The 71686-nt window shown below is 39.1% G+C and overlaps 5 protein-coding genes and 1 pseudogene across 9 annotated transcripts; 3 read left to right on the forward strand and 3 right to left on the reverse strand.

The window, feature by feature from the left end:
- Nucleotides 1–12076: 12076 nt before the first annotated feature.
- On the reverse strand, nt 12077–22305 carry LOC103696195 (signal recognition particle receptor subunit beta-like). 3 transcript variants are annotated; one of them, XM_039123613.1, is made up of 7 exons: nt 21856–22181; nt 21011–21152; nt 19074–19156; nt 15021–15107; nt 14728–14876; nt 14317–14448; nt 12077–12433 (listed from the first exon to the last, which is right to left on the reverse strand). In XM_039123613.1, the coding sequence occupies exons 2-7, from the start codon at nt 21147–21149 to the stop codon at nt 12244–12246; spliced, it is 780 nt and encodes a 259-aa protein (XP_038979541.1). In that variant the 5' UTR covers nt 21150–21152; nt 21856–22181; the 3' UTR covers nt 12077–12243. The 3 variants fall into 3 exon arrangements, with proteins under 3 accessions (XP_038979541.1, XP_038979539.1, XP_038979540.1); XM_039123611.1 differs by lacking the exon at nt 21856–22181 and adding an exon at nt 21509–21828; XM_039123612.1 differs by lacking the exon at nt 21856–22181 and adding an exon at nt 22189–22305 and having other exon boundaries at nt 12106–12433.
- A 2792-nt stretch (nt 22306–25097) lies between these two features.
- Nucleotides 25098–26787, forward strand: LOC103696196 (rubisco accumulation factor 1, chloroplastic-like). The gene has a single exon (XM_008777731.4). The coding sequence runs from the start codon at nt 25203–25205 to the stop codon at nt 26547–26549; it is 1347 nt and encodes a 448-aa protein (XP_008775953.3). The 5' UTR covers nt 25098–25202; the 3' UTR covers nt 26550–26787.
- A 3084-nt stretch (nt 26788–29871) lies between these two features.
- Nucleotides 29872–36755, reverse strand: LOC103696197. The gene is made up of 5 exons (XM_008777732.3): nt 36479–36755; nt 31113–31227; nt 30907–30996; nt 30419–30517; nt 29872–30310 (listed from the first exon to the last, which is right to left on the reverse strand). The coding sequence occupies exons 1-5, from the start codon at nt 36544–36546 to the stop codon at nt 30209–30211; spliced, it is 474 nt and encodes a 157-aa protein (XP_008775954.1). The 5' UTR covers nt 36547–36755; the 3' UTR covers nt 29872–30208.
- A 1754-nt stretch (nt 36756–38509) lies between these two features.
- Nucleotides 38510–52786, reverse strand: LOC103696199 (autophagy-related protein 9-like). 3 transcript variants are annotated; one of them, XM_017840394.3, is made up of 11 exons: nt 52283–52786; nt 51024–51110; nt 50259–50890; nt 49848–50168; nt 48378–48612; nt 46906–47085; nt 46613–46819; nt 44451–44528; nt 44308–44378; nt 44104–44214; nt 38510–39701 (listed from the first exon to the last, which is right to left on the reverse strand). In XM_017840394.3, the coding sequence occupies exons 3-11, from the start codon at nt 50834–50836 to the stop codon at nt 38852–38854; spliced, it is 2631 nt and encodes an 876-aa protein (XP_017695883.1). In that variant the 5' UTR covers nt 50837–50890; nt 51024–51110; nt 52283–52786; the 3' UTR covers nt 38510–38851. The 3 variants fall into 3 exon arrangements, with proteins under 3 accessions (XP_017695883.1, XP_017695882.1, XP_008775955.1); XM_017840393.3 differs by lacking the exon at nt 51024–51110 and having other exon boundaries at nt 52283–52785; XM_008777733.4 differs by lacking the exon at nt 51024–51110 and having other exon boundaries at nt 48378–48600; nt 52283–52783.
- A 1263-nt stretch (nt 52787–54049) lies between these two features.
- On the forward strand, nt 54050–55810 carry LOC103696201 (annotated as a pseudogene).
- Nucleotides 55811–64427: 8617 nt separating this feature from the next.
- Nucleotides 64428–66060, forward strand: LOC103712978 (malonyl-coenzyme A:anthocyanin 3-O-glucoside-6''-O-malonyltransferase-like). The gene has a single exon (XM_008799702.4). It carries the CDS (start codon nt 64449–64451, stop codon nt 65793–65795), a length of 1347 nt encoding a protein of 448 aa, XP_008797924.3. The 5' UTR covers nt 64428–64448; the 3' UTR covers nt 65796–66060.
- The last annotated feature ends 5626 nt before the right edge of the window (nt 66061–71686 follow it).

Below are 71686 nucleotides of genomic sequence, written 5' to 3' on the forward strand. Positions count from 1 at the left end.
TAATTGGATTTGATTAGCTTTGGAGTCATAACCTAGTAAGAATGCTAGAATTTAAGCAAGAAAAGTATGTTAGAGCTAGTGATCAAAAAATCTAATCACATTAGTCCCACATCCGTCATATGTTTAGTCCTATATCGATTTTGCCTTGGAAAAACCTAAGATACTTATACAGATCAAAAATATAAATAATACTTTTTAGCTAGCCTTTTTAGTGAGGTCCTGGATCATTACATATTTGATAAATTAAACTGAAAGTTTCTTCTTAATTTAATGACCGCTAGACAGTTTCTTCTACTAAGAGGATGAGTTTGGATGCAACAATAAGATTGCTTTGTTATGACTTAGATGTTATAGGTTCGAAATATGGAAATAGCGCATTTGCATATAGAGAAAATGTTGCATATATACTTATTAGTGGCATTTCTGGTATGTGGACTAAATGTCTTGAAGGACCAGATAAGGAAACCCTTTGTCTCCCCCTTAGTACCGGACATCCTCACTAAGCTTCTTCAGAGGGTAGGGAGAGCCTGTATTATAAGACCTATTGGAGCAAGACAATTCCTTAGTGATCTAAGAACCCTTAATTTCATAGTCATCACATTAGAATTATATGCTGGAGATAAAACCAGTCTTACTCCAATTAAGATGTTGCTTCTTGTTTTTGAAATACTTTTGGGTTGAAGATTAATTTCTGTAAGTATTTTTTAATCGGCGTTAGCATCTCTGAAGCCTTATTTGGATGATCGGCTAAAAATCTTATAAGATTCATACGTTGGACTAGTATAACTAGCAAAATCATGGAGTAGCTTTAGAATTTGGGCTGGCCCATTCGAGAACTGCTCCTGAAAATTTATGAATATAGACCTAGCCCAGCCTACAATTATATAATTTTGCGGGTTGTACTTGGCCAACCTACAAATCTCAAAAGTTTTTCTGCCGATCATCCAAACAAGACCTCGAAGTCTTTACCAATGTCAAACCTAATGAATGGTAAGTTGGGTGGCCTTCCTTTCATGTACTCCATGATAGGAAGCCAAGGAAGAGAGGTTGGATGATATTGCTAGAGAAAACTGGCGAACTCCTAGCTGCATGACAAGGGGAGGTGCTCTCTGTAGGAGAGGGAGGCTAACGCCCATTAATGTTATCCTAACAGCTCTCCCTTCTTGTATAATATCTGTTTCGGCTGCCTAAATGGTTGGTCAATAAAATAGATCGGATGGGAAGAAGCATTTTGTGGAAAGGCCAGGAATTTAGATATTGCAGGTTGTCACTCTTTGGTGAAATGGAACACTGTAAATCTAAAGAAGGTGGTGCATTGGGTGTGAAACGTCTTCAGGATTTGAACCACTCGTTGGAAAAATAGGCTTGAAATTTTCTTCAAAAGGATGAAGCCGTGTAGAAGAAGGTGATACGACCAGTCTAGGAAAAACTGGGTTTAATATCAAAAAGATCTAGATTGGCATCTCTAATATTTGGTTCGATAACTTAGAAAGAGCTTTCTGGAACTGCAAGTGTTTCGAACTGGGTTTATAGATGCTGTGTCAGAAAGAACTCTACAGTCTCCTCTCGATAGAATTGGAGATCTATGAATTGGAATTTTAGCACTTTGAGACCTCTTGGTTGGCAGCAGAATATAGTTCATGCATGAAATAAACTAGGCGTCACCCAAAAAGACTAGCTAGGAGGTATTTTTTGAGTTTTTTAGTCTTGTATAAGTATTCAAAATCTTCTCGGTGAATAATCGATGTGAGACTAAATACACGCTCGCACGGATCCTCACAACATAGCTCGTGAATCTTATATCTTCTTTTTTGCTGAATCTTCTATCTTCTGCATTGCTATCAAGGACCAAAGGTTGATATGACCTTCTCTTTCTCTTTGTATATTCTTCAACAATTTAGTAAAAGTTGGATGTGAGTGCTGTACTCCCCTTCTTTTCACTCAAAAAAAAAGAAAATGTTGCCAATGTGGTTGAATATGGTTGATGGAGCATTCGATCCTGGATTAATTGGATTGGTTTGTTTTCTAATTTTTAAGGAACAATTTGGCTGATGGCATATGTTTGAATGTTGGATGTCTGAGTAAGAGGTGCAACTTAGGTTGGGCTCAACTCAAACCAGCCCATCTGACCGTTCATTGGGTCGACCTAGCTTGAGGCATTATAAACATTGGGCTTAGGCCGAAAAATCCAAACCTCATCTTAAGTAGAGTTGGGTTAGAGTTGATGCTCAATCCAATGAACATACAGCCCTAACATGACACTAACCCGACAAACCTAATCCAACTTGATATATAGATAAATAAATGACTTATATTTATTTAGATGCTTATATATTTATATAGCTGTACTTTGATCATGTTAACTTATGTTAAATGTATCATCAAAATTGATGAATTGTTGTGGCCTCAATTCAATAAATAAAATTCAACAAAAATATCGGAAAAGTTTTCCTATCTTGAAATTCCTATTGACCTAGACTAGATATAGTTTTGGATGAGGTTGGATTGGATTGTGTTGAGAAATTTCAACAAGAGGCTAGGTTGGGTTGGCTAGGGTTGAGAGATACAGAGGTTGGTCGGGTTCATGCTTACACCTCTCAACTCAACCTAGCCTGCTCGAATTGCAGCCTTGCTCCTGACTATGATAACGGACTAACATGCTCGAGTTTTGCAGAAAAGGTCCCAAAAAGGCAAAGCATAATACAATGGTCGTTAGGCCAGGGTTAGCCCAATTGGCCCATATAAGACTAAGGGCCTTCTATCCTTGAAGGCGAAAAACGTTGTGCTACTTATGACCACAAGCTAGAACTGAGAAAGTTAATTAATCCGATCTAGTTCTGCTAAGTAAATCATCATATAGTTTTGGCCTAGTGTGCAAATTGGATAAACCTTAAATAATGAACTTTTTTTTCCTAGAGTTAATATATGCCAAATGACCAAGTTTTGGGGTTGGAATTGCTGGACTAGTTGTCATGGTTGATGTTGGGATGACTTTGAATTGTTCCTTCCATGGCCACGATGGAACGGACTTATCTGGGGTTTTATCCCAAATTTGTTTTTAGCTAAATCCAAAACTTCCCCTTGACTAAAGCTCCATTCGTATTATGTATAATACGATAAATTATTATGTATGATAACATTATTATATTTAATGGAGTTTCTTTTTATATTTAATATTTTTATGTAAAATACTAAAATCACCTTATTTTAGTATTAAATTAATATGGTGTAATCATTTTATTGTAAGATAATTGAATATCATATTCTTGATTTATTTTAACGACATATGTTATATTTTATATCATAGGACACAAATTTATTCTTCTCAAGCTTCTATCATTAAAGAAAAATTTCATAATATTTGGCATACTTTGTATCTTCATGTGTTTTATTTTTGGAAAAAAATGGTGATGGTTGTTGATAACAAGGTTTCAATAGTGATGTTATTCCATTGCCTACAATAGAATTGTTCTTGACCATTATAAGAATAATCATCTCTTATTTTGGGCTCCTAGTAGCCCAGTCTATTTGGGCTAATAGAGAGCTGGGCCTAGTTATTTGGCAGGCCCAAATATAACAATCAACTTGGAACATAAGAAGAAAAAAAAGAAAAAAGAAGAAAGAGGCACTTGCGGAGAGAGAAGCTGACTTATGGGAGTCTCCTTTCAACTAATTCTCCTTGGCATCCTCCATAATCCTTAGACCTTGGATGCTGGATTTGGTTGTTTTGGATTTTCCTATTTTTAGCCATTTTTCTTTGGTTTTTCTGCTTCTGCGCCAATCATGACCACCGACCACTGGTTGCAGGACCTCCGGCTATACCATCGTGGCCAACACCATTGTCGACCACAGCTACTACTAGGCTGTGAGGCCTCCTTTATTTTAGAAAGGGGCGAGCATAAGCTCCCCTATTTTGTCAAGAAACCAAGAAAGGAAAAAAAAAAAAAAAAAAAGGAGAAAGAGTCCCACTCCTCTCTCTCTCTCTTCTCTTCTTCTCTCTTTCTCTCTCTTCCCCCACTTCTCTCTCTTATTTCTCTCTCTTACTTTTCTCTCTGCACATTCTTTCTCTACCGGGGGTTTGCTAGATCTTAGAGAAGGATCTTTTTCTCAATGATTTTGATCGACCCTAATAGAGGAGGTCCTGATCCATGATTGTCAGGCGGCGTGCCAGCATCCATCTTGGCCCTTGCCAGATATTATTAAATTTGGTGATCCTCGATTTCTATCAAACCATTTATTCCCTACTTCAACCATGATTAGATGAAATTACCTTAATTAGACAAACCAGGATGCCCGAAACTTCGGCTTAGCCAACCCTACGAGAATGTCGGAACCTGAAATTTTTATTCTTAAAAATAATTATGATGAAATTCTAATAAAAAATAGCAATTTTTAAATATTAGGCTCTAAAAGAAATTTATAGAATTAATTGAATTTCTCAGTTTTTTTTATAGATTTATTGGTAAATTACTTATGATTTATAAATTTGATACACAGTATTTTTAATTATTGAATATGCTTTTTTTATAAAAAAATATTAGATGATTTTACCTGGACAGGCCTTGGGCCAGCTATGGTGCGCGTCGGCTGTCCAAGCAAAACCATGGGCCCTTTCATGAAAAGGCGCCAGCTTTTTGACTAACACCTAACTTAAGTACCAGCGGGCAGTATGGTACGGAAAAATCTATATAATTACAAGAACGATATGTCCATATATAGTAGTTCTCTAACATACAAAAACAGGTTGTTCAAAATAAATAAATAGCATACCAAAAAAGAATATATGTAAATAATTTTATAAAGGCACCCATGTTTTTCTTAAATAATTTTATAACTAAATAATTATATACACATATATAAGTTAAAAATTGCAACTACCTTTTGCCTTATACAAAAAATGTCATATTTACAAACAATGATCACAATTTGATGGATCTAATGAAACCACATGGTAGCGCCTGTCTCACATAGCTTGTCTTTTTTTTTTTTTTTATTGGTTAAATAAAAAAGGCTAATTCTTACTTTTTATTCTACATCTTCTCTATCCAACACCTACCTAAAAATAATTTCAATTCACTTGGGATATGCGTTGGGATTTTTTTCGGCTGCAATATGGATTAAAAATGGCCTGTCTTTCTCAATCACAGCTACGTGTTGCAATATAATGGCTGCTGCTCCACCTTTATACCTTTTTTTTTTTTTTTTCTGACTCTGTTGGCTGTGTTCACGCTGGAAGTGTGTGGGTGGCATTGTACCAAAAAATAAATAAATAAATTGAGATGCTATGATTCGAAATCTTGAGGAGAATATGCTTTTTTTTTTTTTTTTTTACCACCTTGTTGAGAGAGAGAGAAAGAGAAGATGCGGGCTGATGTCATGATGTTGGAAAGCATCTTCCTTCAGAAAAAAAAAAAAAGGAGTTGGTAAGCATCTTTGATGTCCCTCCCACCACCCTTGATCTAGAGGCTTGTGAACCTAAACAGCCAAAGCTAATTTAGTTATAGTAATATTATATTATAGATACAATGGCTGTCTTTAAAAAACTAAAGACCAGTCAGAAACAAAGCCTCAGCCCTCTGCCCACATAAAAAAAAAACAATGCTCAAAATTGCAGCTTCCCCTGCCGACTACTCCACCGGTTGGTTTACTTTCCCGTGGACGTGCGACCGGCAGCCAACAATTCCTCTACTCGATTACTCTCGTGACAAACTCCTCTCGAGAAAATTCTACCTCACTTTCAATAATGTAATAATTAATTCCAACAATAGCATTGATAATTACAGTTTAGTTTCATGAGAAAACTGACCTCTAAAATAAGAAAAGAAAGAAAGAAAGAAAGAAAGAAATTAGAAAAGGAGGAGAAAAATCCCAACTGCACAAAAAGTTATAGTGTTTAGCTCTCCCTACGTTGCAACGCCCAGTAGGAGACGTCACGTGCAGTGGGGCACGACGAAGGCTGGCTCGTTTCCGGGCACCGGCTCGTAGTAGAACGGGGCCGCGGGGTGCTGCCACGCCGTCCACCGGCGGCTCGTCTCCTCCTTCTTTTCTCCGTCCGGCGACCGGCCCTCCTCTTCCGGGGGCGAAGGCGCCTCGGCCTCCGCGGTCACGGGGATCGTCGAGATGTCCAGCGGCGAGAGGAGCGGGATCGCCACCTTCCACTCCGCCACGCTCGCCGGCGCGGGGCCCACCTGGATCGAGCTCGGCGCGTGCATCTGGAGCCGGCTCCTCTGCCTGCACAACTTACCGCGCGCCCCCCCCTTCCTCGGCTCCTCCTCCTTCGACATATATACTGGGAATAAGAATGGAGAGGAATCAAATATTGGGGAGGAGAAGGGGGGGATAGGGGGAGGGGAATTTTAATACAAGTATTCAGAGAAGGGGAGGATAAGAGAAGGCAACGGAAGGGTGGGGGGAGGAATAAGTGTGGAAGGCGTGAGACGAGTGGACGCAACCTGCTCCACTTGTCATTTTCATCTGTCACACACTCACACTTTCTCCTTCTCCTTAGTTTATTAAAGGAAAGGAAAAAAAAAAAAGGAGATGTTGAATAATTTTGTGAGCAGAGATATTAAAACTCTCTTCGGTGACCATCGAGCTTGATTAAGAAAATAGTAGAGCTTCACTGAGGGTAAAAAAAAAAAGAAGCATCCTCAAAACTCTCCCAGCAAAATTTTTCTGAATAGTTTTTGAGGATTGGTGCGAGCATCATGATTCTCGCAAATATGCCAACTTGATTATAAGTAGATTTTGCCATTGGGCAGTGTTTTGTCATGGCCGACAACTAGAAGAAGGGTGAGGAGAGTAGGAAAGAGATGGCCATGATTGAAAGATGGAATGATGATATAAAACTATTTTATTTTACAGTATGCCACAAAGTTATTGGAGGTCCAATTTTTCAACTAACCATCATCTTATTTGGAAAAAGCCAACGGTCGATTTGACGGTATGTGTGCGATTGAGACAGACGATTCAATCCACCCATTGGGTGTGATTTGCACTGTGAAGTTGTTCGTTATTGTCAGTGTTGGGTGAATGACCGAACGGCCTAGTGGGTGCGATTCCTTGGATGGTGGTAGGGCCATGCGTTACATGTGCCAGTTTTTGGACCATGTGTGATACGACTGCTCGCAGCCAGAATTATTGACTGACTCGATAATTTCAGTTGCTAATAGTTCTGTTATATTATAACTTAAAAGAAATGGTTCCAATACGATATTTAGTGAAAGAAAAAGGATAAAGGCCGGCGCGGATAGTATCTATTTGAAAGCTGACTCAGTCATGGTAATTAGATAGATTTAGACCCGGTATAGTAAAAACGATCGGCACTTACTGTTTTGAAACATTTGCAGGTTTTCCGAAGGGCTTGACACTTTCTGGGTCAGTCAAAGTCATGTTTTTTAGGAAGCGAATAGCACTGTCGATTGGGTTGCTTTTTTTCTATAGGATAGCATCGAGACTGTCTCTTCCTCTTTTCGTCAGCTTCTCTTGTCAGATAGGACTGGGTGCACTCACGCTCGTGTAGTGTGCGTCGCCGTTGTATATATATATATATATATATAAACGGTCTGCTAGGAGGCCGCCCTCTTTGCTAGCATACGTGTTAATAGAATAAATTATGATTAGTTGGCAATAGAGTCACCGGATTTTGATGAAGATATTAGATTTTGTGTATGTTGAATTTAGGTGGAGTGGTTTTGTAGCTCAAGATGAGATCTCTCTGTTGGTTTCCATGGACTCATCAAGGTTGGCACATGACATGCTGCAATGCGACTTCTTAAGGATGCTTAGCTTAAAATAAAAAATTCAAGAGAAAAAAATGTGGTGGTGCAGCACATGGGAGCGAGGTCGAGTTAAGGGTGTTCCAAAGGGAGCTGCGGGGATAAGTACACAAAAAAAATTTGTTAATCAAAACTGATGTTGCCTTTGGTAACGGATCTGAGATTCAATGATTGAATCGGTACCGTTGACTGGATTTGTTTAATTTTAATCATGGGTGTAGTGTGAAGCAGCATAGAAAGCATTAAAGCATTCCACAAGGGTGGAAGAATGACAAAAGAAGTGGAATGGCCTCAAGGGAAAGGGGAAAATAAGAAACATGATCCAATAAACCAGAAAAATTTTGCTTAGTTTCGAATTTGTAGAAAAAAATAATATTTTTTTTCAAAAAGGTACAATTTTATTTTATTTTTTAGATCATTATATCTATCCGTATAGTCATAAAGGTAGATTAAAAGATGCGAGCATTCATTACCAATATGCATGTATAGATTAAAATACACGTATGCATTAATATGAAGGTGGGCACACAATGGTTGAATAAATTCAAAAACAAATTGCTTTTGTGGGGGGTGCGTGTGTAGCTTTTTTTCAAAAGTTTTATTTAATATTTAATATTAAAATTTTGATTCTAACAATAGAGTTATTTTTTTTTAGTTGAATGAGATTTCTTCCCAGCCCAAGCTCTAACTCATGCCAATAAGCAAATCATACTCTGGTTGATAAAACATGACGACCTTTCTTCATCTTTGATTAAGCATCTTTATACGAGCTCATGTATTTTTTTGATAAATCTTAACTCATTTTTTGTTGTAAGAGTATTGTTACAAAAATTGTTGTAAGAGAGAGCAAAAGATAGAGAGTGCAATGGCAAAGAGCATGAGTGTACTGATCAGGTTATGCAAATAAAAGTACCACTGGAAATCTTGAATTAAAGAAAGATCTTAGCCACCAAGATTCTTTTCAGATAATCTAGTAGTGCATTCCCTTAAAACCTCTAAGTCTTTTATTCGAAAGGCCCAACCTTATTTTGCTAAACTAATTTATTTCATGACTTGATTATAAAGGAATAACCAACCTTACCTTCACTCTGTAGGGCTCGTTTGGTTCGCGGGAAAAGAAGGAGAGAAAGTGTGGTCAACGAAAAAGTAATAAGATGCTTCTTGTTTGGTTGGAGTTTTCAAAGGAGAGAGACGGAAAAGTTATATTTCCATGAGAATATGATTTCTATATTTCATGGAAAAGTCTTTTCCATGAGAAGCATGGAAAAGTCTTTTTCATGAGAAGCATGGAAAAGTTATTTTTCCATGAGGCGGAAATCACTCCATTTTTATTTTTTTCCAAAAAGTTTCTTCAGCATTAAAGAAAAATTAAAAAGACATTAAAAAGCTAATTTTTATTAAGAGTATAATAGAAATTATACATAACTTTCCCAAAAAAGTGGATGGTCAACCAAACATAAGCACTTTGAAAATTTGTCACTTTTCCATGGTCAACCAAATATGCCAAAAGTACTTGTCTAGGTATCCTCTTCCTAGGAATTTGCTTTCCAGGAATCATATTTCTAAGAGGAAAAATACTTCTCGTGAACCAAACGAGCCCTATGTTCCTCTATAAGCAGCAAGTCTTATGTTCAAAAAGGCCTGACTTTACTTTGCTAAACTACTTTGCTTCATGACATGATTAATAAGGAACTCCTTGAGGATATGTGATGAATAGAGAGTAGAAAGGAAATTAGGGCTCTTTTTTCGTTAGATTAAACAAACTAATCAAAATACTTTCTTTAAGACATTGATTTTTCCATGGCAAAAACGCAGATGGATCTATAAAATTCTTATCTTTACAATTAAATGGGAAGTTGCTTCTCTTTGTTCTTAGTCTCCGTTTATGATGAAATCCCCGCAGGTTTATCCCTGGAGAAACCGCGCTCTCTCTCAATGAACTACCTCCGGTTTTTGACCGGTAAATGACGTCAGTCTCCGTTAAAAACACCGACGTGCCGTCGACGAAAGGGGCTTCCATGCGGCAACGCATGACCGTCGGACACGGAAGATCGCGAGGAAGATTAATTGATTCATCCGGCATGCCCGAAAAAGAAAAAAAGAAAAGAAGAAGAAAAAGATTGCACGGAAGCGGCGTGCGAGGTGAGAAGACCGTGCGGCGGCGGTTAAAGTCGGTCCCGCTGGCCGCCGTCGGTTTGACTCGCGGTAGTGAAAGCAAAGGACGGCGGTTTCTTAACACCGCACCCCTATTACTAAAGCCTTTGAGAGAGTTATTAGTAGTAGGAATTTTGAAAGTAGGGTTGTTGGAAGTTGAGCTGTCTGAAGCAGAGCATTTATAAAAAGTTGTTTGCTGTTTGGTAACTACATTTCTAAAGTGCTGTGACACTTTAACATATATTTGGTAAACAAACTGAGAAAGTACTTTTGTGTGACAAAATGACCATAAAGGACATTACCAGTATTATACAACAGAGTATAATAAAATATAATATATATTAATACATAAATTTATAATATTAATGTAATGTAATATAATATTATTATAATATAGTATTATAACATTATGTATTATAGAATAATAATTTAATATAATATTAAATTATTTAACATAACATATCAATGTATTATGATATAATGTAATATAATATTATATTTATAGTATAATACAATAATAAATATATAAAATATTATAATTATTAGTGTAAATTAATTTTTCATCATTCTAGTGACCATTTATCTCCCTAACAAATTTTCTAGCTAGGTGATAAAATTGATTAAATAATTACTAATATTTTTATTTATTTATTTAGATCAGATTATTTGCCACTCACTCATTATTTTTCTTTTTATTTATTTATTTATTTATTTATTATTTTATTTTATTGAAATATAGAGGGGTCGCTGGCCATGGGTGGTGGCCGACATGGTGGCTACCACCGTGGGCGGCCACGAGCTCCCAAAACAAAAAAAAAAAAGAAAAAGAAAAGAAGAGGAAGAAGGAACAGAGGCGGCGGTGTTGAGAGGAAGAAGAAGATAGAGAGGGAGAGGGAGGGGATGGGTGAGAGAAGAAGAGATGGGATGAGGATTTTGGGGGGGAAAAAGTGAGATTTAAATGAGGTATTTTGGTCCAAAAAACAGCTTCCCGACAAAGCTGAAAACAAAGTTTTCGGAAAGCTCAAAATTGGAACTTCTCCCCAAAAGCTATTTTCAGCTTTCCGTAAAAGCTAAAGCAGCTTTTCGAAAATTTTACCAAACACCATTTTTTATCTACAAGTACTTTTGAAGGGCTAGAAAGTACTTTTTGGCCCTCTAAAAGCTTCCCCAAAGAAGGCCTAAGCCTTTGTTGTTCTTTCCTCGTGCCAAATAAAATATAGAAAGATCTGAAATGGTGTCTCGTGATCTAGTCCCAGTGCGGTTGGCAAGAGCTTTTGTGGTCGAAGACTAGATTCTTGTGTTCTTTGCTCATGTGCCGAATACAAGTCATCACTAGGAACGGGCTCTTTAATCCATGTGGAGGTAATCCATGTGGAGGTAGCGATAGAGAGATTTTTTTTTTCTTGCCATCTGAAACAAAGTTAGAAAGGAGTGTTGGCGAGTGGTATCATGAAGCCTGGGATCTTTCCATAGGCTGATGCTCTTCCCTTGCTGATGCTGTTGCCAGTACACATATAGAAAAGGCTCAGCGTAAGATAAAAATCGACGGCCAATGGAATGATACTGATGCTTTTCCCTTGTCTAATGGAAGGTAAGCCGGTGAATTGTAAAATCAGATGGCCGAAATAGAGCAAAGGTGCTTTTTGATGCAGAAGAGAACCATGCCCTTTCCTTTTTCCTGGTCTGTGCGCAAATATGTCTATATAATATACGTGCGTTGTCAATGTGGTTTTCCACCTTGGTGATACTGCAATGAGTAGTTTGGTACGTGCATCTTTCTTTTCAATTGACGAATAAGCCCTAGGTCTTTGAGACAAATGGACAACTAAATCGACCTATACCAAGTTAGATTATATAGTTCTATCTATCCTGTGAATGATTTTAAGATAAATGATAATATGGATCAGGCGTGCATGCACCCAAAAAAATACAACTTTCGGATCTGCGGTGCAAGGTACTGAAGCAAATAGGAAGTTACCCGTATCTGTTACTTTGTTAATATAAGGCAAAACCTAATCCCCATAAATCACAAGCAGCAGCGCTCACCGAACAGCTTGAATGGTTTCTGAATTATGTCAGCATACAGCATGTTCTCCCTGTCCTTTCTCTTTGTTTTCTGAATAATAAGCCATCAAAACTAGTTATAGCAAATCGAATGGGGAGACAAGCAGTCTGAACAATAATCAAATGTGACACTGAGAAGGCAAGAGTCTGCAATCAACAATCATCATGAAACCAGCTAAACATTTTTATTTTTCTTTAAACCATCAATTCTGCAAGTTCAAAAAAAAGAAGGCTAAAAAACCAAACGCTAGGGCTTCACTTGCTCTCTGATGAACTGCTCCACCTGAGAGACCTCACCAGTCAAACCAGATGCATCTGTTATTGTCACCTTGTTTCGGCACTGGGAGAAGGCAAATGGCTCTCCAGGCACCCCAAGCGTATGTTCGTTGGCAATATCAGCAGTGGATAGGGCATTTCTTGACGTACGAAGCTTGTCTCTGCAAAATAATGAAGCCAGAATGTTTAACTCTATTGAATCATAGTACAGGAATATTCTAGCATCCATTTGTTTGGAGACATAAAAAGCTATTTGAAAAACACATTCTGCTAAGATGTGGTAGCTACCTTGATGCATGACAATATTCAGAGAGAATTGCTAACCAGGAAAAAAAGCCTAAACATTTAGCACGAACATAATTAAGTATACAAACAGAGGGTCCTGTTATCACCAAGGAGAAGTGGAAAATCAGACAGCTTATATCATCGATAAAGGAAAAAAGGGGAACCCCTTCATGGTAGGTGGCGGTATCATGTTTTCTGTCAGCCGTGTAGTGATCCTCTCCAGCATTCAGCAATCACTGATGTCTGTTTAACATGCTTGTTAAATTAGCTCGCATCTTTTTATGTTTGCATCACACTGCATTCTTTCAGCAAATAGCTTTGCAAGCCCAAAGATTAAATGAGTCAGTAAGGCATTACTTCTCCCTCTGATACCCAGTAACATGACTCATGAGTCAAGGCCCCTCAATCAAGGTGTGACCTTGCCTGATCTGTAGGGAGGGCCATCACTTAATGAACCAAGGGTAGCACAACCATTCACACATGATGGACGGCGATGATCTATCATGACTGGTTAGCACACTTATTTCCCCCTCAATAATTCTCCACAGAGCATGTTATGGGGAGAAGAAGCAACTTCTGGGGAAATGAATAGTTTATACAAGGACTTCCCATGGAAGAAAGTATGATAAATGATAACATAATACTGCTAGAGCCAATGAAATGAGTGGGTGCATGAAAGCAAGGGTAATGTTTGAATTAAGTAGAACAATGATTACTTACTGACTTTCAAGACTAGGTCAAACGTGCTAGAAACATCTTAAAGTCTCCAACTAAGAGAGCAGTTATTAACATGAAAAAACATTATCACAGGAAGGTCCAGTCAAACATCGTAAGCTAGTCATTATGGAAGCAAGAGGATGAACAACCATAATACCCTAATTCTGATATAAAAAAGATGGCATCATAAGCCCCTGAATAAATCTGTTCGATCCTTTATCTTACTCTTTTCTCCTTCCAAGCAGTTCAGTGAAATCCTTCTCTTCCTCCTCATCCTCTACCTCTTGAAGCTCCTTTTTTAAATAAAGTTTTCATTATGGAAATAAGTAAAAGATTCTTCCCTGTACTAATTGTCAAACCATAACAAGTTGTTTCATGTATTTTGAAATTTTTAACCATATAAACTAGCGAGAGTTTTAAAACTTTCAGGTGTTTGGTTTACAAATGTTATTGAATTTAAAATATTTGGCAGAAGAGTTACTATGAATACAGCAAGGAAAGGTTTGTGAAAAGCACACATTAATAGAATAGTGCAGTGTTTTGAAAACGAGAAGTGCAAAGAACTCACAGCATTGACCAAAAGTTGGGACAATGCATGTTTTTTGTGGTTAGCATTGCTCGGTAATACATGTGCATACCAACTAAGACATTCATAAATATCTTCATAAATAATTTTAATTCAAGCTTGACCAAACCAGGCTCCATCATTCAGCTCCATTATACCTTTACTCCAGGTGCTGTTCAAATTTCATGCATCTCATCTTTTCTTTAGCTTGCGCTGCAATTTTTCATTAAATTTCAATGTTGAGGCAGGGGGACAAAATAAAACCTACTACCAGAAATATCTATAAAAAAACACCAATTTTTCTCTTTAATCTTAGCAAACACCACAAAGTTAGAAAGATACCTCTAAAAAAATCATTGTTGCATCATAAAATGCTTTCCATATTAACTGCATAGACTTTTCTCAAACATAATGCACTTTGTAAAAATGTGTTAAATGATATAGCTTCTAACAAATGAGGAAAATTTAGGATCTTACATTTCCTTCTCTAATTGTTTCCTGATGAATTCCTTGGAGTGTGCCGTCACTTTATCTGTCTTGTTGCATAAAATCAAAATGGGGACTTTCCTCTTCACGATGCTTGCTTTAGTCAGAATATCATACAGATACCTTACCAAAAACAACAATACATGAGAAAGTAATTATTAAGTTAGTTATAGACGGAAGAATCCCATGATAAGTAGTTCTTAAACTAGCCCAACGGCCATGAGCACATAAAGATTAAATGCAGGCTATCGAAGAACCCTTACGTCACCCACTAGAAGTATAGCACTTCTATAGCAGGACTTATGATTATTATTACCAACATCAGTTTAAGATGCATATAGCTATCTGCTTAAATAAGATGGAATAAATAACAATGTATCAGCGGAAAGGTTAGTGAATTACTCAGCAGCTGCTCGACAGTTTGGTAAGAAATCTAAAGCATCCACAACGAAAATGAGACCAGCTGCATGAGGCAAGAATTCATCAAGTTTGGGTCTAAGCCGTGAATGCCCAGGAACATCAACCAAATTGATGGGTTTCAGTTTGCCCTTCTACACACAGGAGATGGGAGTGGAATCAGCATTATATATAACAAGTATATTGGTCTCACTTCATTTTTTGGTTAAACAAATATAAAGCAGAAGTATATTTATATTATGGCTTTATTATGAATATAGAATTGGTTAGATTGCTACCTTTTCCATTTCAGAATGCAGCATAAAAGTACCCTCATTCGGTTCCATTGATGTAATGGTACCTTGTTGTGAAGAGCCATCACGGAGCTAACATACAGACAACAAGGTAGTCAGAATGTAGATTGAAGGATAAAATTGTAGATCTGATCATCCATTTTTGTTAAGACAAACCAAACCAAAGAGGTGAAGATGATAAAATTAAATTTAGGATACAAAAACATGTTATCATATTTCATTCCCTCAACAAAGTGACATGATTTGTATACAACACAGTTATACATCTGCAATGGAAGTGCTGAAGTATATTTTCTTCAGATGATATAGTATGCAGTATGCACCATTCTCAAGCTTTATTAGCACAGCTGGGAAGAAAACAACAGAATTACAGCATGACATTGGTTTTATGCCAATTACATTAGAAAATGGGACATACCAATCTTAATTTTCCTTCAAAAACTTCCCTGAACTCCTTTCTCGAGCATTTTTTATTAATTTAAAAACAAAAATTCAAACTCAATGATCCAATATGAACTAAAAATTGAAACTAAGCTCATATTTCTAGGTTTTGTTTTCTTATTAATAAATAACATTGACTTCCTTTCCTTTAGGGAAGTAAAACTTCATTGAATTTTTTTTGGAGTAATCAAACTTGATTTCAGAGAAGCCGGTAGGGAGCAATAGTCAAGCTACCAGTTATCAAAAGAAAATCATTAGAAAGCCAGTATTCTAAAAGAAGTTGACAGCTCCAACGATGACAATAAGGATCATGCAGATGGTACACATGATATTGGTGGTGCTTATAATGGGAATGACAAGAGTTTAGAGCTGGAAATGGGCATGGGATGGCCCAATGCTCATTAGTCCATGCTAGCTTTGGGTCAGGCTTTGGGCTTAAATTTTGCATGTTTGGTCATCTCCTGGCTTAAAACTTGAGGCCCAAATGAGTTTTGAGCCGGGTTCAAGCAACCTTGAACTGAGCCAAAGACCAAGTTATCAACATTTAGATAATTACTATTACAATGAATCCTAGCAATATATCAACAACTTCTGGATGGCCAGATTAATTTAGCTTTAGTTAATTATCTAAAACAAAACCTAACTCCCTTTCCCAATTCTCCAATCACAAAAGCACCTCAGGCTTCTTTGAGCTCTTGTTCCTCCTCTTTGATCTTAATGATGATAAGGAGAGCTACCATCAGCCACTCCAGTTCTAGAGCATCCCCAACCCACTGCCAAGGTGCACCTGTTTGGTTACTACTCCTACTCCCATATGATGCACCCCTTTTCCCCATCATCATCAAAGCCCAAGGGTGACACTCGACTCCTCTCTTTCCTCCTATAGACCTTATTCATGGCAGCAGTCCTCACCCTCATTTTCCTCTTCAATGACATCAAAGCTCTTCTCTTCCACCTATCACCAAATTGACCTTCTGTCATAGTCGCCACCACCAGAAGCCCCAAGTGGGCATCCTGACAACTTCACCACCTCCATTGAGAAGGCTTCCAAGCTAAACATAAAACTATAACTGTTTGAGTACTATATGGCGACCCAACCGGTCCACGCATGTCTACCTGTTGGATTCTTAGCCCATTTAGCCATAACCCGAGCTCAGGTGAAAGCATGGGTCTTACCCTTGTAAGAGCTTCTGAGCTTAAGCCCAATGTGAAGCTCAAGCAAAATGCTACCTGTCAAGACTGGGAAAGGGGTGGCCCGGCCAGAGCATGGACCATTACCATTACTACTACAATCAATAACATTACTCATATTAATGTTCATTGTGTTGTCAAGATTAATTGCTCAAAACTTATAAATCAGAAGCAACATATAAGAGTAAAAGATAAACTTTCACTCATGAGAATAATAAAGGGAGAATTTATTACCACTGTCTTGGTGATTATGTAGAATAACATTGCCATTATTGCAGTGGGGAAAGGGTCTAAAAGGCTCAAGTACAATTAGATGGTATCTTGCCCTCGACTTAATGCCAATCCATATTAGTCATCTATTCTAAGAATTCATCTGTCTGATTCTACCCCCAACTCCTCTGCAGACATTAATATGAAACATATGGGCACAGAAACCGCCTAATTCATAGATAAAAATTGACTTTTGTCATACTTAAAGGTGGTGTTGATGACCAAGATATTAAATCGACGACCCTTAAGTTCAATTGTTTTATAATTTAGAGATCTATATTATGAGCTACATATTATTGTTTATTAAAGATCCTTGACTATGCATATCCACATGTCTGCTTCCCTGTTATGCAAAATATGATAAGTGACTTCTCAATTATAAGACAAGCAAAATGGATTAAATTCTCACAAATTAATAATCACGCTAAAATGTATCTTTTTTTTTCATTTCTTGTGAATTCTTTAGGTTAACATGGCCAATAGAATACGTGAGTTTCATCTAGCTTTATCCAAAAACTAACAAAACATACCAATTTCCATCATAATGTTTCAGTTTCTACCAGCTAAAATATAGGCCAGAATCCAATATTCCTAAAATTGCCCTTTCTCCTTGTTCTCCTTGCTCATCCATTTCCTTCTATTCAACTCCCTGTTTTCTATGTTTACCACAGTTTCTAGTACTCGTACCCATGCTATTTAGTTATGAGCCTTCCCCATATTTTTGTTGTAACCTTCTCGGTTCCATCTTATTTTCATATTTTCTTTAACTCCAGTTTACAAAACCTCCATTAGCCTCTTTTGGGCATGTATCGATTAAGGAGATTTTACTTGCTTCTATGGTTCATGCAAAATTTCGTAGCTGCAAACTCTTAGCAAATGTAACTTTTGTTTGAGTTTGGTGACTTAACTAACTTCAAGTAAAATTCTTTTTATTTGATTACTTTTAAAGGAGGAACACTGATAGATACGACATGTGCCTATCAATATGTACTGTACTAACTGCTTGGTGATACAAAGGGTTATCAGTTTAGGCAAATACGTCTGAACTACATCCAAACCACTCAAACAAACCTCAGCGATTTCATCAGGTGCCACTCAAGATGACTAAAACAGCCTATTTTGCAATCATTCTCCACAATATGATGGTGGGAACAAAGTGAGGGTGAAGGTAAAACTGCCTAGGGAGATTGGCCTGCAAGAACAAAGCTTGGTCTTTGATTTTTGGGGCTAGAAAATCACCCTAGCTAGCTAATCTTCTCCCTCCTCTCTTTTTTCCTTATTTCTTCAAAAATCTGAGTGAAAGTTTATGTTTAATTGAAAGAGATCAAAGGAATTTTTGTCAAATTAGGATTAAATGCCGTTTGATCATGGGATTCATACATTAAAGGATGAATCAGGAATCAAAATTGAAGATTTGGGGGTTCCTGAACCTCAAAATCTATACCCAAAAATTATGTAAATCCAAAAAATAACCAAAAGAAGGCTATTCTAAGGGCATATCAGCCATATCCGTGCATGTCCATTGACACCCTTTATTGGCATAATCCTCAATTTTGGTGCATATTGTACCTACCCTGGTTAGTTTGTCCATGTACCTCGATAGTTTGAACCTTGCTTTTATGTAAATTCGAGACAATGAATAATGTTTACACCTAAACTTTATGAGAAATCCATCTTCAATCAATCCTAAAATTTGGCATGAACCTAGGGAGCATTAGACGAGCATATACCAGGTCTTTCCTTCGTCTCGTGATTGTTTATGAAGTTTTATAGATTACCAAGATAGAAGTGCACATTGAGCCACTAAATTTATAATTCTGTTATTCCATGTTTTGTGGTAATTCAAAATTTATCATCAGTAATCTTCTTCAAATGTATATTTGCTCAGCATAATGCATGAAATTATAGAATTCAGTACTAAGAATCACTTTCATTGCAGGGGGGAGGGGGGGGAGAGAGAGAGAGATCTTATCGATGGCTTATGTATCCTCTAATTTGTTCTTTATTTTCATTCATCAAAGTATGACAATAGATGGAACATATATACCTTCTACACAATTCCAGCTTCACTATAGCATACACTCCCTCCACCGACCCCCACCAAGAGAGAGAGCGACAGAGGATAGAGAGCAGTACCTGGTAAAAGAGAACTGTTTTTCCACTGCCACTTAATCCAGCAAGCACTATGGTATTAGACTTGGCAGGCTTCAATAATCGGACTGTGATATTAAAACAAAAAAAATGCAAGATTAGAAAAGATTCAATATTCAGTAACACCAATTATTTCTACAATGAAATGTAGGGGAAGATCCGCCGTGTTTCGATACTCTAACAAGGCTCTTTCACCCTTCACTTCCTTCAGACCTTTAGAAAACTTAGGTTTCTTCTTTCTCAAGAGTTAAGAACCATTTGCAGCAGACCTTAAGAAGCATGACTTGCAATCTACGTTTCTTTTATTTTCTTCATTAATTCAAAAACGCTCTTTTATTATTGATGTTGACCCTGCATTCTATCATGAATTCATGACTATATATAACCTAAACCTTATGTGTCAAAGTTCACTTGATAATATTTAGTCTTGAAGTCAGAAAAGACCATTGGAAACTGAGGGCTAAAAAACATGTGAATTGTGGATTATAAAGTAGTTGTAATTGAAATTTAGGCAGGATTTAGTCAGGCTAGAACATACACTAGTCGAGCATAAACTGTGGAAAAGATAATTTTAATAGGTTTAGATAGAACTCATACCAAGGTTGAAAATTGAAACATCTTAGTAATCTGAAACATCTTTCAGTATTTAAAGAAACCTAAAAGGTAGTTAACTAAAAGCTAATTAAGATGAGCATGGAGAAAGTTTAACCTCCTTCAAATAAAGCAGGCCCAGAATGTTTAAACAAGTGGTTCTGGGATAACTAGATTGTATAAAGGATATGAATGACTCATTAATGGAACCAAACTGTTGTAAATCTCAGTGCTGATTTGTAAGTCTTTTTGCTACCAAACACCTTTTTTGCATAAAGAACATTTCTTGAAACTCAAATACAGATGATATCATAATTTTAACCACCTACCTCACTTTGTTTACATTAACTTTTCCTTTTGGAATTATTATTGCTTGGATTGCCCTGAACAAGTTAAAAAAATAAAGACTCAAACACTGGCTTTTGACAAGCCTTAACGCATCATTGTATGCTGGACAGTCCTAGCTTCCCATGATTGTTCTTCAGCCCTTAAGGTTTTCTCCATGTTAAAGTATTGTCACAAGATTAGTTCAATGAAACAATTAACTTTTGTAGCTTATCAAAGAAAATCAAGTAGCTCATCATAGTTATCTAACATCAATGAATCTTATGATTAGACATCTTCAGTACTACTACTCTTCTATCTGAAAAGGCCTGAGAATCACTATCAACCTTCTTAAACAGGGTTCCTTTTCTTATACCACCTCAACCTCAAGGATGACTACCTTTTGGTCTTTTTGATCCTCCATCTCTTGTATGTGAAGGATGACTTGTGACTTCTACCAGAAGGGAACATTTATTCCCGAATTTGTTATAATGTCATCTAACTAAGCAACAAGCTACAAAAAGTCTGAAGCAGGATCTCGTCTGCGATGGACTCTGACAATAATTTCTAAAGAAAAACTTCAGCATCATCAACTCCTGCAATTCCACCTGATTTTACTACTTGTGGCTTGGTTAATATTACTTGTCCAAATATTCATCATTCTGTCAGTAAAATTTTGCATGCTCAGCATATGCAACTGCCAGACCTAGTGGTTTCTTGCCCTAGTACGAGAGTCCAATTTTGACATACTGAGATCATTTCAGGATAAATTAACTTGCTAAACAATTACAGATATTCAAGCTTAATTCAAGAGATAGTGTTGGAAATGACCCTAAGCCAGCTTGAACTCATTTTGTTAGCAGACGATATACAAAATCAGCCAAAGATTGTCTTCCAATATACCCAGTTTTCCAACCAGTTACCAGGTTCGGGGGGGGGGGGGGGGGGGGGGGGGGGGGGGGACTAAAGATGATCAAAACAGTGAGCTTAGGGTTGATTGTACTTACGGACGGCAAAGAAAGCAAAAGTCACAATGAGAACAGCAAGAGCAGCATAGAACTGCTCTACTGGCTGCTGACGAACCCATTGTTCAATATTATGCATCCATTGTTCAATCTTATGCATCCATTGCTCCATGTCTTGCATTACCTGCAGAATACTAACAGTCAACAGGAATACGATGAATTGAACAAAAGCGAACAAGTGAATCCCAGGAAAAAGAAGGATAAACCGCAGGAGAAACTCATAGATGCAGCGGATCCTTCTTTTTCCTCTTTGTTTCTTTTAAATTAGGGGCCCTTTGGTTCCTTGCAATTGGAGACACTGTAATACAAGACGCATACAAGTGGAATTACAACAACTAGTTGCATGCAATTGAAACTTGCTTGTTCAAACAAGTGCAATTGTAATTATTGCAATTATACTCTCTTTTCTTTTGGTAGGCTGCAAATAGAATCAATAACAAGGAAATCTTGGATACATCTAGATGAGTTCCGCCCACCCACAAACATATCGGAGTTGGCACAGTGGGTCTCGACCACAAGGCCAGGGACTGCTTTCCCGGTACTGAGCACGGACAGAGAAACGCCTGCTTTGAGGGCAGTGCGTGAAGTGAAGGTCCAGGTGAGGTAGTGGGGCAAGGAGTGATACATGTGGTGGAAGAGATGAAGGCTTCGGACAATTGGTGCGCGGTGGAAGCCCCACGAGTGCAGAGGTTGGCGTTCCAGACGAAGGTGTTTGGATGGGGAATTTTGTCGAACAACTTGCGCGCAGGCTCCAGATGGAGCGGCGTTGGCGGAAGCAAAGTGTGGGTGTGGACGGGGTGGGGGGGAGAGAGGGAGAGAGGACAGACCTGGATGAGAGGCAGCGGTCGAGAGGAGGGGGTGCCCTAGATACGAGATTTGAGGAAATTGAAGGAAAGCGTGGAAGGGAAGGGATTCCTGTTTCTGGCCTGCCCAGATCAAGGCTCACTGAAGCGGTGGTGTCGGGGAGGAAGCATCTTGAAAGCTAGCCAACCATCGGGCTCCTCCGCGGTGGGACCAAGGGAAAAAAAAAGTAAAAAAAAAAGCAAAGCTACGCAAGAGCTACTTTCGTCTACAGTTTTTCTCCGTACGCTCTACCTTCCAACCCCTCGTCCTCTGCTCTCAATGACTTAAATCTAAATCTACAAAGAAGGGGACCTCACCATCTTCGCAATGGAGCCCTTCAAGCTTGGCCTCTCCTTTGTGGCTTTTTTTTTCCTTTTTTCTCGATACGCTTGAAAGAAAAATAGAAAAACTATGATGAAAAAATTGAACTCCGGCCTTATCAGCCCAGACTAGAGCTTTTATTCTTGAAGGCAATACAGCAGCCAAGATGAATTCAGAAGAAATACTAAACAGTTTGTAAGCAACTTGTGTTCGACTTTTAATTAGACATCATATTAAGTTCACTTTTCTGTAAGTTGCTGAAATGACTGAATAGGAGAGAGAATTTCTCTTCCAGATGGTGAATCTCTAATAAGTCTGGAGTTTGAATACTTAGTATGAACCAAACATGCCCAAAGTAAATGGCTAACTCCCATCTCAATGAATGCTGTGAGGGCTTCAGCAACCATCCTTTGCTTTCTTGCCTGCACCTGCTGCATCCGCTCCTCAACCGTATCCTGAGACAATAAACACAATGAATTCTTAATGGAATCCAATTACTAATTTGAACAGATTGAACATAGTTCATACCTTAACGATGAACCTCCTCACTTGAACCTGTTGTTTCTGTCCAATCCGATGGATCCTCATGATCGCTTGCTCCTCGACTGCAGGATTCCACCATGGATCCTATATTTGGAAGAAAGAAGCCAATAAATAAATATACAATGAGGTTTTTAAAGAGATGAGGATATAGATTAGAATAGTGGTTGCAAGGGTGGAGAAGATGGTATGCCTTACTAGCCCGAACCGAACAGTATGAGGCATACCGTACTGTACTAATTCGGTATCAGTATCTGGTATGAGTGGCGTATCGACACTCGGTATGCTAAAAAATTCTTGGTGGAGATGCTGGAGAATTACCATCAGAAAAACATTAGAAGCTGTAGTTAGATTCAATCATACCATACCTGCCTTCAACCACATCAATAATACTTGATTTTAAGCAAAAAGGATCTTCCTATAGGAATTTCATAAACAAATGAGAATAAAAGAGAATGGCTGACTGTGAAAACAACTAATTTTTCCAAAAAAGGGGCAAAATAACGGCTAGGTCTTACCAGCTTGCCCTTGCTCTCACCAAACTCCTTTAAGACTCTCCGCTCTGCCCTGCTCTTCTTCTCCTCCAATTCCCTCCTTATTCTCATTTGCCCTCCATCATCATACATTCCTAGTGATCCAAAAGAATTACCTAACTCTTTGTAGACAATTTTGACTACTACGATGAGAACAAATTAGGGTCTAAAGTAAGATTGTCCATATTGAGAAGCTGAATCACCAGACTTCTAGGAATTATGGTATGTTGGTATCATGCTCAATTGAGATGCTCTTCCTTTTAAAATTGGATAATTTTTCAGGTTTCACGGTGTAAAGTCCTACTAGAGTGAGCAACGCATTGAGCAATCATGTCCAAATCCCATCATTTTGGTCTTGAAAAAGGCTCAACAAATCATTTTTTTTTTTAAGGAAAAACTTTGATCGAGCATGTCTCTTAATCTGAAAAGAACTAAGCAGGATGGTTGAAGGAAAAATCAACTTAGAAGTTGAGATTTAGGTCCCGTAGGACTTTAGCATTTTTATAATTTTCTCCGCTAATAATATCTATTTTGAAAAAATTGTATCCTCTTTTAATTAAAAGAGAATTATAGTCTGAATTATACAAAGATGGACCTCACTAGTAAAGATAGAGGTTATGTATATCAATTTATTGAGTCATTAATTTAAGAAAATGAGACTTGATTTCTACTTTCACTAATAGTTTTTATTTTTTATAATTTTTTAAAAGATTTGAATCGAACAAATTGAAAGAATTATTATCTTCTCCCTAGTTGATTCGCCCGGTCCAAATGTTATGCAGATTGAGCCTAGGTGTTTCACCACTCTGCCCGTCTACTTTGCCTCATCCACGGGACAGAGTGGTCTACATTGGAGGTAGAAGTTTAAGACATGACTAAAGCTGATTATGGGTTGGGCTTGGGCACAGAAAATATCAAATTTTATATAAGCTCGGCCCGCAGTCCGACTAAAAATGAATACAATTTATACCGGAGGCCCAGCCCATGATCCACTTTAGACATGACCCACCGAATAAACCTGCAATAAACTCGCTAAAAGCAAGTCGAGGGCTGATATAAATAAATCCCGGCAATAAATGAGGCGATCTATATTAAACATATCATATTTAGGTTTAAAACTCCAACGTCACAATAAAATGGATTAGATAGAAAATATGGACATCTTGTTCACACTGTGCTGTTCCTGTTAGCCCATTGTCACATGACTACGGAGTTCTGCGTCGAAGCCTTTCAGGCGGCTGGCTTCAATGGTTCCATTGCTTGCTTAAAGCCCAAATAAGGTTCTGTTTGGGGGAGCTGTAGGTAATAGAGCTGTTGAAAGTAGAGCTGTTGGAAGTAGAGCTGTCTGAAGTAGAGCTGTTATAAAAAGCTGTTTGCTGTTTCGTAACTACATTTGTAAAGTGCTGTGGCACTTTAATATATGTTTGGTAAACAAATTGAGAAAGTACTTTTGTATGACAAAATTACCATAAAGGACATTGCATAGTATTATACAACAGGATATAATAAAACATAACATATATTAATACATAAATATACGATGTAGTATAATATTATTGTAATATAAAATAATATTATTATAATATAGCATAATAGTAATATAATTATTAGAGTAAATTAATTTTTGGGCCCTCCAAAAGCTCTTCCAAACAGGGCCTAACTATAGCATGCTATGATCTTTTGGCTGTGCTTGTTATCATCCCTTTCTAATAGCAAACTTGAATATCATGCTTTTATTGGGTAGAAATTGAACTTGATGATTAAATGAATTTGGGCTGAGGCCCAAACCCAGAAATATCCTAGTTTGCAAGATGCATCAAACGACGGTCAAAAACAGACGCTGATCACAAGACAAAAGAAGCAGATAAGACCATACTCACCACCTCTGAACTTTTTCCCTTTTCTTCTTCTTCTTCTCTCTCTCTCTCGAACACGCCATGGCCATGCTCTCACTCACCTCTCCCAAACTCACAAACCCCTTCTTCCAAACCCACCAGCACCATCAGCTCCAACTCCACCGTCATCATCATCAGCAGAAGATGAAAAGTGTTGGACCCATCTCCGCCACCAAGATCCCCTTCTTGCCGACTCCTTCATCGTCTTCCGGCGAGCTTTACCAGCCGTTCCGGCCGCCGCCCTCCCCACTTCCCAAGAAGTACCGCTCCCTCGACCCCGCCGAGCGCCTCGACATCCTCCGCAACCGGATGGGCCTCTGGCACGAGTACGCCCCCCTCATCCCCGCCCTTGCCAACGACGGCTTCTCCCCGCCCTCCATCGAGGAGGCCACCGGCATCTCAGGCGTCGAACAGAACAGCCTCATCGTTGCCTCCCAGGTCCGCGACTCCCTCCTCTCCTCCTCCTTCGACCCCGACCTCCTCGCCTTCTTCGACGCCGGCAGCGGCGCCGATCTCTTGTACGAGCTCCGCCTCCTCAACGCCGCCCAGCGCGCCGCCGCCGCCCGCCGCGTCGTCGAGCAGCGCCTCGACCCCAAGGGCGCCAAGGAGCTGGCCCGGGCCGTCAAGGACTTCCCCCGCCGCCGCGGGGACAGCGACTGGGCCCGCTTCTCCGCTTCCCACCCGGGGGACTGCCTCGCCTACACCCACTTCCGCCTCAGCCGGGAGGCGCTCTCGGCCGGCGACCGGATCGCGGCGCTCGAGCGGGCGATGGAGGCGGCGGAGACGGAGGGGGCCAGGAAGAGGATCGAGGAGGAGATGGAGAAGGCGGCTGGCGGAGGGAGAGAAGGAATCGAGGAGAGCGAAGGGGCGGGAAGGGTGACGGTGCCGGTGGTGCGGCTGAGGTACGGGGAGGTGGCGGAGGCGACGTCGGTGGCGCTTCTGCCGGTGTGCCGGGCGGGGGAGGGAGCGGAAGGGGTTGCGGCGGCGCCGGGGTGGTGCAGGGCGGAGGGGGAGCTGGGGGTGGTTGCGGCGGAGAGGGGGTGGGGGAGGTGGATGGTGCTGCCGGGGTGGGGGCCGGTGGCGGCGGTTGGGAAGGGGGGAGGGGTGGCGGTTGAGTTCGGTGATGGGAGGGTGCTTCCGTGGAAGGCGAGCATTAAGTCGGGGATGGAGGAGGCGGTGCTGGTGGTGGCGGACCGGGGGAGGAGGGAGGTGGCTGAGGAGGACGGCTTCTATCTGGTCGCGGAAGGCGAGAAGGGGGAATTGGGGGTGGAGAGCGGGGATAAGCTACTGGAGAAGGGGGTGGAGGAGGCGCTGGGGACGGTGGTTTTGGTGGTGAGGCCCCCCAAGGAGGAGGAGGATGATCAGTTGGCCGACGAGGACTGGGAGTGACACTTTCGTTACACGAATTTTGTTTTTGTCTTTCTTTTCATCGCCCCAATTGAATTGTTGGGGGTTGGGAATTGGATTGAAGTTGGAACACCAATCTTTACGATTTGGATTTTTATGGGACTCTCTCTAATTTTCGTGGGCTTGGAGACGGAAAAAAGCCATTATTGTAACACGAGAAAGAATGAAAATTTTATCAGATCGGAGTTGATTTTTATATATAAGATTTGATTTCTTATGAGACTGATGTAGCTATGTTCAAATATGAAAATTTAATAGCCCGCATGTGTATACACACAAACTATATAGAGAGAGATAAATAAATATTTATATATAGTATATAAATATGGAAATATAAAGAAAAGTGGTTATATGGCTTGTATTAGTTCTTTTCTTCAAGTTTGGATATATATATATATAGTTCTCATCTACTACTATTTTAGTTTCAATTTCCCATTCAACATTGGATCTTAGTTCCGTTTCTATCAAACAGAATGTAGATAAAAGTCTAAATCTACCTTTAAAATGATTGGATTTTTTAAAAACTAATTATTCACTTTCCAGATCATGACTTTTCCACTGCAATTTGTCATTGTTTTATTTTATATATCCAGGATAAGTGTCATATAGTTAGTTCCTTTCAGTTTTGCAAAGGAAAAAAGGGAAAAAAATATGTGGCTACTGCTAAACAAAGTCATTACTAAACTGAAACTCAAAAAAAACTTGAATCCAAAACCGAATTTCATTATAAATCGAGTTTGAATGCAAGTTTACATCTTTCTTATTTTGATGGATCCAAAGCTAAATTTGAACTCTACTTGTGAAAACATATTATATGTTTAAAATGATCCAAAATTCTACTAGTTTACAGGAGTTGATTATTGGTTGGCTGTATGCATGTAGCATGGAATGATGGATGTAGCTTGTGCATGATCATGAGGATGCATACAAGTTCAAAGATCAAAGGAGGAATGATCCTCTACAATGATTAATGATGGTCAGATGGCATGCGAGCCACAGCACAAGTAACAAATCCCTAGCAACAGGGATTGGTACCCCTGCCTGAAACAATTTAGTTCGTGCTCGACATTAGCCTTAAAGGGTGACCCAAGAAATTTAAAGAGATCGATATCCCAGTGATGATCATAAAAACCGAAATGCACGGAGAAATGATGAGGTTACACAGTTAAAAAAAAATTGTAGTTTTGTTTGACCATACCCTTCAACTAATAGTAATTGTTCGCTATGCAAACTGATCAAAATATTTTTCTGGTCATTTTCAAGTTAAAAAAAGAAATCAAAGGGGAAATTACTCTCTTTTTTAAGATATCGCGTTCATAGGAGAGATGCATTTTTGGTAACATCCACCCTATGCATCGATGAATAATTTGCCTCTCATAGCTTGTTTGGTTGCAAAAAGAGAAGGAGAAAAAAAAATGTGGTTAAAAAAAAAATTGACAAAGTAGCTTATGTCTAGTTGAAATTTTCAAATAACAGATAGAAAAGTAGTTTTTTGCATAGAAATAATTTTTCCATATTTTATAAAAAAATAGAACTCCATATGGATTATAGGAAACAAAAAACCTACATTACTATTGGCCGGGAGTCAAGATAATATTTTTCTAAAAATATCTTTAATTTTAGTGGCTTATATTTTTTTTCTCTTTGTAGTCAATTTATTAAGATTAATACATACATACATACATATACTCAACCAAATATGTCAAATTTATTTTTGTAGGTATAATATCCTAGAGTATTACTTAACATATCCTAGTAATTAATATATATATATATATATATATATATATATTTGGGAACCAAACAAATCCTCTCAATCTCACATCTTGAAGATGAGAAACCAAGCCACCAAGGTGGTAGCCTAGTGGTACTGGGCAGCAATTCTAACCACAAGGTTCCAAGTTCGAATCGCTGCGGCGACGATTAAATTGTGGACCAGAGCTCACTACTTTGGCTACTACTTGGACTTGTGGTGTAGGACCGCTCTTGAACCGCTAGTAGCCGGGGTGGTGCCGGGTGTGACGTACTCACACGTGGGACTCGAGCCAGAGCTCAGAGGAGTAGCTGAGCCGGGCCTACGGGTGGGGAGGGTATGAGTAAAACCGATCGGGGTGCCCAACACACGGCCATTTCTGCCCGCATCGAACATTCTCCTGACGGGGCGGGGGCCAGTGGGAGCTGCTACACGGAGGTAGGCTTGTCCTTTCCTCCCCCTACCCCTTTTCATTAGCAAAAAAAAAAAAAAAAAAAAAAAAAAGAAAAGATGGGAAACCAAGCCGTGTGTGATGCAAACAAGAATCTACCACCTATCCAAAGATACCGGTACCGCCTGCCCCCCTACTCGCCACCCTTCCTGTCGACGATGCTACGAATATGGCCGCCGGCATCTTGGGATCTCGTGATCTTACTTATATTTTTTCCTTTCATTCTGGGACAAGTCTAATTCCGTGATAAAGTTTTTCTTGAGCGGTATCGAGATTCCCCGTCAGAGAAACACAGACCCACCCAGGCGTAGCGACGTAGCGTCGATTTCTCATCTCGAGCATGAGACTCGGGGACAAAATAGTCCACCAATGCATTTTTTGAAAGCACGCCTTCAGAAATGCCCATCTTGTGAACGGCTGGGCATCAGTACAAAGGGTTCTGTGACCGTTATAAAGCCAAAAAAGGCAAACAAAAATTCAAAGCCATAAAACGACATCATAGGAACTTAAAACTACAGTCTGTTCAACCGGGCCACGTTACTGGAAGGCGTCGTAGTTCTTCCATCAGAGAGACAAGCAGAATAGAACTACTAGTTCAGTACGACATGTTCATTGACTTGGTAGAACAGACCTATTAGTTCAGGCAATTGCATTCAAGATATTATTGCAATGTATATGGAGAACCAATGAAAAAAATAACTAGAGCAACTGCACTAAAAGGTGTTGTAATGAACAAAACTAGGATGCAAAAAATACCTTTAAAAAAAACCCACTAAAACTAAGCCAGACCTGAACTGATATTGTCGCTTGGTAAACACATTAACGGATGATATCCAGCCAGAGGAAGCAATATATTAGTTTAAAAAGTAAAAATACCATGGAATTGGAGGCACCGGAAGGGTACCAAAAAAGACCACGGACTTAAACTGGCAAAAGGGCTTAGAAAGTGCCAGCCGAACAATTCATGACCTCAAACAAAATCATGATTTTAATACGCCAGATCAAGATCTAGAAGCAAAAGCTATTCAATCTTGGTGGGTGTCAATGCACATCAAGCAGAAGCTATTCGGATCAAGAGGGTCTTCTCCGAGTCCAACACATCATGAAACTTGTTTTAAAATTAGACCAATGTCGAATTGAGTAACAAAAACAATTTGAACACTATAATTAAATTAAAATAAATTACGTAAAGTTTCAACCAAGATAAAAAAGAGTTATAGACTCTGAATCAAACCTCTAGGAACGAAAATACAATAGAAACACAAAACCTAAATCCGCCATACATATATCAAAATGGAGGTGCTCCCCATAATGAAACATGATACATGTTAAGAACAGTATGAGGAAGACAAGGCTGTTGTAGCTTTCAATTCGTGTAGACTCGAAAATTACCTGACTCCGACCAACCTAGGCTGCATGAACCATCAACTTTTCAACTTAATTTGTTTTTGATTTGGGAACCTTCTTCTTGGGCAGCCGCTTTGGGATAGAGTTCTTCATCCCCAAGAAAAAGAGTAGTGCACCGAAGAGAGCCAAATTCTGGAACAAGACCTCAATCACTATCAATTATCCATCTAATTTCAAATCTTAAATCCTACATCCAGGCCAGATTATACAGTCATGTGAAAAAGTATGGTCAACACATACCTGAGCAAACTTGATGAAAAGCTGCACAAACTCTGGCCTCTCCATGTCATAGTTGTAGAAGTCGTACACCACAGGAGTAATAAATGCCAGGTTTAGAAGCTGCACGAGCACCAAGTATTTCAGCATCTCTACTAACTACAAATTCAACTAGCTAATTAGCATTAATTGAAATTAAACAAAACACAGGATGCGATGACATTTCAGAAATACAACAGCGCAGGGTGCAAGTGCACCCTTAATTGTAGAAATCAAGGTCCACCCATGTAGACCTCTGGAAGGTGTGGAGAGATGCTTCAACACAATAATGCCACCCCAATTCCTAACAGTACTAGACACAGAGGTGACCAGCCGACCACCAGCTAATGAGTGGGGCCTCACTAACACCAAATAATCATTATGGAAATGTTCATAAAACCGGTTGAACCCCAAAACGCTCCATTTACATAATAAAGATGGCCTAAAAAATCTAGAGAACTAGAAACACAAACCAGGAGATAAGCTCCAAAGGAGCTGCTGAAGATAAACAGAAGGCCTCCAAGCCCTTTCAGAAATATGGTAGCAGCAACAACATGTTTCATCTGGGGGAAAAAAGGGAAATAAACAAAAGAGATTCAACTAAAACATTCAGCAACTGCATTTGTAATATTTCATAACAAAGGAAGCACGTTATACAAAAAGCAAAGTCAACGATCACCTCAACATGTGGTGCTACTACCCCAAGATGGGTTGAAACATGTTTCATGAAAAGGTTGAATTTTGGCCCAAGAGCCTTTGCTGCTGGCCCACCATTAACTCCAAATTCATTAAACCTGACAAGACCATGATTTATTAACATTTAGCACAAAGTGACAAAATGTACATGGTTCGCAAGAGACAAACATAAAGCATAGAAGCTGCCTGACCAATATATCAGAAAGACTATCAGCAAAGGAAGGTTAACCAAGTCACATGCACTTGTGCACATCAGACACACAAACACACGTGGGAGCAAAACACATGCACATGTGCACATAACACATACAGATGCAGACATGCAGACACATGAGATCACATGGTAAACATGGAACCTTCTGTAAAGATTCAGTGCTTTGAAGATAATTTGTGGGCTATCCAAATTCACATCATTGATCATGTGCGCCACTAAAATGCCTAAAAACCAAAAGTCATATGTTTTGGTGATCTCCTACCTGTGTCATGGAGTTGCAAAATAATGTACTAATTGTGCTACTGTAGCAGCATATAAATTGAAAAACTACAGCCAAATTGTCAGGATCAAGCACTACCATTACACCAAAACCCGCAGATGTTAGTGAAGGCGCAACTATATTTCCTTAAACCGCACCGAGGCAGCGCAGGAGTCGGGTGCTGGGCGAAACCAACCCATGAGTTCAGGGACCAACCTTGGTATAACCCACCGAATCACAAACACCGCTGACAGGGGCAAGACATGCCGCTTAGGGACCACCTTCTGGCCGCTCGAGCCGTCTCACCTGAGACCTCGACTCAAGTATGGCCAACATTTCATGATCTACTTGACTCAAAATATGTATAGATCGGATTTCAATAGGTTTTGGTGCTTAGGTTATAGCAAAACACCCAATCATGCCGCTAAAGCCTTACGTTTTTGCACCTATTTTATGCATGATATAAAGACACCCAAATATATGGTTTTTGGTTTCTAGGCATTTTTAGTGGAGTAGAACATGTTGAACAGTGTGCATCTCCAACTTGGAGACTCATTTGCTTTCCTTATGATGAACATAACATTACTAGTGGCTAATTTAACATTGCTTTGGCTAATGCAAGTCTTGGGCTTGCTCCAACCACAAAATACCACATTTAGCCCTCCAAGCATCGTACTACATGGTTTTGGTACACAGGGTATACCTATCATTTGACAAATGATGATGATGCACCACAACATGATGTAATTACTCAGAGAAAAGCTATAGCATCTCTTCCAGACAAAAAACAGAAACACCTCCATGTGCCAAAACTACCTTGTAGAATGCCCAGAGATAACATATGGTATTTCCCAATAGAAGCAAGCGGGAAACTTGTTCAGGCAGAAGAAGGCTAAATGTGGCACACAGACATTTGACTCAGCAAGAGCGCAAAATGGAGATAGGGGAATACATAGGAAAAACAATTAATGAGAAAATATTGTGAAAAAAATATTAATGAATTATTATCTGTTAAGGTGTTCCATCATGCATATTTCTCATCCAAACTTCCCAAACAGATAAAGAATTTTGACCAATATCTAAAATGAACAAAAGCTCACTTCTAGCACTATAATAGTGGGTCGAGATCATTCTTGGAGAAGTCCACCTCTCTGTTGATTTCCAAAGCTACAATTTGGAGGGGAAATGATAACTCTGCGAGTGTTGGACAAATTTCCAATTAAGATATGCAAATCTACAAGGATTCTAAGAGTTAAATGCAAGTTTATAGGTTCATGTGCCGATGCCATAATTCATAACATATTAGGCCTTCCAAATATATCAAAAGCACTTACAACATATCCAAACAAACATTCTGCAAGACAGATCACTACGAAACATGGGCCCATCCAAGAAACACTAAATATAAAAAAACCCTGCACTGTATCACTAAAATATGCCTCCATACAGAAGTAAATAAGCGCTTCAGATTAAACGCCACATCCAGGTTTCGTATCACACTTCTGACAAAAAGAACAAAAAGCACATCTACCCCAGTTCCAAATCCTTAAGAAGGGAAAAATCCCAAGGAGGTGCAACATCTCCAAATCATACTACTACCCAGTCATGAAGCAATAAACAAACAAACAAACAAAAAACATTAAATATACCCTATGTCGCGGCCACCCATGAAACTGCTGCACACTTTATTCAAAGAAAAGGCAACCATTACTAACAAGATAATTTCAAGAAACCTTATGAGGGGACAAATGAAAATCCTTGTAGGTTTTCCACAACTTCTATGCATATCACTACAAATATTGAAAATGATGAAGAACAAATTAATAGCATTCCCAGCATTGATTCCTAATGTTCGAGTCCAGCAAAATATAGGATACAAGATTGGAGGAAAATATGTTATTGCATGACATCCATTTATCATCAAAATGGAACTTGTATTAGCATATTTCAGCCATAATCAAGTAAATTCCACTATTCTGATAGCAAATTTGCAATTCAAGTGTCATCTTCCTTTGATAGCATCATCCATTCTCTAGCTGAATTTCTCAGCAAACAATCTTTGTCACTTTTCTCAGATCAAAAGGTGATACACCAATGAAAACTCCAGAAAAAATGATGGACAACCTTCAAGCAAGTTTCAGAGAACAAAACAATTTTCTAATTTAAACTTTCTCCACTCTTATTGTTTTCTAAGTCATTACATTAACTACCACCTCTCTTTAAAGAACGAGCCAATTTTCTGATTTAAATTTTTTCCACTCTTATTGAGTTCTATGTCCTTACTATTAACTGTCACCTCTCAATAAACCAAATATGTCATGCAAGAATCTAGAACTCTGAATAGAAAACTTTGAGCAGATTCCAACAAACTGACATAAGTTTGGTTAGAAATTTAAAGAAAGGTTTGTGAGAGAACCAAGGATGAAAGATTTCATCAACCAATAGTGAACATCCCATCGCCAACAAACTCCTGCTACAAGAATGAGAATGTTTTGACATATGAGTACCTGAAAGCAAGGCATCATTCGCGATGGAAAATAAAATATGTTTTTGGGATCGCCAAGTCAAAATTTGAAACTTATATTAGAGAGCTGGGTGGATTGACCTAAGAGGTAATGTTTGGGCGCATGCAATAAAAACATGGTACAGAACTTTGGCAATCAAGAGACCTCCAACACACACAATGAATAATGCGATGATACACACTCCTGCACAAGGTGAAGATGTTCATTAATATTTCATGTTCTTGATATATGACATTGGGCAAATAATCACTCTCACTGAAGGTGCTTCGCTAGATGTACATGTTCACGAGAAAAATTCATTAGAACTCAAGATCCACTAACCATCATAAAGACCCACCTTACCACTAGTATAAGACAAAACCTTTTTCCATCTGGAATATAAGGCAAAACATACTGAATTGGTTTTCTATGTCCTTCACATACATACAATCAAAATTGACAAGATCATTCATTTTACTTGCTGTGTAATCATACTGTTCTGTAAAAGCTGAACACCACATCGCGAATCAGTGTCTGCATGTAGTCTTTGGATAAATGGATGCAATGATTCCTTCCGAAACTATTCACTTGATTCCGTCGAACTGTAACATAAAAAAGATACTCATGCACCTCTAGATTATTTCATTTTTTGGATTTTTCCCAATGTCCAAGCATCATTTCATATCATACTATATTCCTATTTGAAATGGTTCTAGAATGCATTCTATTTTGTCTCAATTATGAAGAGTAGATAGAATCTTAATAGATACAACAACAAAATATAAACCAAATATAATCAACAAAAATCAGAGAAATCATCTTGATGATAACAAACCATATAATTACCATCAATTGGAAAATAAAGCATGATCACCAGATCTGGAATACTAGCACATATTTAGGATTTTATTCCTGCAAGCTGACCCACAAAGATTGGATCAGACATGTTTCCTAAGGTTAAGCATAAAGCCGTCCAGAACAACTGCTCATAAATAACATATCAGCAAGGTAAAACATCCCTTTGAAAATTGGAAAGGACCAACATGACTGACAGAGATCCCTGATAGTGACGGATGACATATTTCTCCTATAAATGTATCATATAACTTCCTGGAACTCTCGGTCAAGCAGAAGATATTAAAAGTTATGTGCCCGCACGTTGGAAAATTGATGATCAATTTGCACATCGCGAGTATTAGACATCTTCATCATTTTCTTGAATATTACATAACATATTATCAATTGGCAATAACTCTTGCCCATACTCTAGAGGGTAGTAGTAGAGCTACACAGCAGGCCTCTATTAAATAATGTTCACCAACATAGGTGAAAGAAAAAATAGCAATGTCAGTTTTTGAATTCTTCCAGAAATGGTAAAGCTCATCACTTTGATATAAAGAACTTAAGATGCTCATAAATATCAGCAACAGTAGTTTCAATTCGCTGAAAGGTAACAATACATGAAATTTAATATCACAAACCCAAAGAACACCATTTCAGCCAAACAAAGTTCCCTTGACTCTTAAGACTGGATAATTACAGCATACAAGTTGACAACAACATGCAAGAGTTCAATTTAGTCTAATATAGTAAATATCACATGCATCATCCTCAAAAAGGATATTTTCTCTTCCATTGCTCCACTCCTATTAATTCGTTTCCTCCTTTCAACTGTAAAAATAAATACTGGACTGCAGTATTTTTATTCTCCGCATCCCCCACACGGCAATAACCATAACCATCAGGTCTTGTTTGCCAACTATATCATGGTTGCCTTTATGAATACCCTATACACCAAGAATTCCTAGCAAAGGATGTTAATTTAACAAAGTCTAAAACACAAATAGATCCACAGAAAGCAGAGTGACGCGTACAAAGAAATGAGATCTTCATAAATAGACCCGTAAAGATCTCCACTACGAATCAAGAGCCCAAACCAGATCGAAAATACCGAATTTGCTGAAAAGAAGAAAAGAAAACGGAGAGGCAAAAAATAAAAAAATTCCACCGGGTCAAAACTACCAGATCCGAACAAAAGCACCATCTCAGTCCAAGCAGGTAGCTAGAAAGACAACAAAAACCCGACCATAAACAAAGAAAAACAGAAAAATCAAACTTTCCAGAAAAACCTGCTACAACAAAGAACTTGACGCCAGTAAAGATCAGAGAAGAGGCCAATAAGCTCAAATCCTAGCCTCCCTCTCCCCCCCACGAAAAAAATATCCCCTAAACCCAAGGCCGGAAATCAAGAAAAAACCAAGGAGTCCGAAGCCCTGGCTACCTCCAGATCAAAATGAGCTAGGAAAACAGCAGATCTATAGAAAAACGATCAAAATGGAAGAAGAGACGAGGAGAGGAGGAAGAAAGCATACTCCTGGTACGCGGAGAGGAGGAAGACGGAGGCGAAGAGGACTCTGCCGGCGAATGACACGAACCCCATCTTCTACACGGAGAGAACTCCGATCCGATTCGAAGAGCAGAGAACGAGAGATATAGAGAGAGAGAGAGGGAGAGGAGATCTCTCGCTCGCTGGCGCCGATCGGATTCTTGAAAGACAGAAGAGGGCTTAGGGAAGCACCGGGGAGTTTGGAATATATGGGACCAGACCGCCCGGATCTCCCTTTTAAAGCAAGCGACGAGGAGTAAAGGAGACCGAGACCTCAGACCGGCCGCGCGGTCGCAGGAATTAATTACCCCTGGATCTTCGCAGAAACTTCCGGATTACCACTCGGCTCCTTTGGCCCTGCCGGTCGCGGACAGCGCTCTTGCTTCATTACGTCCGCTTAGAAATATATATGCGAAAGCACAATCTGCTCCTTACGTGGCCATAAGGACGGTGGATATGGAGTCCGCGTGGATATTTGTATGCGGAATGGAGAGGTTTTCCAGCAGCGCGAGCAGGAGTGTATGGTCCCGACTCCTGATCCCGTGGAAATTTTCATGCAGAATGGATGGGGACCACTGCTTCGCGAAACAAGTGATTCGTGAAGCACGGCCGTTGGATGGTGTGATGCCGTATGCTGGGAACGAACGGTCCGGATTGAAAAATCAGAGCACGGGAGCGAAGATCATGATCATACAAGTCACGACGCGACAGTTCTTACAGATAGAGATGCCCTTGAAAGATTTGCTCAGGGTCTAGCCAGAAAAAAAAAAGATTTGCTCAGGATAATGGGACGGTTGAGATTAACTAAGCTGACTATCAGGAGGCCCCACATTCATGGTTGACTCAGATGAAAGGTTTGATAAATAATAAAGTATTTATTATTAAATTAAAGATTGAGTAAAGAATCAAATGACAACAATTTTAAAAATCTACCAACTTCAATGATTCAATCCAGTGACAAAATCAAAAACTTCAAACCATCAAGAGGTTTAGAATCGCTGGTTCTAAATTGGGCAGGAATCTAGCTCATATTTGACTTATGCTCTCCACAAGCTAAACATGAGTTCAGAGACGTCTTATATATTAAATAAAGAGAGAGGTGGGGAAAAGAAAAAATCTCTAGCTATAAATGCTGAAAATTTTATTGACAATCTAATACAATTAGAAACATGTAATCATATATCAAGTTACAAAGCTCACCAAAGACTCTTATTTAATAAGACAGACAGGGAAATCTTTGTCAAAAGCACCTGTCTAATCTGAAAAGCATATTCACTGATTTGCATCAACATATTACCAAGGCTTGCTTCAAAGCGAAACATTTACTGGACCTTGGCACAAGTTAGTTTGACAATGCCCTCTTAATTTACATAATTGTGACAGCTTACTGGAATCACCAAATAGCTTTCAACTACAAATCATCTTCATTTTCTGATTTTTATAACTATCCTGAAATGGGCTTCAAACATGATTTTTATAACTATCTAGCAAGCCAAACGAAATTACATTGATTACAAAAATGACATTGCTAAGTAGCTTAAATAAACATCACAGTAACATCATCCGATGTGGGCGCTGTCGCACTGATAAGTAATGTCATCATATGTAGGCTTGAAAGAAGGGTAGAACAAAAACTAAGGATTTTGCAACTAGGGCTATCTACGAAGCAAAGAAGTTAAAAAATATAAATGAATAATTCAGTAGCTTTCTTCCTAAAAGAGGCTAGGTTTTTAGAACTGTACTAGCCCCCCATTCGCCTCCAGTCACATTCTCACAAACGACCAACTACAAAACCGGGGACGAACAAAGTAAACAGGTCAAGGCACGATTACAGTCCACTGTGCAACCATTACCAGGTTAATCCATAAGCAAGACAACCTTCCCTTCGGTCACTTCATCAACATAATCCATAAAATAAAATTATACAGAATTGGAATTCAGTTGCTCGACTACCCAATATGACGAGCTAGTTTTAGTTGGAGATCTGATGCTTCCTTATGCCATTCTTGTCAGAATGTGCTGTAAAGAAAAGCAGTCAGTACGAGTGCTCAAAGAATTGCAGTATGATGGCATATAATTTCAATGTTTACATTTAGAACAGTTTTACTCTGGGTTGGGAGAGGTGGGCTTCCTGTATCCAGGCACAAGAAACATTCTAAACATACGTGATTTACTTGCCAACAAAAAAAAAAATGTTTTAGGAGTAATGAATCTATGCACAAAAGAATACCACCAATTTCCCACCAACAGTTACCGAACATCGGATTCCACGCTAGCCCTAAACCTTTTCCATGGCAGATGAAGGGCATGGCTAATATTGCGCCTCCAAAGTAATAGCTACAGATCATTTTGCATTTCATTAAACTGGATCATTGCTCCGCGGTATTATTCTTACAGGAAGACTTATTAATGGACCACCAAAAACATCTGTTACTTGACGGTTGGAATCTCCATTCTTTCCTGCATCATCCACAAAATGGAGATCAAACCCTTCATCCTTATCAGAGTCATCCAAGTACATCGTCCTGGAAATGGTACGGATGTTCCTCCAGTTTCCATTGTCTCCATCATCACCCCCTTGCTCCTCCATACTTCTCTCTGACAGATAATCACTGTGATGACTAATATTGGGATCACCAAAGTTTGGAGGCTCAAGAAAACTAGCTTGGGGCCCGGATGAATGAGGGATAGGGCGGGCCCACCAATGGTTAGCAGCATGGTGTACTGAATCCCTTTGCTGAACGACATCGTCCTTGAGGAAAGGGCTGGAAGTGGAAGCCTCTAAGTGACTCTGTATTCTATCTGAGAAGGAAAGATCCCAGTTTTTATCTTCCTCCTCAAATTCAGCTTCTGGTCTGTTCATCCGTGACCACATATCTTGCCCTGGACTGAGTGCAGCATCAACGGATGATGGGGGTAAGTCATTAGAGTTGTCTACCGGATGTAGAGGCCGATATTTGTAATACCAATCTAGCAGACAATGGTCCAAGGGATAATCGTTTGTACAAATGCCCCTGCTGCAAACATTCCTCGATCTATGAGTGATTTCACCTTGGCCTCTTAAACTTGAGGTAAGCTGCCATGTCCTGTTTGGTGAACATTCCTGATGGAATCCTGGATGCATGTGTTGCTCCCTAAATTTGCTAAGGTTGGATAGGAATCGTCGACCATGAGCACTTGGTTCCCAAAATTGGTAGGTGCTCTGGAAACTGTCCAACAAAGAAGGGGGTCAAATTACAAGAATGAGATGCATAGTTTAGCAACTACCAAAATAAACATTGAAAGACAATAACACATGCAAAATAAACTCTCCACACTAAATCAAACACAAACAGACCCATATTGTTGCTTGGAGTTTAACAGGCATTTTCATTAGTTAGGCTTATTTTATTATGGAAATCTTCTCTCCCTCCTCCACCTAAACAGCATACCCTTTTTAGCCATAACTTTGAAAAACAGGGACGAGGTTGTCCCCTGAAAGTTAGTAAGTTAGTCCTTGATTTATTCATCTGTTCTCAAATCTAAATTTTTCCATTTGGTTCAGAATCTTGGAATTTTCACTTTTTACTTCAAATGAAGACGTAATTTTCTCGCACTGGAGGAAAGGCTCCTTTTCGAGAGTATGCCTGTGAATAGATCCAGTGGGGACAGGATGGGGCCTATTGCTTAGAGGATTAGAGCACGCGGCCAAAAATAGCATTATCAACAACTAAGTCTGATAAACTAGGCCTAATCATTGCTGCAAGTCACCAATTCCAGGATTTCCCTCAGGATGCTTGCTGATGAGATCCTTGTTGTTTTAAAATAAAATATGTGTGTACAAATGTACAGAGAGAGAGCGAAGTTAGCTAGGTCCCAATTGACCAGATTTCAAGTTGAATCCTACGAGTGAAATTGGAAGACAAGGGTCCAACAATAATGATCCAAGCCATTAAATGTGATCTACTACTTCGAAATTGCCTACACATAAAAAATCATGTAATTTGAAGAATCCTAGCCCATGCGTCAAGTGGTCAAAAATGGGCAGTTTAAATAAACACGATACAAACCCACTTGTGACCGCTCGATGCATAGCTTAGGGGTCGGTAAAGCAGAATTTTTTTTGTATCCAGACAGTTTACAAGTAGTTCATATTTAATGACTCAAACAATTATTGTCGGACCCCCATCTGCTGATTTCTCTCGACCAGATCCAACTTGAAATCTGGTCAATCAGAACCTAGTCTCCCTCCCTCCCTCTCTATATATACATATACATATATATATATATATGTATACACACACACATACGTACATATATACACACATATATACATGTATATATATAACATATATATACTTATATTTATACATATACATACATATAAATATACACACATATATATACATACATACATACCTATAAATATATATAGAGAGGGATGAACTATGTTCAACTGAATTTTAGGTCAGATCCGATCTGGTGAAATTGGAAAGCAAAAGTACAACACCAATGATCTGAGCCATTGGATGTGATTTATTACCTCCAAATTGCTTGAACACTAAAAGTAACATGATTTGGAGACCTTAGCAAATGCATTAGATGGTCAAAAATAGGCATCTATATTATTTAAATTATCCATTTTTGACTAATTGATGCATAGGCTAGCATCTTCAAATCACACGATTGTTCGCTTGTAAGTAATTTAGAGGTAGTATATCACATTCAACAGCTCCCATGATCGATGTTGGACCCATGTCTTTTGATTTTCACCTGAGCGGATCGGACATCAAATCTAGTCAACTGGATCCTAGTTTACCTCTCTCTCTCTCTCTCTCTCTATATATATATATATATATATATAATTTATATATGCATACTTATATACAAGTACATGTATGTTAGATTAGATACACAATACAGGCATATATGCATGCATGTGTGCATTATACATGAATGCACGCATATTTATATGGATATCAGATTAATTGCAAGAGCACCAGTAATAAAGATTACTTTAGTAAACTCTTGGGAGACACTTCCATGGTTCCAACTAGAACCTCCTCCCAGGTATTTATAATTATCAAGGGCCTTGCTTTAAGTTTTCCATCCATATTTCTCAATGAGTTCCAGTTCATTTATGAATTTTTTTTCTGCATCTCTCTTCCTTCATTATCTTCTTTGTTTGCTAAAACTGTCATTATAACTGCCCTGATATATACTGCATACTTGGACAAGTGACACAGCTGTTAAAGCCTCTAAGTGTCCAGAATAATTCAACAAGGGAGCTCTCAAAAATCAGACATGATGATACACCTATATCTTACCGTTTTTGTAAATATCGATTGATCATGTGAACAAAAATAATAAGTTGGAACTATTGCTTCTATTCACAAAATTTATTAAGGTTCTCTAACTAATATGTTAGACTAAATAACTTCCATGTAATGGAGTCCAACGTAGGCACATAATGACAATATCATGATTTAACGGCATTAAGTGTCAAAGAGGGTCATAAGAAAATTACAAGTTCTATAATTGAATTTTAAAATGTCAAAAGTGAAAAGGACTAAATGGTATGAGGGTGGGAGGACAGATAGGTAAGCTTATTGGTCGGAGAATATGAAGTGACAGAGAAGCTAAGGAGTCCGTGGTGTTCATAATCAATGTTAATTGGTATAAAAAGGAAGTTAGATGATTATCATCATGTGTAGTTATTCATCTTGATAAAAATGGAAGATTGATAAGAATATCTCACTTCCTCACAATCTCATTCAAAGGCCTCTCCCTCACCCTTCCGCTTTCTTTACCCCTGTTAGATACTCCCCCAATGCCCCTCCCCTCCAAAAAAAAAAGAAGCATGTAATAAAATTTTATTATACACATTTGATCATTTTTAAGTCAAATTTCTATATCTAATTTCATATAGTAAAGAGGTCTAGAAACTGTTGAATTTGTAATAACTAAAAAAACTACAGATATATTACAGGTATATGTTGAGCAGATCTCTGTAACTGGAAGCTTTAATATTTCAAGGGCATGCATGAATCAGGTTTGGAAGCTCTAGAAAGAGTATTCATGTGGATAATTGCTACACTGGTCTGCTGATGGGTAATTACAGCTAATGATTTAAGCATTGTTTTCAATTACCCAGAGATTAACATACCCACAACCTACAATGCATGTAGGTGAGCATTTTGAACAGCTATGAAAGAAATTTACAATCTAATAATGAAAACTTTAAATTTTGATTAGCTCCAAGACATCAGCAGGCTTGACAGAAGTTGTTTTCTTATCAACTTTATGCAGCAAAGGAACTGATCAGAAACCAGGTAACCAAGTGTCAGATCCTGTTCATTTGTTTGACTCCGAAGAAGACTCTGGCATGTCAACTGCAACAACATATCAGATGGCAGGTCTTGAACAGTTGAAGCCGACACCCCATCCAAAGAGTTCATACTTGAATCAACTTTATTTGGTTTCATTTTATACTAATTCATGTTTGAATCAAGTTCCAAGTGCTCCCATCATATTCAGTCATGTTTGAATCTGACACCCTTGTGCACTTAGTTTTACACATAATAATTGAATTAGAATTTCTTTTGAGTGCTCTTTGGTGGAGTTCATTTCAAGGCTTCCTATAGCCTAAATTGGAAGTTCAAAGGCCATTAGCAGATTTACAAAGGAACTGCCAAAAAGTCGCCAACGACTTGGTGGATTCCAGGCATGGATGAAGGCCACTTGTATCAACAATGCAAAATCCCTCCCTCCCTCCCTTCCCTTGCGCCCCGGCCCCCCCTCAAACCAACCCAAAAAAAAAAAAAAAAACTGATTGCAACTTCAAGTACTAAAAATCCCGTGAACCCTAGAGGTATCCTCGGGGCCCACTACGTGGAAAGACCAGTGGTAAGACCTGGCTTTTCCTACCAGCAAACTACTAGGATCATTCACTTTGCAATCCTAAGCAAAGTAGTAGTAAGAGATGGCTGATTAATGTCTGATGACACCTTTACAAATTATGCACTTGCTAATCAGTCAGTCCTCCTTTCCAAACTTGTTTACCTCAATTCTTGTTTAAATAATAAGCAATTGCTTACCAAATTCTTCTTGTTTCTTAGGTAACAGGTTTCTGTGATAGCATATTACTCATATTGCTGTTTGACTTTTTTCTTGATTTCTTTCCTCTTAAATATTATTTAACTGATATGCTCAACTATCTATTTGAATCAAGGTAAAATCAATTATGCCCTTGAATAAACAATTAGTTACACTAACTTTGTTACTTCCACCAAGAAATAAAATGCTATAGTAACCAGATAATATAACAATAGTTGTAACAAATAAGACATGTACATTACATCTAAAATATAATCTAGTAAACATGACAAAAAAGAGGTAAAAGATACTAATGGTTTTTCACAGAATAACTGATCTTTCAATAATCAATAATCTACAAATACTAAAGTGGGAGTGCAATGAATTGAAGTGAGTAAATATCTTCATATAACATATACAAAATCAGATGAAACCCCATCAACTGAACACCAAGACTTGTAATTTGACATCAAAGACACAGTCAACTAGCTTCAACAGTTTGTGCGTGAGCGCATGCAGTGGAGGGCAGAGGAATACCTTAAGAATGATTTTTCCAGTTTTCCTTGGGAACTCCTCATGTCTCTTGCAGCATCAGATGGGGAACCATACTTTCTATTTCCATGTCTTTCAAAGTCAAACAAACTCAAGCTACATTACAAAACTAAGATTAGACTTGATGAAAATGGTGTGAGCTTGTTGATTATTACAAAGAAATAACTCAACAGAAAGAGAGTGATTTACCTGCAAACATGGCCAACACCTTCAACGTACACAGTGAAGTCCGAAATGAAGCGCAAGATGTCATCAACACGCTGTAAATCAACAAAAAAGGTTTTAGATGCTAGAAAATACGATAGTTTCTCAAAAGTAGCACCAAAATTTACCTTTGGTACAACAAATATTAGCAAGTACGGAGTGACTAAAATTGATGCCATCTCCTCCACTAGCATCATTCCGGTATACTGCATTGTTAAAGAGTCATCATCAGCAACTTTCTCAAGTCCTTGCAAGCAAGTTGCTGTACTGAAGATCAGTCATATTTTTAAATAAGACAAGTTAAAATTTCAATCACCAAAGTTTCTTGTCAAGTCTTCTACCTTAAACTACTTAAAGAGAATTAGACAATTCATCAGTGTAAGCATATATCGATAAAGCATTATAGACATAAAGAGCTCTTAATTCTATAGAGTTGTCGATTGAATCTGATCCATCTTTTTAATAGATAGCATCTACATTTTTATTTAAACTTTCAAGAGCGGAGAGGAGAGTGCAACTTAAAAAGATCAAGAGCCTCACAATCAGGTTTCCTCTATTTAGGTTTAGGACTCGTTTGGTTCGCCGAAAATTTCTTTCCTCACTGGAATATTTTTCCTGGATAGCTGATGCCTGAGAAAGTGGTTCTTACATGTTTGGTTGACCATAGGAAAGTAGCACATTACAGAGTGGCTTATATTTTGTTAAACATGTATTTTTCTAGAAAAGTTGTATAAAATAATTGTTATATCCTTAATAAAGAGAAAGACCTTACCTCATTCTATCTAAAAGATTAAGGGTGCTTTTGAAAAAAAATTACCCCAATTTTCAGCCCATGGAAAAGTCACTTTCCCATGTCCTACATGGGTTTTTCTTTTTCTTGAAATGTGAGAATCTTATTTCCATAAAAAAGCTACTTTTCCATCTCTCTCTTCTTTAAAAATTCCAACCAAACATGAGGTATTTCTCTATTTTCTCATTGACCATGCTTTTCCCACTCCTCTTCCGCGAACCAAACAAGTCCTTAGTGTATTATGGGTTGACCCTAAATTTAAGGGCCTCTTTGGATGAACACATAAGAATATTAGTGTGAAACTCTTCTACAAAGCAACAAACTTGTAGGAGAGAGGTCAAATATGAAAGGATATTTTGAGAGATCTAGGAAGGCAGTCGGAGCATGCAATCCCTAAAAGTAAATTTTCATATTCCTAAAAAATTGGGATAAGGAAATCAATATCTCCTCCAATTCCTTGAACTAGAGCTCTGCTGGGGCATGGCATCATAAATTCGTTGAGCAAAAATCCAGGGTCAGAAACACAACCCCAAGAATTCCATTATAATAATAGATATTTCTCAGCCACTAGATTGCCTATCTTAATTTTTTCCGAAGTGACAAGATCTTATTAACCCACTAGTCACATGGGCATCCAAACAATCCCTAAGGTCTTATTGTGTGGCCGCTTTTGAAAGCCTAATTTGAGAAAATTACTTGTTTAAGAGCCCTTATTTAGGTTTTGCTTGACTCTAAAAATTTTTCATGGGGCTATATGGACTCAAATTTCATAATTCTTTCTTCTTTCCATTTCTTTTTCCTTTTGTTAGGGAGCTTTGTGAGGAATAAGGTTGTTAAACCTTTCTTGTAGAGATGATAGGAGCCCTAAACTTTCCATATAAGAGAAGAGGGTGATTCTTTTCCTCATTATATCACGTACTCTAAAAAGAAACAACAGGGTGAAGAGGCTTTTGAGAAGAGACAACAAGATAATGAACCAATTCTGCATCTTCAGAGAAGATGGAGGATGTCAAGAAAAAAACAAATTCTGGGGCCAAGTCAAACTTCCACAACCTTAATCAATAAAATTGCAGCAAGGATATCAAGCAAACTTCTTTCCTACAATTTCAGAAGAAAGAGAATGACAAGCATTTTACTTGACATCATCCTTGATTGCCTAGGGAGAGAAAACCTGTCTTTTACAAGAACATAACAATAGAGAAACCATCAAGGATTCTGAAGTCAGCTGGATCTAGGATTTGAATATCTCGGGTGGAAAGGGCGAAGGACAGAGGGGGAGGCTAAAAAGGAATTTGTGATGCATGAAGCCTAAATGATCAAAACGCTGTGGAAACCTGAGCAACTGACCAAGGTCAAAGTCAAGACTCAGTTTATACACAATATAATTAACCTAACCAAAGATTCCTTGTCCGTTGCATTATTTCAACACTTCTTACAGTACAACAATTGCAAAATCAAAAGCAGAGCTACTAGAACAGTCGAAGCAAATAACTTTTTTACCTGAAACAAGGTTTCAAATTCTACTCGAACAGAGTCACTATTTTCTCTACTGCGCCATCTCTTTGGCATGTAATGTGTTTGCTGGACAACCAGAGACATTGCCCCTTCTGGATCAAGGACCTGAAGCTCATCTGTCACAGCAGCCCTACTTATAGCAGTTACAGTTCCAAAAACAGCAGCATACCAGAATAAATTTCGACCAAATACCTGCAGATTTTAGTCCAGGAAGAAAAGGTCAAATATGTCAAAAATACCTTTTGGGAAATGTAAATAGACATAATTGATAGGCTTACATGACCCTCCAGCAGCGATTCATCCAGAATCCCAATGATAATCAAAATGGCAGCAAGACCACCAGAAACAAATGATATAAATTTGGCAATTATGGTGATAAGAGGAGATGGGAATTGCTTTAAATAATTTGAAGCATTTGCAACGCTGCTGTTTATTCGATGTTTGAACAAATGGTCAACCTGGAATGTAGGAAAAAGAAACAATAAATAAAGAAGTCAGTGATTACAGGAATCATTATAAAAACATCAATGATAATTGAAAGCAGTCCCTATACAAACATACTATCATTCAAGCATTCGCCAGGTACGTTACATCATTTTCCCTTTAAGGACTCATGAAAACATCAAGTGGGCCTTAAAGCTGCATGACTTATGTTCCAAAGTAGGGTTTATTTACAACTCCACATCATTATTTAGAAAGGATTATTTATTCCAAGAAAGCATCAGTGCATATGTTGATTAAAAAATACTACTACCAAGTAAATTATCGCAGCTATATTAGAAAATACAGCAGGTTGATCTACAGAAACACTGTAGTTCTCAAGAAAACAGCAGGTTTAGGTCAAAGTCCGAAAATTTGAATTAATTCCAAATCAATGCATCACTGAAATTCATTCACTTCGGTTAAAATTTTATGGTTTTGTCTGAACCTAAAATTCTTGCAGTACAAAATTTGCAAATTGAATGGTGGTCCGCAAATCAGTTCCCCAGCCCCCAATTACATTCAAACTATGCTAGTGAATCGCTTATGAGACTGTATCAGTTTGGCACTTTGGTTTATGACTCATGTATCAAAGATTTACGTGATTGCTTGGACTAAAATTGGTCATCTTCCAACTTCATCTTGATACTTTATAGGCCTAAGGTAATTCTTACATATGTTACTAATTACACTATGATGATAAGGTAGGCTGTCAACTTGTCACGTGGCCTTCCACTTCCAGGCATCATTACCAGCACCAGTTTAGCCCAAAGATGCCTTGTCCAAGAATCATGCAGCAATTTTATGAAGTCGATGTTAAGTTGACAGCAAGTCTTGAAAATATGCTGAATTAATCCACAAAGCCTTCTTGAGAGAGTGCTTTCTGATGGGAAAAGGATTGAATTATGATGACAGGAGTGCTAATGAATTACTAGAAAATTGCCCATCTTTGTAAACCTTTTATTTATCCCCAAGATGATGAGCTTCCTTATGGAAGTCCTCAATATATTAAAATTTGTTTCCAAAACAATGGATACCAACTACCTAGTAAATATAAATAAGTCATTACTTAAAATTCAGGTGAATTAACACAATTTTTACGATAAAGAGGTCATAACTTCCTTAAAATTGGGTTCCTAATCTATAACAAAAAGAGTTGTAAGATATCAATCAATAATTTGAACTCGTAGTCTATTCTTAATCAGTTCCTGAAAAAACAAGGTGCATAAGAGTATGTCTTTTAAGCCTCAACAGTGAGTAAAACCAGTACCTCGTTGAACTCCCTGAAAATCCACTTTGATAGGTTAGACCACCTCCGAGATGATGCAATGCTTGGATGATTATAAAATTGTTCAGCATGCCGGAGGAAGAGATATACCAACATAAAGATCATAATGCATGGTGCTATGAGAAACATCCCAATCCCAACAACCACGAGTCTCTTCTTTAATAATGAAGAATTAGTGAAGAAGTCCCTTCGAACACAAAATTTACTGCAATTTTTTCTTTCAAAAAAGATGTCAACACTCAAGAAGATGAACATCAAAATTTTCAAATAAAATAAATGTTATCCTGCCTATAAGATCTTATTGCAAAGAATTTTGACTGCAATGCATGATCCTCACTTCTTAATAACCCAGTAAATACATGAAGTGACTGGTTCTAATAAAACTGATAAATGCAACAATAATAAGAATTACCAAATCTGATTCCATATACTAATTATAAAGCCATAAACAGATACATATCAACAATTCTATAGGATCAGTTCACTCTATATTTTCCTTATACGCCACACATCTTTCCATGGATTTCTTTCTCGTGGGCATCATCACCACTCACTAACATCGGATTTTTCATCAGTAACTCAGGATGGGCATCTTGTTTGGGCTACTGAATTTATGTTCTTAATTTCCTGGCGTGGATATTGGCATACTACGCCTGCCCCAAATGGTTGGGATAAGACTGGATGGTTATGGTTGATATGATAATCCACAATTAATCAAAAATAAAAAAGTTAGAAAGCAAACGTGCATATCAAACGTCGTAATACCATTAGAACAAAATTTATTCTTAAAATTTTAATATATAATTACATCCATTTATTTGAATAACAATTTCCATGAAGCCTTCCCCATCTATATGAGGAAAATCATGTGTTTATTCAGATCCAACCATCTCTTTTGAGGTTAGCAATACTTAGATTTTGGATATGCCTGTATTTAAGGTCTGCCATGCCTTTTAGACAAGGTTATGCCTATGACATTTGATTATGTAAGAAAATACCAGTACACAGATATTCCAATAACTCAAGAGTATGATGTCATTGTATTCCAACCTATATCCAATTTTAGGCACTAATACAAGTACACCTTCATCTCTATTCTCCATATTACAAAGGCAAAAGTTTATAAAGGTGCGGGCTATCGTTAATTAATCTTGAATTCCACATGTTCCAAGCTGAACATATGCAGACTAGACTTGCTGCAATCATGAATAATGAAGAATCAGAACATGATCAAATAGATGCTTTTCGCATGCTTGACTTTAGAAATACATATAAATTGAAAAATAATTAATAGTCATCATAGAAATTAAATCAACATCCTTCTGTCCCTTTTATATGCATTGTTCGTTATCCCCAATGCATTTCCAAAACTGTTACATACTCAACTGGTTATTCACCAGCCCCAATCTCAAATGAAGACACAATTAACTCAAGATAATTCTAATAATTTACCTGTCAAACATGCTTTGAAATATGCACCAATTCAAGGTCCATTCAAGAGTTTTCGGTAGGATTAGATGATGTTTCCTTCCATTTGTTCTAGAATTGACAGCTGGGCCAGCTCCGGGAACCCATGAGGAAATTGGAAATGCAAGAACGCCTCTATTGAGCATCCCAATTAAGTAGTTCTCCTTGCGCATTATTCGCATTATCACTTCATGTGCAGAGAGATCCTTAACCACACAAAGCTGTTGTGACTTCTGTAACTGTACGAGCTTTTCTAGAATTTTAGGCCAAGGTGTTGTTTGAATTTCACGATCTGTGACATTAAGACTGCACAAGACAAAATGGAGATAAATTGAATCATGGTTCATTAATGATTCGAAAGACTAAGAACGTACAAAAATAAATCTACATTATTACCTATTATAATAGAAGTGGCGAATTTTCACCATGTTTTTGAACTGTACAAAGAACTTCAGAAAGTTGAAAAGTCCATAGAGAGTCAATATACCCATGGATCCAACAATCATTACTTTGGTAAATGTTAAAGGAACTAATGGATGCTGCTTAATGACCTCTTTTGCCAGATCACAAGGCTTTTCTCCTGACTCAACTGCTTCCATCCCACACTTTGCATGGAGCAAGGCATTCCAATCAACAAACAATAAGAAAAATGCAATAAAACATATCATGAAGATCACATTTAAAATTTCAACTATCCACTTGATGATGATGCATCGAAGACCTTTCTCACAGTAATAATTATACAGCCTTTCAAAGAACAGATCTAAATCAGCAATTGGTTCTGATTTCAGTCCTTCATCATTAAGAAGTCCAGATGGGCTCTCACTACCAGAACTTGGCAACCTTCGGTAGTCAGACAATTCTATCTCAGGTGGTGTCTCACTAAGCAATTGAGTTGTTAGTGATGATTCGCTTCTCCATGGCCATTTGAATCTGCTGGGAGCAATTGCACCCTTCTGAGCACTGGTCATCATTCATACAAACTCAAGGCAAGCACATACGCCCAGTCCATGCCACAATCTTATCATCTGAAAGATAAAGAAAAGGGTCGAAGCTTTTAATAAGAACTAAGAAGGCAAATTATAAGATTACGATTCATGGATATGTTTTCGTGACACTAAATGTTAAGGAACCTCCATTTTTATGAAAGGATACACATACATTCATATGTTCAGTCCACGATAATGGGTAATGAACTGGCCCCGCATACTTATCCTCCAAATATCTTGTATTTTCTTGTTTCCAATTCTGGTTGGATAAACCGTTAGCATAGCAACTACACTAATTTCAGGCTATATATAGAAGATTAAAAATATCACGTGCCACTGTCATGCCAACTATGCCAATCAGAAATTTAATCTATGTTTCTAAATATACTATCAAATGGACCACTTTCATACATTGATGCTGGAGTCTAAATCTATTCTCAATATATTTCCACGATAGTTTCATTCTTCATGAATTTAAGAATGATCAATTATTTTATACTCACATATCAATAATGTGCTCGTTTCTTTTCGTAGCAAATTTTTGTATAGCAACTGAAGCTAACACCATTCAAATTACTTGTCCGGACAACAAAACCGACAGTTATTCACATAATACAAAAGAACCAAAAGAAGTATACGTCCAACAATGTATTTGGTCAACCAAATCAAAAGCCAAAAAGGACATGAAAGAAGAAAACAATGTAAACTGTACCAAAAAGTACGAATGTTCCGTATGAATAATCCGCTTTACATCCCAGAATGCTCTTCAAAGTCTCACCCTGGTTGAGTGGCTCATCACCTATGGACTACAGTGACATGATTGCGATTCAATATGAAGGAAAATTTGTTTCCTAAAGGCTGCTCAAAATGCCATTATGGTCACAGCTGGCACTGTTATGCATCCTGCTAAGTACCAGCCTTAGGTGTTCCAAAACAGGCAGACCTATGAAATTCGGCAGTCCAAAGATTAGAAGCAGCGAGTTCTTTTCTATCTTTCGTCTACATTTCCATCGCTTTGGTACTATCTTAACAACAGGGGGGCACATTAAGAAGCTAACGTTTTGAAATTGGTGTTTTCTTGGGCTTTTCTCCGTAGAGAATTCTGGTTTCTGTTTCATTCATGCCACCCAGATTATTTCAAGAAAAGCCATCAGAGACTTGTGCATCTAGAACTAATGAATATCATCGCAGAATAACAGTCAAAATTAATTTTTAAACTGCATCAAGAAAAAAAGAAAGCATCCCAATTTCAACGGTATACAACTTCAAAAAAAAAAAAAAAGAAAGAAGAAGATTTTGATGCACAATTCCAAGAATTCCAACAGAGGATCATCACCTCAAAACCAGAAACAGCTCAAAAAATCGATACAAGAACCGATACCAAAAAATTGCAAAAGAAAGAACTTATAGATTACATAGCCAGCAACTCACCCGCGAATCATGAAACCTTAATTAGACGCCGCCCAGCGATCGACGCATCAAAACCCTTGGGAAAAATCGGGTCTTTCCGATGCCAAGAAGAAGAATCCGCCTCGGAACCGACGAGAAGGCCGAGATATCGAGGAAGGCGGAACGATCAAAAGGGTTCCTGAAAGGGCGAAGGAGAGAGCGCGGGGGAGGGGAAGATAAATCGAAAAAGGGGAGCGGAAAAAGGGAATTGTTGGAAGCTAACCCAAGCAGCGATGGATTGAAGGAGAGAAGGAAGATTAATTGCGTGGAAAGGACAGAAACCTCGTCTTTTCTTTCCTATTTCGCCTTCCCCGTACAATAATAGGGCAATAACAAAGGATCGATACGTTTAGGCTACAGGAGGTGTGTTTACTTCTACGTCCGTCTCTCTCCTGTTTTGCTGATAAAATCCGTCTCTCTCCTGTTTGTTTTTATGTCACAGCTGTGGGTACGGGAGACGTGGAGGCAATCTATAGCTTCTTGCTGGCACCAAGCCGGCCGCCACGGACCGGAGCCTCAGGTCAGACTTGGGCTCTGAGGCATAGTCCTGCAATATACTGTGTTGAACCAGGGTTCAAATAGTTAGAGGGCAAGGGGTGGCCAAATTTTGTCTCACCAGCCCAACCAATACAGTTTGGATTGGAAAAAGATTGGGTCCACACACTGTGTGGCCACTGTTCACCTTTTGGGTACTTATGGGAAGAATTGTTCGGATCTAAGACCAGCCAGTTTTGAGATCAGCAACTCAAACAATATTGACTTGAGGTCTATAAATATGGACAATCTGGATCTTTGCTAAAAGATTTTAAAATCGGGGGGGTTTTGGCTTATAGTTGTGTTCAGTCAAGAACAAGTCAATATTGGGTTGGGTCGCAATTGATCAAATTACAGCCTTGTTAAATAATATACCCTTGTTGTCTAATTTGTATGCAATGTTCAATGGTTAGGCTATAGACGCTGAAAACCGAACTGGTGAGGGTTGGCGAACCAAAACCAGGGTTCGATTTTAATGGTATAATACTGTTTCTAAAATTTAAGTTCAAATATGGTAGAAAAGTTTAATTATTACCATCAACTTCAACTTTTGGGGCTTATTTGGATATCCCTACAGAACTAAACTAAAAAATTTGTATGATCCATAAATTGGGCCGTCCATTTAAACATGGCTATGTAATAACCAAACACCATGCATTCCAAATCCTGTAGGAAGAAAACAAAATCTCTATGGTTTTTTTTTTGTAGAACACGAGAACAATTTTCCATTTCATTTTGTTTTGTTTGGTAGGGAAGACAAGACCCAGTAAAGTCCATCATCAAAGTTAAACATTGGGGATGCAAAACTGGTGTGGCCACTTGAAGTCGCCGGGTTTAACCAGCTCTTCTTAGCTCATGTATATATTTGGTAGTGGCGGCATTTCCATACTTCTTGGGCATCTTGAAATTTCTAGGCAGCCTTATTCTACCAGGGCCATTGGAGGGTGCCAGCAGAATTATATAGATCCTCTTTTGATGCTGTAGATTCCTTGCAGACAAAGGAAAGACAGCACTGATACCTAGAGTCTAACATTTGTAGCGTTCAACAATGTAAATTATGTGCCTTGCAACCTAAGGTAGCATATAGTTTAAACTGCTACTTAACCCTTAAGTAATGAAGCAGAGCTTCCACAATTTAGGAGCTTGCCAGTATTATTTAAAGGGAGGATGTTCCTTCCTGTGTCTTGGAAATATAGTTTAGCTGCTAGTAGCTACTATGACTCATCCGGGGCAAGAAGACCATATCAAAGCAGAGTGTTTGAAGAATTCTTTTACTTAATGAAGATGAGGCTTTTGACCGTAGCATTATTTTTTGTAGTTCTTTTCCTTGGATAGCAAGAAGGGTCCACTATAAATTCCGTCTCCTAGTTGGAACACTCTATCCAAGTACTTGCACCAAACCCATCCATCCTTCAGTATGAAGCTTAGCACCTCCCTAGATGGCAACAGCAGCAGCCGGTGCCGGAGCTTATTCAGACTACGATCGAGCAAAAGAGCTAAAGGAGTTCGACGACACGAAAGCCGGCGTCAAAGGCCTCGTCGAGTCTGGTGTGGCCAAGATTCCAAGGATCGCCCAGAGCCGTGCAGTGGCGCGCCGACTGCTCTCCAGGTCCCGGTCATAGACCTCCGAGCCATGGATGATGCCTCTCGACGGAAGGAAATCGTCGAGGAGGTCTGCGAGGCTTCGAAGACGTGGGGATTCTTTCAGGTGGTGAACCATGGGATCCCGGCTGGTTTCTTAGAAGACATGCTTGAAGGTGCAAGAAGGTTCCACGAGCAGGAGAAGGAGGAGAGGGCAAAATTCTACACTCGTGAACCTATGAAGAAGGTGAGATATACCAGCAATTTTGACCTCTTCAAATCGCTCTCTGCCAACTGGAGGGATACGCTATCCTGTTTCTTCGACGATATGCTGGATACTAGCGATATACCGTCGGTTTGCAGGCAAGCATTGGATATCAGGGTGATGTATTAGGTGAGATGTAGAATATTTAACCGGAACATAACTATTTTATTGATAAGTATAACTTAGCTCAATCGACTAACCTGAACTTGCTTCTTATATTGTCACCTGAAATATTTGAAATTTTGTCCAATCATTATAATCAAGTAAAACTTCTCTCAACTTTTATTACAGAGAGGCCATGTTGAATTACAGAAAGCAGATACTTGATGCAGCGGATGCTGTGAGTCAACTGCTATCAGAGGCTCTTGGACTGAGCCCAGACTTCTAAAAAACATTGACTATAACAGAGGACAGCTCCTGAATACCCACTACTATCCACCATGCCCAGAGCCAGAGCCGACCTTCAAGTCCTTCATCAGAACAATTGGGTTGATGTATCTCCCGTTCATGGTGCTCTTGTAGTGAATATTGGTGATTTCCTTCAGGTAGGTGTACACTTTCTTTTGGTTAGCTTCAGGTATGGACTTCTGTTGAGTTGAAACTTGCATGCTATCCTTGGTCAACACTCACTGCTTGCTGCCATTTTACATTGCGTAGCTCGTTAGCAACACTGTTCCTTTATCCAAGCATTGATGAACAGAAGCTTTATGGCCCCATCAAGGAGTTGTTATCTGATGAGAATGCTCCAAAATACAGGGAACTTCTTGTGCAGGACTATATCAAACACTACCTTTCCAAGGGACTTACAGGGGAGTCTGTCTTGGATCACTTCAAGCTGGGATGCAAGAACTAGAGACTGATATTATTGTGCCAATTATGAGGTTGATTCCTGGGACGTAGGTGTGATGTTGTGTGAGCTTCTGAAATAAACTTCGAGTGTTTGCCGGACTGTGTATTTTGTATGCTAGATAGCAAGTTTTTTATGTTTCTAATAAATTCCTCTAGAGTATTATGTATATTTCAAGCTAGCTAATAAGTGGATGCCTTGATGGTTCTCTTTTGTACTCTGTAAGGCCATTATGAATTGCTTTCCCCTCTCTTCTAGCTCTTAATTTAGGGGCCTGGCTTGACTTCGGATGATAGAGAAGATACGTTTTTATAAGCAAAAATTGAAGATTTATTGAAGGTTTTCTTGTATTTTGTTTAATGTTAAATATAAAAATGTGCTCTAAAACAATAGTCAATCTTCTTTCCTGCTGTATGAGCCACAACACTGAGATGTCTCTGCCACTTCAAAATTTTTGGTCTTTCGAAAGATTTAACTGCTATTTTGAAAGCTGATGTGGTTTCAATAATTCATATCAACTGACATAAATTGATGTCGACTCATCTCAGTATTTTTGTCCTGCTGAGATGGCTGATGTCAGTTGAGCATTTTGCTCCCTCTTTTTTTTTTCTGCCTCAAAAAAAAAAGAGAAAAAGAAAAAAGAGAGTAGTTGATAACTAGTGGAAACCTTTTGGACAACTTAAGAACTGCAGTAAGGGCTTCAATTTTTAATCATCCAAGATAAATTAACTTATGGGGTGTCAGAAATGAACCTGACGCTCTAGTTTTCGGGAGGATTTGATCAAAATTACGACCTAATCACCTTGATGATTTGATTCCAATAGCAGTTACGAAAACAAAGTAAACATTAGAAACTAATTAATAAGATTAACAGGTTAAGAGATAAAGGAGTAGGTTAGAGCTTCTAATGCCATGTAAGAGGCAGATGCATGTAAGCATAGAAGATGCAGCCAATTCACTGATGACATCTTGTATATCTAGGAAAAGAATAGTTTTCCCTTGGAAGGTTTGTGAGTCAGGAAGGATGAGCCTAGAAGAGTTTCATAAGGACACCAGGCACAAAAAAGAAAAGAAAAAGAAAAAACTAAGGCAATGTTTGGTTAAGAAATCAAGAAGACATACTAGATAATTTTGAGAAAATGGACATAAACATAGGACAATCTTGCTGGTTGAACTTGTTTATGCTAAATATGGTTGATTCCTTCAAGAGGAAGCTGTCAATAAACTGCTAATATAAAGCCATTGTGGTTGTCTAAATTTTTGTTTTGTATGAATAAAAAAATCCTCATCAAACTGGATTTTTGTCCATCATACGATGAGAAGCTAAATAGCTCATCAGGAATTTAATGCCTATTTTGCTCCCAATGGTCAAGAACAAACCCAACCATTTTGTCCTAGTTTTACCAGTCAAGAGTGCCAAGTTTCTCAGTCCTCAGCCCTGATGTTACCATTTAAGGGTCCCAAATTTATCAGTTTAAGCAAAATTGGGAATCACTATAGCTAGTGTCATGCCCTGAAGTTACGAGTAGTCCTTGGTGTCAAGCTCACTAGTCATTTGCCTAATGTAAGTACCATCATTTCTATCACTACTTCAAATTGCAAAGTGATTAAAAAACAATTGAGATCATGGAAGATTTGCACTCCTCCACTGACATTGGAAACACCAAATATTTCCATTTACAAAAACCAAGAAAGTACTAAATTGTTGTTAGAAGATTCAGATGGAGAGAATCTTCCTAGTCCTCTTCGACACTCTTGTTCGTCCGCCCTATCATATAAAACTAAAGAGCACACAGCATACACTTATCTCAAGCCAGTGCACCAAGACCTACACCCTGATTTCCACCTCCTTGCCTCATCTTTGGAGCCAACTTCAGTACCTAATTCACCTTGGAGTTAGACAAATTCTTGCTCAAGAATTCCAATTTTTGGCACTTCACGCTATGATGATGGACTTCTTCCACACAGCCTCGTCACCACCCTCATTGGCGTTATATAGTATCTATCTTGGTCACAAATGTCCTCGCTGCTCATAGGGATAGAGGTGATTTGAATGGGTTATTTGCAAATAGGATTATAAAGGAACAAAGGTGTCATGGGAATTGAATTTCTCGTGATTCGTCTAATTGAAGATTTGTTTACTCTTCTGAAAAAAGGAGGGAATTGTGCCTCAATTATAGTGGAATTGGACCTATTCCAGTTCAATCACCCACTGCACAGATCTCCAAGTGCTCCAAACTTTGTCGTTCATCCGCCTACATAGGTCTTAAAGCAATCGGCGGATGATCCAATGATGGATTCATGTGAAGAAAGATGAATCCTTCTTTTGCGCCAAAGATATACCCCCGAGCTTTTTTAATTCTCATATGAAGGAAATAGTTATTGCAACGAGCTTGGATCCTCAAGTAAAGATCTACCATCCTAATCATGGTCATTGGTGTATCATGGAACACAATGGCAATGCAACATAGTAATGCGATGGTCGATTAAAAAATATATGTTACCTGAAAGCAAGAGGCAGTTCATCTGGTCTTCTAGGCTCTAGAGCCATCACATAATACAATGTACCCCTCCAATATGCTGCCGACTTAGATCAAAATTATTATTAAAAAACCACCTTCTTTGCTAATCTCTAGTGTAGTACTCGCTCTTCACTTTGGTTTCCTCTTCGTTAAACCTTCGCACCTCCTCAAGCATCTCATCGGCCATTGCCGTAGGGATGGAATGGGTGCAAGCCATTAGCAAAACGAATTGTTCTTCCCTCTCTCGAGTAGGAGGTGTAAAGTCATTAGCAGGAGGTTTAACTAGAAAAATAGTTTAGATAATTATTCTTCTCTAATATATTATGTGTAAGCCAGATTAACTTTACATGCATTAATAAGAAATGGTGTGCAGATTCATCTTCAAGCAATTTTTTAATCTGATTTTTTTTTTAACAACTTGCACCTTTTTTTCAAAAAAAGTTAAATTTAAAAGGAAAAAAAAGAGAGAGTATGTGATCAGAACGTGCGGTTTTTCTATAGAGTGAGGAAAGCAGAAAAAAAGTTTGGATCGCAAATTTATTGTTGTAATTATTCCTCTCTAATATACTCTGGATATATTCAAGAACACATGCACACAGTCGTAGTCCAATATAAAGATCCCTGCAAATATGCTAAAAGAAATATTATAATTATTAACAATTGATTTTATAATTTGTTTTGATAGATATTTTGGATAAAAAGGATGGAAAATGTTTGATTTTATATATTTATTTTGTTGTTGAGAGGTGGGTGAGGTTTGGAGAAAAGAGGCGGAGACTATCACGAGGGGCGGCTAGGTAGAGCCGTGGCTTGAAGCGTAAGTGAGCGCGAAAGATTAAAAAATAGGAAGGGACAAAAGGAGAACTACAAGAGTCATGGATCAGGGAGGGTCGTGGTCAGGTAAATTGATTGAGTCAGGAACATAAAAAGGTACCTTAGGATGAAGTTATTGTGCACATGCTTATAGTACTCGTTTGTTCTATAGAATTCCATTTTTAAAAATATTTTTTTAGAAAACTGATGTCTAGATGCACTAAAAGATTTTTTTTAATATTTGGTTGAATATAAAAAATGACACATTCCATAATGATTTATGTTTAGTTGAGCATCTATTTTTCTGAAAAAATTATATAAAATATCTGTTGTGCCCTTAAAAATAGAAAGATCTTATTCTATTCTATCTAAAAGCTTAAGTACACATTTGGAAAAGAAATTTATCACAATTTTTAGCCGGTGGGAATTAGACTTTTTCACGTCTTACATGAATTTTTCTTTCAAATATAGAATCTTATTTTCATGATAAAACTACTTTTCCATTTTTCTCATTTGAAAACTCGGCATTTTTCTGTTTTTTTGTTGACTATACTTTTTTTCTCTCATCTTCTTGCAAACCAAACGAATCTATAAGAAACCCTTCGCACAAGCATGCAAGGCATTCCATCATAATATGATAAATCAAGCAGTAAAATAAATTTAAATAGCTAAAGTTTAAACTTTAAATTTAAGTAACTACAATCCAAACTTTAATATCTCATAAATCTGACAATATTCAAAAGTTTGATATCAAATTTTAATAAAATTATAATCTAAAATAAAGAAACTAAAACTCTGCTTCTAATAACTTTCTCGAAGCATAACCCCATGCTAGTATAGCTCTCAAAATCAGTAAAAATAGTAAAATACCAAATAATGAGTTAAACGACTTAGTAGGCAATGAATATTTTAATTAGATAAATCAGATAATAAGATAAATGATAATTTTATTCAAAATAAGCATATGAAAGTATGTTAGTTCAAAAATTAAATCTAAATATACAGCAATATCAAAATATCATACACCAAGTTTAAATCTAAATCATATTCTTATCAAAATTTAAGATTTATTTTCAAGAATTCAAGTTTTATGAAACACCAAGTTCATCTCGCTAGGTGTGAATTATGACCATACTTATACTCTATGGCCGGACTAGATAATGAGCTCAAAAATAATCAAAATATTAATATATAACCTTTACTGGCAGAGAATATTGATGTGCCAACATAAAGCCCCCTTGGTAGGGTAATCATGTGCCAACTTATAACTGCCACTAGCAAGCTACCGATGTACCAACATAGAACCCCTACTAGCAAAGTATTGATATATAGTCAAAGCGCGAGTTCAAATCCATCTTGAATGAAAGCTCTTTTTCTTAAAAAAAATATGTTTCATATTCCAAATCGAAAAATATATAAAACAATGCAATATCAAAAATCAATTGAGCATAATTCATATCAAAATCAATATATTTGATCATGAATCATTCCAAATATATATATATATATATATATATATATATATACACTTAATAATAGCATACTATATATCAAATTTAAAAATTATAAATAATATATTTTATAATTTACCGATTCATTTAGAAAAGAGTTACATTACTTATCAGTAACTAAGTCATCTTTGGCGCCAGGACATAGATAACATAACAGGGATGGTGTCTAATAGGGTCGCAAGGAGGGACCCTTTTGTTAGGGCCTGCCCAACCTAAGAGAAAATAAAGAGCATAAAGATAGTTCTGGCCCCTTCTTTTTTCGCTCTCGGAGCAGGCTTTTGGTCTCTAATTTGGTACCAGGCCGCAGGCCGAAAGGTGGGCTAAATCTCTTTCCAACCGGGCTGGTCAATAAAATGGCTGAGTGTTAGGCCCCAAAAGGGCTGGATTTTACCATATTCAAGTCTCGCATCATTTGTACCATACTATCCATTATCTAATTATCTAGGCATTAGTCCATGATTGAGTTTTTTTTTTTTTGTTAGGAAAATGATGGCAAAGCCGCCGCCGCTCATTTCATTGGCCAATGAATTGGAATAAAAGGTCGGGTTTTTCGTCCTGGAAAGCGACTCTTTGGCAAGAGACAAGAATTTAATGCAACCCAAAATCCGAACGAAGCAACCAAAAAACATAAATATTGGAAGCCCTTCTAGTCTTCGGAAACAGGTTGTATCTTTGGCGCCAAAGAAGGATTACCCTTCCTCGGTGCGAATCCCCTGTTGAATCATCCACGGCTTGTTATTATTATTATTTCAAAACGAATGTATCATACATAGCGGATACAAATACACTAAAAAAAATCAAAAGATGATAAGTCTCGAAATGTACCGGATAATCTCCTCTTCCCCAGCCACAGGATCTCTCCAGAGTGGTAAGCTATATAGGAGGCTATCCAATCTGTTGCTCAGTTAGCCTCTCGATGTACATGCCTGGCCTGCAGGGCCATCCCACCCCTCACAATCTTTCGAATATTCCTAACGAGCAGATGGTAATCACCCATCCCTCCCATGCTTTACTGGATCCAACCAATGACAATAGTCGAGTTGCCCTCAGGCACTAAGATATTGGCTTGCAAGACGTACCAGGCATATTTTAGGCCGGTCCAAGCAGCCCTCAACTTTGCCCGCAAAACAGAGGTATTGAAAATTTGGCAACTACCAGTCGCAATCACCCTGAAGTATGGATCCTTAATGGCAAAGCTTGCTCCTCCCCTACTATCAGTGCCAAAGAAGGATTCTCTTTCTTCGGTGCGAATCCACCGTTGGATCATCCAATGCTTGCTTTGACATCAATGGAAATAGATAAATGATGAAGTTTGGAGTATTTAGAGATTTGTGTAATGCGCGGTCCGATGATGGATTCGCGCAAAGAAATAGGAGGATTCTTTGGAGATCTGATGGTGGACTCCTACGAATCCTCCCCTTCCTTCGTCCTTGCCTCCTGGGTCCTTAGCAGTCGACATCCACGAACTTTTTATTTTTAATTTTTTTTAGAACAGGAGGGATGTTAAATCCTGCCGGCGTTGGCGCTATGTACTTGAAAAGAAGAAGAAAAGAAGGTTTGTGAACTTTATTCATCTTTATGAATTAATATACCACAAATATTTTACAATTTTCTCATACTAAATTACAAGAAAAGAAATTAAAATAAGTTTCTGCAGCAATTATTTCAAACGGGCTGGACATAATCTATCGTATGCACACATCCATATTAATAACTTGAATACGATATCCAACTGATTCATATCGAAAATATCTTCTTGGGGATTCTAGTTAATGAAATTTTGCATATCAAACCCATTATTTGAGGTTTAACTTGCACAGATTTTAAAGCACTCCAATTTTTTTTTTTTTTTTGATCTATCTGTATAGACCTCGAAATGGCTGCTGTATGATCCAACTGTTAGGGCTGTTAATGAGCCGAGCTGCTCGGGCTCGGCTCGGGCTCGGCTCGGTAAAAGCCCGGCTCGGGCTTGGCTCGTTAGTCAAACGAGCCCGAGCCCGAGCCCAATATGAGGCTCGTTTACACCCGAGCCTGAGCCCGAGCTCGAGCCCGAGCAGCTCACGAGCCCAAACGAGCTCTAGTCTCCCACTGAAAAATTTTATTTCAGCACTATAATTCATAAAAATCTGACCACATAGAGAAAAATAGCCTGTTATCAAGCCCGAGCCCGAGCTCGAGCCCGATTACGAGCCCGAGCTCGAGCTCGTTCTGGAGCTTGTAATTGAAACGAGCTTTACGAGCTCAAGCCCGAGCCTTTGCTTTGCCAAGCGAGCCCGAGCTTGAGCCCAATATAGAGCTCGTTACCGAGCTCGAGCCTGAGCCCGAGCCCGAGCTTCTGTGAAACGAGCCGAGCCGAGCTCTCCCAGGCTCGGGCTCGGCTCGGCTCGTTAACAGCCCTACCAACTGTTGATGTCATGAAACAAGGAGAACCATTTTTTTGTGAGAAAGATGGATGCAACTCAAACGCTATTATTTGAATGTGGTGAAGAATTCATCTCGATTGGTTTTAACTTATGTACATCATCAACTCAGGAGTAGTCTGGCCCTTTCATAAATCTCTTTGGAAAGTTCACGTGCCTCCAAAAAAATTCTTGCCAAGAAAGATTTATGGACGGTGTTCCTTATGCGACTCTAATACCAAGCCGATGGACCAACTCCTTGTCTTATTCAGTTGGTATGAAGACGTGGGACCAGCTAGCTGCTGGCTTTCTTGGAATGAGCAATGCAGAAGACACAGTCTTACTGCCCCAACTTGATATGTTAGGACTTAAACTTCCTTCTCTTTCTTTGTCAATATTTTTATTTTTCTAATAATAGCTGGGGAGGGGTCTTAACCTTCCTGAGAGAGACACGGGGGCCAAATTTTCTTTGAGGACCTCACTTTTCAACAGGCCTGAACTCCTGACCTCTTCCATGAAAGCAACAGGATCGTACACCAGAGTCCAAATCCCCTCGAGTCCGTGATCAAACTCGACAATTTGGTTCCATGCTCACAGCCATCCATGCATTGCATGCACTCCCATGTACAACGTGACCATCGTGCAATACATAGATGACCATGATCATGGAAACCGGACCGTCTAAATTTAATCCTTATCCTCAAAGTACCCAAGCTTGCCATGAAAGATCGATCTATAATTCAGTTTGCTCGAACCACGAGCTTTCACATCAAACAGTCACAAAGAAAAGCCATAACCATACCCAACCCAAACAGAGCACCAAAAGCCGCATTTGTCGATGCCGAACAGAACCCAGAACATTAGGCAACCACTAGTTTTTTACGCAGGAACGCAACCGGCCATTGGACAAACGGAGAGCAGGTAATCAGAGACTAGATCTTTTTTTTTGGCCAAAGAGACTAGATCTTTCGATGCATATTGACCCCAAGGCGGACCAATTTGTTCACGGCAACGACAAGTTAATCACAGTAACAGAAATCTGTTTTGCAACTTTACATAAAAAATAAAAATGGCAGCCATTTGGCAACCCTTTTTTTTTTTTTGGTACAAAATAGGAGGGGAGGGGGAGGGACCAGCCCACCCGCGTAGCAGCCCCATTACTGAGCCCCCCTTCTACTAGGAAATGTTCGATACAGGTCGCAGGTTTCGGGTGCCTTCCCCGACCCGTGGGCTCACCCCACTGGGTTCACCGCCTCACGTGTGGATACGTCACCCCAGTGCCACCTTGGTACAAGTGGAAGGAAAGCATAACCGCCAACAAGTCAGCCGAGCGTGGGGCATCCGGTCCCCTAATTTAATCGACGCCCGTGCGTTTCGAACCCGGACAACTTGGGCGGAATTATCGCCCCCTTACCACCAGGCTACTACCTTGGTGGCTCCATTTGGCAACCCTTCGTTTGGTTCCTCCGCAGTTTCCTTGTATGCTTCCGACGCTCTTCCAGTCTAATCCGCACACGGTTTTTAATCTTTCGCGAGGGGGAAGAAAAGATGCACCACGCATGCGTCGTCCCCATGGACTTTTCTTTTCTTTTCTAGAAGTCCCGGTACCGTTATAAGTAATACCTTCTCTTGCGGGCTTTGATTCCAGTTGGAACCTGAGATAGTAGTGTCCTGCAATGGCGTCGAAATTCCCAGCGCTCAGAGTTCTGGAGAACTCCCGGGTCTCTCCACCACCCGGATCAGTTGCTCCTGCATCTCTCCCCCTCACCTTCTTTGACGTAATCTGGTTAGTTCAACACCCTGTCGAGCGCCTCTTCTTCTATGACTTCCCCAATCCAATTGCTCATTTCATAGACTCGTGCCTCCCCAACCTCAAATCCTCGCTGTCTGTCACCCTGCACCACTTCTTCCCTCTTGCCGGTAATATCCGTCGCTCCCCCGGCAGCGATGACCGGTACGAGATAGCCTACGTCGATGGCGACTCTGTCTCCTTCACCGTGGCGGAGCACGACGGTGATTTCCACGATTTCTCCGACGACCATGGATGCGACATCTCCAAGCTCCGGCAGTTGGTCCCCCAGCTGCCGAAGGCCCAAGATGCTCAGCCTTCGCTAGCCGTGCAGGTGACCGTGTTCCCGAATCATGGCATCGCCATCGGGGTCTCGATCAACCATGCTGCATGTGACGGCTCTAGTTCCATGCATTTCATGAAGTCATGGGCCTCCGCATGCAAGTCGGGAGGCTCGATGCCCGAGGTGGCGCCGCCGCCCCTGTTTGACAGGACCTTGATCTCCGATCCTCGAGGGCTGTACTCGGTTTTCCATCATGATGTAGAAGGAATGACAGCTCCTGAACCATCAGCGGAAATTCCTTTCGCCGACATGGTCCATGCCACGTTCTCTCTCAAACAAGATCGCATTCAAAGCCTCAAGAGACTGGTTCTGGCCAGAGCCGCGGAGCGGGAGACATCGTTCCATTGCTCGACGATCGTCGTTGCGCTTGCTTATGTATGGGTCTGCCTTGTTAAGATGAGAGGCCTTGCAAGTGATAGGAAAGCTTATTCAGGATTCGCGGTGGATTGCAGGGAACGACTGCAGCCGCCAGTCCCGGCATCATACTTTGGAAATTGCGTAGGGCCTTGTTTTGTAGAGGTGGCGGTAGGCGATGTAATTGGAGAAGAAGGGTTTGTGGCAGCGGCGGAGGCAATTGGGAAAGCAATTGAAGGAATAAAACACGGAATTCTGGATGGTGCAGAGAGCTGGCTACGAAGATTTGTGTCTATATTGCCTGAGCAACCGATGACCGTTGCGGGGTCGCCAAAGTTCAGAGTTTATGAGACTGATTTCGGATGGGGAGGACCAAAGAAGGTTTTGGTGACGTCCATCTCTGGTGCCGGAAACATTTCGGTGGCAGAGAGCAGAGCAGAGCAAGGAGGAATCGAGATCGGTATGGTACTCCCGAAGCATGTGATGGATGAATTCAGGACTCACTTCTTGAATGGCCCGAAACTGATCGCAAAATAATGTGTGTGTGTGTGTGTGTGTGTGTGTGAGAGAGAGAGAGAGAGAGAGAGAGACGTGTTCTTCTCATCGTACAATGTATCCGTCCAATTAGCAGAAGGAATTGCTCCTAAAGTCATCAGCAAAAGGTTTAGCTAGAAAAATAGTTTGGGTAATTATTCTCCTCGAATATATTATGTGTAAGCCGGATTAACTATACATGTATTATTGGACGATATCCCTAATTGGGCGGACGCGTGACGCATGGATATATTTTTGGTGATTTACCTATTTGGTGTCTGGTGATTTTGGTGATTGTAATCAATGGGATTGTTTTTCCTTTTGCTTTGGCAACATAATAGGAACTGTTTCCTTGATTTATGGGAGCCGTTCCTTCTCTTTCTTCTCCTACTTTTGCCTATAAGAGAGAGGAGAGCTATAGCCCTACTAATATAATAAAAAGGTGAGAGGGATTTCTATTGTGGACTTAGGCTTACTACAGCCGAACCACATTATCTCTTGGTCTCTACTCTTTCTCTCTTCCTCCTCCTTTCCATTACAATCCTCTTTAGATTCTAACATGGTATCAGAGCTTTGATATCACACCCATCTAGTATCATGGCCGATTCCAACAGCAACACCAACTCGGTTTCTAGCGGTGTCACCACGAGTTCTGATTCGGCTTATGTTCTCTATCCTTCTGACAATCTTGGTATTTCTCTCGTCACTCAGAGTCTCACCGGAGACAACTATGCTACTTGGTGCTGGGCCATGCGCATGGCTCTCATGGCCAAAAACAAATTTGGTTTCGTCGATGGAACCATCAGGAAGCCTGATTCATCTGATGCTAAAGCCTCACAGTGGGAGCAATGCAACCGAATGGTATACTCCTGGATCCTGAATTCGGTGCATCATGACATCGCCAATAGCGTGATGTATGCTGAGAAAGCCAGCAAGGTATGGAGTGAACTCAACGACCGTTTCTCCCAACAAAACGCTTCTCGTATATTCCAACTCTCTTGGTCTATCGCTACTCATCAACAAGATACTTCTCCTATTGCTACTTATTTTACTGGCCTAAAGGCATTATGGATGAACTATCTTTCTATAATACTATTCCATCTTGCACCTGCGATTCGTCGAAGGAACTCACAACTATTCAACAACGAGAAATGGTGATGCAATTTCTTATGAGCTCAAATGAAAGCTACAATGCTATATGTAGTCAGATCCTCTTGATGGATCCTCTTCACATTGTTAGCCGTGCATATTCCCTGTTACTTCAGGAGGAACGGCACCGCAATTCGCATTTGGTTACTTCTTCTACTGATGCTGCTGCACTTTCTGTTAGTCGTCCTCCTATTTCACAAAAATGTACCTTATATTGTGATCATTGCAAGAGGACCAATCATACGATTGATCGATGTTTTCTTCTCCATGGATTTTCCAATAAAAATAATGGGCATCGACAGTAAGGGAGGAACAAATCGTCTCCTTCCAATCAGCACAGCTAGCAAGCTTCTGCTTCTTTGGATATTACCACTAAAGGCCACGCTCATGGGGAGCCCTTCACTCCAATCAGTATCAGCGGTTGATGGCCCTTCTCTCTATCATGGCTCCTACTACTTCATCTAACCCAGCAGCCAATGTTTCTGGTAATATCTCTTGTCTCTCTGCTTCGAGTTCTTTATATTGGATTATAGATAAGGGGCTACACATCACATGGCTTGCTCCAAGTCCTCCTTTGTCACACTAACACCACAATCTACCATTGCTCCTGTCACTTTACCAAATGGTCAGACTGCAAATATCTCCTTTACAGGAACTGCTATTTTGCCTAATGGGCTTTGCCTAGATGATGTTCTTTATATCCCTTCCTTTAATCTAAATTTACTTTCTATTTCTCATCTCACACATACTTTTCGTTGCCTTGCAATTTTTCATCCTGATCATTGTCATATTTAGGACCTTCAATCGAAGAGAACGATTGGAGTGGGTAGACTACATGGAGGACTTTATATTCTGGATTTACCACTTGCACATCTTGCTTCTCCCACACCGCCCAGCACCTTCGACTGTTGGCATTGCCGTCTCGGACACCTTTCTCTTCAGCGTCTACGGCTTTTGTCTAAATCTATTCCTGATATTTCTTTTTCTAAGAATTGTATTTGCGACATTTGTCCTTTAGCCAAACAAACTATATTACCTTTTCCTTCTAGTTCTATTTCTTCTACTCATGTTTTTAGTTTACTCCATTGTGATATTTGGGGTGGTTATCAAATTGCTTCCCTCTCAGGTGCACATTATTTTTTAACCATTGTTGATGATTTTTCTCGTGCTACATGGGTATTTTTAATGCGTCGTAAATCTGAAACTCAATCTCTTCTCCGCCACTTTCTTTCTTTTGTCAAAACAAAATTTCATACTTGTGTTCAAACCCTTCGCACTGACAATGGCCAGGAATTTCTCGCCAATGACCTTCAACAATTTTTTAAGGAATATGGGCTTGTCCACCAATGCACTTGTGTTCACACTAGCCAACAAAATGGTATTGTAGAATGCAAGCATCGCCACATACTTGAGGTGGCACGAGCACTTCGTTTTCAAGCCCATCTACCTCTTTCTTTCTAGGGCGATTGCGTCCTTACTGCCACATATCTGATAAACAAAATTCCTACTCTTCTATTATCTGGGAAAAGCCCCCATGAAATTCTTTTTGGGTTTGCCCCCCTCCTACAGTCATTTGCATGTCTTCGGGTGTCTCTGTTATGGTCGAAATTTTCAAATCTCTCATAAGTTTGATACCCGATCCCGGCCTGACATCTTTATTGGTTATCCTCTCGGGCAAAAGGGATACCGTATTTATGACTTAGAGTCAAAAAGCATATATGTCAGTCGTGATGTGGTTTTTCACGAACACATTTTCCCTTTTCAGACCTTGCACCTGAGCATTCCTCTATCATGCCACGTCCCATTCCTGATGTTTCTGATTCGCCAGTGCCTTCAACACCCACTATTACTGATTCTATTTCAGACCCTATTACAACTCAAGATAATTCTTTCCCTCTGGCTGAACCCACATCCACCCCATCCCAAGATGAAACCACAGCACCTCCCTCTCTCCTAACTCGCCAGTCTACTCGCCTATCCAAAACCCTTGTTTACCTCCAGGATTTTGAATACTCCATTGCTGGGAAACCCAACTCCTCCTCTTCCTCTACTGCTCACCCACTTTCTCATTGTCTCTCTTATTCTCGACTCTCACCTCCTCACCGAGCATTTGTGGCTGCTCTCACATCCTTTATCACACCCACTACCTTCACTCAGGCCAATAAACACTCACATTGGCGGGCTGCCATGGATATTGAACTTAAAGCATTGGCTGACAATAACACTTGGTGTTTAACCATCCTTCCTCCAGGCAAGCATGCTATCGGATGCAAATGGGTTTACAAGACCAAATATAAGCCAGATGGTTCTATCGAACGCTATAAAGCGCGACTTGTTGCTAAAGGTTATACTCAATTGGAGGGTCTGGACTATCATGAAACGTTCGCACTTGTTGCCAAACTCACCACTGTTTGCTGTCTTTTAGCTCTTGCTTCCATTAAGCATTGGCCGCTATACCAATTGGATGTGCACAATGCCTTCCTTCATGGCGATTTAGCGAAAGAGGTCTACATGCAACTACCACCTGGTCTCTCCACCATTCATCCCACTTTGGTTTGCAAGTTAAACAAATCGCTCTATGGTTTAAAGCAGGCTTCTCAGAATTGGTTTTCCAAACTCTCGGCTGCATTATCTGCTTTTGGTTTTCTTCATTCCAAAGCTGACTATTATCTTTTTAGCAAATTTTCTAAGAATGGTTGTGCCCATGTTTTGGTTTATGTGGACGATATTGTTGTTACGGTGACAATGCGCAAGCCATTACTCTTTTGAAGCAATTTCTCAACACTCGCTTTCATATGAAGGACTTGGGCACTCTAAAATATTTTCTCGGTATTGAAGTTGGCCGCTCCGCCAAAGGCATATTTCTCAATCAGCGAAAATATATACTTGACCTATTAGATGATGTCGGCATGCTTGGCACTCGTCCCGTCGACTTTCCCATGGAGCAGAACTTGAAGCTTTCCGACACTGATGGCACGCCAATGTCAGATCCATCTCTTTATTGTCGTCTTGTTGGCCGGCTCATCTACCTGACAATTACTCGACCTGACATTACTTATTCAGTTCACATACTCAATCAGTTTATGCATCGTCCGCTTTAGCCACACTACAGTGCTGCTCTTCGGCTTCTCCGATATCTCAAAAGATCTTCTGGCAAGGGTATTTTATTTCCATCTACTGGCTCTCTTCATATCACTGGCTATTGTGACTCTGATTGGGCTAGTTGTCCAATGACTAGGCGATCTACTAGTGGCTATATTACCATGCTTGGCTCCTCACCACTTTCATGGAAAACAAAGAAACAAACAACAGTTGCCAGATCCTCCTGTGAAGCTGAATACCGCTCTATGGCTCTTCTTTGCTGTGAGCTCACTTGGCTTAAGTCCCTCCTCACAGATCTTCGGATTCCTCATCATGAGCCTATCACTATTCATTGTGATAATCAATCTGCATTGCATATTGCTTCCAACCCATTTTTCCATGAAAGAACGATTCACATCGAATTGGACTGTCATTTTGTCCGTGAAAAGCTACACGCTAGTCTCATCAAACCATCATATTTGCCTACTAAAAGTCAACTGGCGGATGTGTTTACTAAAGCGCTTGGTCACGACAGATTCTTAAATATCATCTGCAAGTTTGGCATGTCTGACATATTTTTCTCTGTCCAACAACCTGCTCCAACTTGAGGGGGGGTATTGGACGATATTCCTGATTGGGCGGATGCGTGACGCATGGATCTATTTTTGGTGATTTACCTATTTGGTGACTGGTGATTTTGGTGATTGTAATCAATGGGATTGTTTTTTCTTTTACTTTGGCAACATAATAGGAACTGTTTCCTTGATTTATGGGAGCCGTTCCTTCTCCCTCTTCTCCTACTTTTGCCTATAAGAGAGAGGAGAGCTATAGCCCTGCTAATATAATAAAAAGGTGTGAGGGATTTCTACTGTGGACGTAGGCTTACTACAGCCGAACCATATTATCTCTTGGTCTCTACTCTTTCTCTCTTCCTCCTCCTTTCCATTACAATCTTCTTTAGATTCTAACATGTATGAATGAGAGAAAGGCGCGCATATTAATCCTCAAGCAATTTTTTATGGTTTATTTATTTATTTAGTACCTTTAAGGGTTTAATTCAAACTCTCCACATTCAATCTACTGGAATTTAGTTATATGGTATCTTCTTTTTGTCTTCTCCTTTGATTCGGTCAAATAGCTCTGGATGGTCAGTGTTAAACATATGGCATATGCTTCTGTCTAGCTCTCTTGCCATCTATGACCAGCTATCTTTACTGATCTCATCTTTTTTACGAACTTGCACATTTTTTTTAGAAAATGTTGTAAGAAAAAATAGGAAAAAAGAGTAGGTGATCGTAACGTGTGGTTTTTTATAGAGTGAGAAATGTAGAAAGAAGTTTGGAATGCAAATTTTTTGTTGTAATTATTCCTCTCCAATATATTGTAGTCCAATAAATTTATTGGACTACAATGCACACACTTGTAGTCCAATATAAAAAAAAGTGCAAATATGCTAAAAAATTAATTATGATTATTAACAATTTGATTTTATAATTTGTTTTGATAGATCTTTAGGATAAAAAGGATGGGAATGGTTTGATTTTTTTCTTTTTCCTTCTAAGGAGGTGGGTTGGGGTTTGGAGAAAAGTGGTGGAGACTAGGACAAGGGATGGCAAGGTAGAGTCAAGGTTAGAAGAGTAAATGAGTATGACAGATTAAAAAAA

The sequence above is a fragment of the Phoenix dactylifera genome, chromosome 2, assembly GCF_009389715.1.
Source record: "Phoenix dactylifera cultivar Barhee BC4 chromosome 2, palm_55x_up_171113_PBpolish2nd_filt_p, whole genome shotgun sequence".
Taxonomy (NCBI): domain Eukaryota; kingdom Viridiplantae; phylum Streptophyta; class Magnoliopsida; order Arecales; family Arecaceae; genus Phoenix; species Phoenix dactylifera.

Excerpts from the sequence above, each read along its gene's own strand:
- LOC103696195 (XM_039123611.1), bottom strand. The coding sequence starts at position 21,655 with ATGTATCACTCCTTGCCCCACTACCTCACCTGGACCTTCACTTCACGC. Across the intron at positions 21,153-21,508 it reads GTGCCAACTCCGATATGTTT|GTAATGCAAGACATGGAGCA; the intron begins GTGGGTGGGCGG and ends AGTATTCTGCAG. Across the intron at positions 15,108-19,073 it reads AAACAGTTCTCTTTTACCAG|CTCCGTGATGGCTCTTCACA; the intron begins GTACTGCTCTCT and ends TCTGTATGTTAG.
- LOC103696196 (XM_008777731.4), top strand. The coding sequence starts at position 25,203 with ATGGCCATGCTCTCACTCACCTCTCCCAAACTCACAAACCCCTTCTTC.
- LOC103696197 (XM_008777732.3), bottom strand. The coding sequence starts at position 36,546 with ATGGGGTTCGTGTCATTCGCCGGCAGAGTCCTCTTCGCCTCCGTCTTC. Across the intron at positions 31,228-36,478 it reads CTCCTCTCCGCGTACCAGGA|GTTTAATGAATTTGGAGTTA; the intron begins GTATGCTTTCTT and ends TGGTCTTGTCAG. Across the intron at positions 30,518-30,906 it reads CCTTTGGAGCTTATCTCCTG|CTTCTAAACCTGGCATTTAT; the intron begins GTTTGTGTTTCT and ends GTGCTCGTGCAG.
- LOC103696199 (XM_017840394.3), bottom strand. The coding sequence starts at position 50,836 with ATGATGACCAGTGCTCAGAAGGGTGCAATTGCTCCCAGCAGATTCAAA. Across the intron at positions 46,820-46,905 it reads AATCGCTGCTGGAGGGTCAT|GTATTTGGTCGAAATTTATT; the intron begins GTAAGCCTATCA and ends TAAAATCTGCAG. Across the intron at positions 39,702-44,103 it reads CTGGAAAAATCATTCTTAAG|TTTCCAGAGCACCTACCAAT; the intron begins GTATTCCTCTGC and ends TTTGTTGGACAG.
- LOC103712978 (XM_008799702.4), top strand. The coding sequence starts at position 64,449 with ATGGCGTCGAAATTCCCAGCGCTCAGAGTTCTGGAGAACTCCCGGGTC.